This window comes from Aegilops tauschii, chromosome 6, assembly GCF_002575655.3.
Source record: "Aegilops tauschii subsp. strangulata cultivar AL8/78 chromosome 6, Aet v6.0, whole genome shotgun sequence".
Classification (NCBI taxonomy): Eukaryota; Viridiplantae; Streptophyta; class Magnoliopsida; order Poales; family Poaceae; genus Aegilops; species Aegilops tauschii.
Window position 1 is genome coordinate 304,594,016 of NC_053040.3, and position 72,089 is coordinate 304,666,104.

Consider the following 72,089-nt stretch of genomic DNA (forward strand, 5'->3'; position numbering starts at 1 on the left):
GGCTGGGAGAGTCCTTATCCACCGAGGCAAACCGTGGGATGGTCGACACGAGGAGATCGGGGGCGTGGACGGGTGCGCCAGCTCCACGCCATGGCTCTGTCTCCCTTTGTACAGGGAGTTGAAGAAAAGCCCTGGTGGTGGGCTGGGCTTGGTACAGTGGAGTTGATGGGCCAAATGCACAGGGGTGTTCTACTTCTGCTTTTATGTTTTACTGTTTTGCTTTCTTTCACTGTTAGCATTTTCTAGAAATAGTAAATGACTTTTCTTCTACAAAATATTTGGCACATAAATACCAGGCCATATATTAAGGGTGCACACAAGGTTTGGGGTCAACTGGAAAAGCTTAAAACATTATTTATTTTGTAAAGGCCATTTTACTTGTTGTTGGACCCTTTATGAATTTCCCTGGGATTTATCTGTGAGTCAAATGAAGTTGGTTTCCACATGAAAATTATCTGGGGAACTTATAGAACCATTCGAACATTTTAGTTTTATAGATGGAGGAAAAATAATTTGACTTGTCTTTTAAATTTAAAATTAAGGTCGGTTTGGAACAAAGTGAAGATTAGCAAAATTTAATTATGATGACATGGCACCATTAACAGGAGTTTACTGCAGCGTGACACCCGAGGTGTTACAGTCACCTAGCGGTGCATCAAGGACATAATTTTTCTGTGCAGCAATGAGGATAATTCTCAGATCACGGATCCAATCCGCATCATTGCTACAAACATCTTTCAACTTAGTTTTCTCTAGGAACATATCAAAATAAACAGGGGAGCTAAACGCGAGCTATTGATCTACAACATAGATATGCTAATACTACTAGGACTAAGTTCATGATAAATTAAAGTTCAATTAATTATATTACTTAAGAACTCCCAGTTAGATAGACATCCCTCTAATCATCTAAGTGATCACGTGATCCAAATCAACTAAACCATGTCCGATCATCACGTGAGATGGAGTAGTTTTCAATGGTGAACATCACTATGTTGATCATATCTTCTATATGATTCACGCTCGACCTTTCGGTCTCAGTGTTCCGAGGCCATATCTGCATATGCTAGGCTCGTCAAGTTTAACCCGGGTATTCTGCGTGTGCAAAAACTGGCTTGCACCCGTTGTAGATGAACGTAGAGGTTATCACACCCGATCATCACGTGGTGTCTCGGCACGACGAACTTTGGCAACCATGCATACTCAGGAAGAACACTTTTATCTTGAAATTTAGTGAGAGATCATCTTATAATGCTACCGTCGATCTAATCAAAATAAGATGCATAAAATATAAACATCACATGCAATCAATATAAGTGATATGATATGGCCATCATCATCTTGTGCTTGTGATCTCCATCTCCGAAGCACCGTCATGATCACCATTGTCACCAGCGCGACACCTTGATCTCCATCGTAGCATCATTGTCGTCTCGCCAACTTTTGCTTCTACGACTATCGCTACCGCTTAGTGATAAAGTAAAGCATTACAGGGCGATTGCATTGCATACAATAAAGCGACAACCATATGGCTCCTGCCAGTTGCCGATAACTCGGTTACAAAACATGATCATCTCATACAATAAAATATAGCATCATATCTTGACCATATCACATCACAACATGCCCTGCAAAAACAAGTTAGACGTCCTCTACTTTGTTGTTGCAAGTTTTACGTGGCTGCTACGGGCTGAGCAAGAACCGTTCTTACCTACGCATCAAAACCAAAACGATAGTTCGTCAAGTTAATGTTGTTTTAACCTTCTCAAGGACCGCGCGTAGCCACACTCGGTTCAACTAAAGTTGGAGAAACTGACACCCGCAAGCCACCTATATGCAAAGCACGTCGGTAGAACCAGTCTCGCGTAAGCGTATGCGTAATGTCGGTCTGGGCCGCTTCATCCAACAATACTGCCCAACCAAAGTATGACATGCTGGTAAGCTGTGTGACTTGTATAGCCCACAACTCACTTGTGTTCTACTCGTGCATATAACATCTACGCATAAAACCTGGCTCGGATGCCACTGTTGGGGAACGTAGTAATTTCAAAAATTTCCTACGCACACGCAAGATCATGGTGATGCATAGCAACGAGAGGGGAGAGTGTTGTCCACGTACCCTCGTAGACCGAAAGAAGAAGCGTTAGCACAACGCGGTTGATGTAGTCGTACGTCTTCATGATCCGACCGATCCAAGTACCGAACGCACGGCACCTCCGAGTTCAGCACACGTTCAGCTCGATGATGTCCTGCGAACTCCGTTCCAGCAGAGCTTCACGGGAGAGTTCCGTCAGCACGACGTCGTGATGACGGTGATGATGTTGCTACCGACGCAGGGCTTCAGTTAAGCACCGCTACGATATGACCGAGGTGGAATATGGTGGAGGGGGGCACCGCAGACGGCTGGGAGAGATCAACAGATCAACTTGTGTGTCCTAGGGTGCCCCCTGCCCCCCGTATATAAAGGAGCAAGGGGGAGGCCGGCCGGCCCCTGTAGGGCGCGCCAGGAGGAGGAGTCCTCCTCCTAGTAGGAGTAGGACTCCCCTTTCCTACTCCTACTAGGAGGAGGAAAGGAAGGAGGAGAAGGAAGGAGAGGGAGGAAAAGGAGGAAAGGGGGGCTGGCCCCGTAGTCCAATTCGGTTTGGGCTAGGGGGGGCCTCGCGCCCTGCCTCCTCTCTTCCACCACTTGGCCCATGAGGCCCATTACTTCTTCCTCGTATTCCCGTAACTCCCTGGTACCCCCGAAAATACCCGAATCACTCGGAACCTTTCCGATGTCCGAATATAGTCGTCCAATATATCGATCTTTACGTCTCGACCATTTCGAGACTCCTCGATATGTCACCGATCTCATCCGGGACTCCGAACTACCTTCGGTACATCAAATCACATAAACTCATAATACCGATCATCACAGAACTTTAGGCGTGCGGACCCTACGGGTTCGAGAACTAAGTAGACATGACCGAGACACATCTTCGGTCAATAACCAATAGCGGAACCTGGATGCTCATATTGGCTCCTACATATTCTACAAAGATCTTTATCGGTCAAACCGCATAACAACATACGTTGTTCCCTTTGTCATCCGTATGTTACTTGCCCGAGATTCGATCGTCGGTATCTCAATACCTAGTTCAATCTCGTTATCGGCAAGTCTCTTTACTCGTTCCGTAATACATCATCCCGCAACACTAGTGCAGAACCGGGCTTTAGCGTCGGTTCGTAAGGGCCTTTAGTGCTGGTTCTGCAACCGGCACTAAAGAATGGAAACTAAAGCCCCCCCCCTTTACTACCGGTTCGGCACGAACCGGCGCTAAAGTGCCACCACGTGGCACGAGCCAGGCCCGGGTGCTGGTAGACCATTAGTACCGGTTGGTAGCACCAACCGGTACTAAATGTTTGGGGGGGGGGGGGTTTGGTTTTAATTTTTATTTTTCCATTAATTTTGTGTTTTCCATTTAATTCTTTTTTGTTTGCTGGTATTTTACGATACTACATATTGTACAGGTTATGCATATATATAAATAGATTTTCTCATAGAACCGATCATATATATATATATATATAATCAAATGTCTCACAACCATCATTAATTATTCACACATACACATGTATATATATACAATTTCTCCTACATGTTGCCTTGGTGCCTTTGGAGCACGATGACAAGTGGTCCATGGGGGCGGTAGCGGGTAATAGTATTCTCCTTTGGGATCTATGACCTGGTCGAGCAAAAATCCCGCTATTTCCTCTTGAAGTGCTCGTATGCGCTCTGTTGGTAGGAGCTGGTCCCGCACCTCTTTGAACTGTTAAGAAGGAGATCAATATGCATGTGTATTAGTTGTGTGACTAGATATCGACAATCATGTAAGATTTGTGAATAGTGTTCTGGCAAACGTACCCAGTCATGTCTATCAGATCTGCTCTTTTCGGACGCCATCATGCGAATGTTCTCGCAAACGTAGTATGCACACACTTCAGTCACCGGCGCCTGCTTCAGGGCCTTTACGAGAATAGAATTTAATCAGATAATTATTAATCAAGCATGTTAATTAATTAATGGTATTGAAACAAGAATTAAAGAGATGGTAGCTAGCTAGCTAGTACTACTTAATTACTTACCTTGGGTCGATACCAACATAGCTTTTGTCGCCATTTTCCTGGAGTCACCTTGATGTACTTTGCCCAAGCCCTGCCCGCCGGCAAAGAAAATTAATAAAGGGGTTATTAAAAATAGTTCATATCAGGAAATGAAGAACTAAATAGGCCAAGATATAGTTAATAATGATTGAAATAACCTGTCGACTATCCCCTTCACGATGCTGTAGTCACTATCTTTTTTAAGTAGTGAGTCCAGTACTTCAACTTTTCCTTCGTCAACTTTAATGTCTAACAAGATACAGTGGAAGCTGCATGCGCATACGTTTGCATGTATAAATTAAGCGGGCATCTGCATAACACTAATCAACTATAACCCTAAACCCTAAACCCTATACACTTATTAACATCTAGCTAGTAAGCAAAAACAGAATTTGTAGTACAAGACAATGTGACTCACTCGAAGTTCTAAGGAAGTAGTATATCTTCATTGCTATTGAGGCCCTTCAAGAACTCTACCATGTTTTTCTCTACATCTTGTCTACACCATTCCAATTTCCATGTGTATTCATTAACGGTATTTGGGTCAATGAACCCAATGCCATAGCGTCCAGCTTTTTTCACTTCGTACATCTTCATCCTGCATAATACCACAGAAAAGAATATATAGTGAGGATATATAATTACAGGTAATTAATGATCAATCAATGAGCACTAGAGCTAGCTTGAGACTTAAATTACAGAAAGAAATCACTTACCGACAATAGCAACTGACAATAGATTTGTCGAGTGCATCTTGATTGAATAACTGAAATAGTTCTGAATACTCAACGGACAGAGCTTTCTTATTGAAGTAATGATCTTCCTCGACTTGCACCATGAGGGACTCTTGATTGGAAATCTTGGTAATTTTCATGTACCAATCATGCAATTCATACATTCTCGTTGGGAGGTTCTTGACCTCCTCGGGCTCGACCAAAGGTTGGCCCCGGACATATTTCCGTTTTATTTCCTCCTCTCTAAGCGGAGACATGGACTCGATATCGAGGAGTTGTCCAACAGTGATGTTGAGCATTTCAGCCTGCATTATATGCTCCTCGGTTATTACCACATCGCCCAGCTCGGGAACGTAAACAGTTTGCCCACAATAATATTGGGCACGCGTACTCTCATGTGTTGTTGGCACAACAGGCGGGGGGGGGGGGTCGATTGCGCCGCCTGTTCTCCCAGCTGGGGAACGGTTTTCCCGTATTTTTTGACAGCTGCTTGTTGGCTCGGGCTCGCTTCTTTCTGTAGTCGTGATCGATGTGCCTTCCTGATTTGGCGCTCATAGTCTGAGTCAACAGGCTTGGGAGCTGGTGGTCTAGCCATACGAATGAAGTGGTGAATCTTTTCCTCAGGCACTTTCTCCCTCGGCGGCGTTGCCGGTTTCGGTCGAAAATGAGCGTCCACTTCGGCCTGCACTATTGCATCGTTTTGCTCCTCGATCATGTCGTAAGGCCTCTGAGGAAGAGGAGCGAGGCTGCTTGGACCATATTTATATCGCTTGTCTCCGCCTGTACTTTCTGTACTACCTCGACTCGTACCGCTACGCACCATAGCTGCGGCGTGTCTCTTCTGCGATTGCTTAGGCGGCGGAGACGGCTGATGTGGCTTAGTTGGAGCAGGAGGAGTGGCCTGACGTTGTGCCGGACTTGAAGCAGGAGGTGTGGCCTGACACGGTGTCGGACTTGAAGCAGGAGGTGTGGCCTGACACGGTGTCAGACTTCAAACAGGAGGAGTAGCCTGATGCTGTGCCGGACTTGAAGCAGGAGTCTGCTCACGCGTTCATGGACTTGGAGGAGCGGGAGTCTGCTGACACGGTGGCAGACTTCAAGGAGGAGTCGGCAGACGCGTTGTCGCTGGACTTCGAAAGATGATGCAATCCTTTCTCCATAGGATGATATGATGTATGGCCTCTCCCAGTGTGTGCTCGTCGTCACCTCCAGGAATGTCAAGATCTAGCCCCGAATATGGGTCCACCACCTCATCAACCAAGACACGAGCATAGCCCTCTGGAATCGGGGCGCAATGGAAGGTTGCTTCGGGGGTAATTGTAAAAGCAACGGCGTCCGCCACCTTCATGGATATGTTCTTCATTTTGAAGTGTAGCTCAGAGTTAGTGTTCTCTATGATGTCATCCACAGGGTATGTATCCAGCAGTGCGTCGCCCGGGGCGGAACCAACGCTGCTTCTCGGCATGGATGGGACGGTGCTATCCAATGCTGGATGATCATCCGCTTGCTGCTGCCGCTGCTGAGACCCCCTTTCCTGGCTAAGTGAGTCGATCTGCTGCTGCTGCTGGAATTTGAGTGCCAAGTCCGCGTGCCTTGCTTCTAGGCCTTGAAGGCGTTCCGCGTCCTACTTCTTCTGCTCCTCCTCTAGCTTCCTCTTCTTCTCCTCCTCCATCTTATTTCTTGCACGGGTCCTGTAGTCATCGTTCCATTCCGAAAAGCCCTCATACCAGGGAATAACGCCCTTGCCTCGTGTTCTTCCCGGGTGTTCAGGATTTCCCAGGGGGCGTGTAAGCTCGTCGTTCTCTCTGTTGGGCGTGAACACCCCCTTTCGAGCATCTTCTATTGCGTCAAGTAACTTTTGTTCTGCTCCTTTTAGACTTGCATTCTTCGAAACCAGGCCTGTCTTCGGGTCCAACGCCCCCCATGCGCATAGAACCAAGTTCTGCACCTGGGGGCCAGCTCCTAGTAACCGGAGTGACCCCTGCATCCTCCATCTCTTGCTCAGACTTATCCCACTTAGGCATTGCCACCGCGTAGCCACCTGGACCCAGCCTATGGAACTGCGTCTTTTTTGCGGCATTGGCCTTGTTTTTTCTCGACCGTTCCTTAGATAATTCTGATTCCTTGAATTTCACGAAAGCGGGCCAGTGTTCTCTTTGCTTCTCCAGTGTTCCCTTGAATTCTGGAGTCTTCCTTTCTGCAGTGAGGTAGTTGGCCCATACAGTTTTCTTGTGGGTGTTGAATACAATTGCCATCTTCTTAAGAGCAGCGTCCTTGACTTTCTGCACATCTGCATCAGCGAAATAATCTGGTAGGGTGAAATGTTCCATCAGAGATTCCCAAAGCTTTTGTTTTGCTCTGTCGTCGACCCAGGTAACATCTGGGCGTTTAGTTTTTGGCTCTTTCCATTCTTGGATGGAGATAGGGAGTTGGTCCTTCACAAGAACTCCGCACTGACGAACGAACTTGTTCGCAATGTTCTTAGGCGTGAGGGTTTGCCACTAGCTTTGATGGAATCGATGTTGTACTTTACACCCTCCTTTAACTTTTTTCCCGGGTCGTGCTTTGTCCTGCTGTTTGTAGAAGCAGATTTGCTCGATCCGGAGGGCTGAAAGAAGAAAGATCGATTCGTTAATATATCTTCAAATAAAAAACATGTGATGATCACTACATGCCTGCTTATATAAATATACCTCGCCGGTAGTCTTTGTTATTTCAAGATCAACATTGTATTCATCATCATAATCATTGTCTGCGTCATCATAATCATAATCATAGTTCATGACTTCATCATCTCGGTCGTCGAGATCGAATATCTTATCATCACCCTCCCCGGTATTGTTCAGATATTGGGAGCCGTCATTTGCTTCATTCAGATCATCTGGCCTGCTAGGGCTGCGTATGATCTCGAACAGGGCCTCTTCTCCCTCTCTGCCGGTATTGTCCGCCATAGCTTTTATTTAACTAATACAGAAGAAATATAAAACAATTTAGTATTCAAATTACAATGCATGGATGCAATCAATAAGGAAAAACTGAATCATATAGTACATAATATGCATCGTCTCGAATAATATATAATCTCGAATACATCGTCTCGAATAATATATAATCTCGAATACATCACTCGCTAGGTAGCTAATAAAGATCGAATACTATAGAAGAATCTAGGCCACTCCCGGTTCCTGGGGCGCGGGCGGTGGACACCCAAAGACAAGGAACCATCACAGGATCATATCTCCAGTCATCTGCCCAAAGAACCTGCCAGGTATTGGAGAACCTGACGTCCATAGCAGCCATGTAGCGATGGACGTGCTCGTCCTCCTCACTGACATGACGATGCACCACCTCCGGCGGGGCCGGCTCCCTCTGCACCGAATGTGGCCCACGCGAACGCCACCAAAGGAGATCAGGGTCGACGACGGGACCCGAGGCCGGGTTCCTCACCAAGCGGCGCGCCCCTCCAGGTAGCACCTCCCAGTGCCAGCCCGGCGGAGCCCAATCCCGGACATGGGTCAGCCGGACGTCATCGCGAACGGGTCGACGACGAGGATGCGGGCCGGGCATCGTCGAGAACAAATACTATATGCCCGCAAAAGTAACATTTTGTAAATGATTGGGTTGTGATAACTAAAATTCTATATGCAAATTTTAACAATTTGACATTAATCTAATTCATCTAACTAAAACTAATTCTAAAATTTCTAACATTTCTATATATATAACTAACATTTCTAATATTTCTATAACTAAAAAACAGAAAAATTGCTAACATTTCTATAAATATTTCTATAACTTAAAAACAGAAAAATTTATAACATTTCTAATATTTCTATAACTAAAAAACAGAAAAATTTGTAACATTTCTATAATATTTCTATAACTAAAAAACAGAAAAATTTCTAACATTTCTATAAATATTCTATAACTAATTTGTGTGTGGACATGGCGGCCGGGGCAGGCGCTCACCGGCGAGGCGAGGCGATGGGGGGCGGCGACGGGGACGGCGACAGGCGGCGATGACGCGGATGGCGACGATGGGGACGGGGACGGGGCGGCGACGACGGGGATGGGGACGGCCGGGGCGGCGACGACGGGGACGGCCGGGGCGGCGACGACGGGGACGGCCGGGGCGGCGACGGGGGCGCCGACGAGGGGTGGCGACGGGGGCAGTGACGGGGGTGGCGACGGGGCTGAGGAGAAGAAGCAGATGAAAACTGACAAAATTTGTAAGTCCTGCTTATATAGGATGGGCCTTTAGTACCGGTTGGAGCCACCAACCGGTACTAAAGGTCACATTTGACCAGGCCAAGCGGCGGGAAGCGCACACCTTTAGTACCGGGTGGTGGCACCAACTGGTACTAAAGACCCCCCTTTAGTACCGATTGGAGCCACGACCCGATACTAAAGGGGTGGGGTGGCGCAGGTGCGGTGCGGGCAGGTTTAGTCCCACCTCGCTAGCCGAAGGGCACCCGCACCTGCTTATAAGCCCCGTCGCGGCAGCTGTCTCGAGCTCCTCTCTATTGCAGGCCTTCTGGGCCTACCTGTTCTATGCTGCCCTGTGGGCCTATTGGGCCTTTGCGGGCCTGCATCCTGGCCCAACAACAGGTTGGGTTTCTAGTCATATGCAGGCCGCTTTGTCCCAGTAGGCGGGCTTTTATTTTCTTATTTTTTTGCTTTCTTTATTTTTGTTTTATTTATTTTTGAGTTGTTTTTTGCTGTATTTAGAGTTTCTTTGTGAATATTTTTGCTTTAGGTACAAAAAATTACAAACTTTCTTTTAGTGCCGGTAGTTTACAAATTTGAATAGTTTACATTTTGAATTATTTGAAATTTGTGTGAATCACTAGTTTGTGAATAACTTAACTTTGAAAATAGATTTTTCAGTGATTCTTTTTTCTTATGTTTAATATTAGTGTGTTTTATCATTATATTCAATTTGGTAATGCATAGGTTATTTAAAAAATGAAATGCCTTTGTAACGGATGAGTTTTCGTCCGAAACCCTGATACTTCGAAAGAGATTGTCCATTTTGTACACGAAGTGCATCCAGTTTTTGCGGTAACCCTCTCTACTTTTTTGCACATGCTATGTGGGTGAAATTATGATACCATGCCAACTTTCAACCTTTTCTGAGTTCATTTGAAATGCTTTTCAATTTCAGGGTCATTTAGCTGAAAAAATCAGTAAATGCATGAAAGAATTTGTTTGCACATAAAATTTCTTCGCGTTTCAAATGCCAAAACACATAACTACCCTAACTATTACAGAGATTCCCTCCTGGGTGTGAAACATGGAAGAAAGTGATGATAGTGAAGCCGATCACTTCCCAGATCTTTGGGTGTGAAACTTTTTCTTCGCGTGTGTCCCTTTGCGACGTAGCCATGGAAAATCTTCATCATTTAACTGGATGCTCGGGTTAATATTCATTGTGAATGGAGCAATTTCATCAAACTTTTCATAATCTTCTGACATGTCTGTCTTGTCATCCACTCCCACGATGTTTCTCTTCCCAGAAAGAACTATGTGGCGCTTTGGCTCATCATATGATGCATTCTCTTCCTTATCTTTTCTTTTTCTCGGCTTGGTAGACATATCCTTCACATAGAAAACCTGTGCCACATCATTAGCTAGGACGAATGGTTCGTCTGCATACGCAAGATTGTTGAGATCCACTGTTGTCATTCCATACTGCGGGTCTTCCGTTACCCCATATCGTGTCATATTGACCCATTTGCACCGAAACAAAGGGACCTTCAAACCACGTCCATAGTCAAGTTCCCATATCTCCTCTATGTAACCATAATATGTTTCCTTTCCCGTCTTGGTTGTTGCATCAAAGCGGAGACCACTGTTTTGGTTGGTGCTCTTCTTATCTTGGGCGATCGTGTAAAATGTATTACCATTTATCTCGTACCCTTTGAAAGTCATTATATTCAAAGATGGTAACTGGGACAGCGAGTACAGGTCATCTTCAATAGAGGCGTCATGCATGGTATGTGTCTGCAACCAGCCGGCGAAACTCCTGGTTTGTTCACGTGTAATCCAGTCATCAGACCGCTCCGGGTGTTTGGAGCGTAGAAAATTCTTGTGTTCGTCCATATACGGAGCCACCAAGGCGGAATTCTGTATAACTGTGTAGTGTGCTTCAGTGAGAGAATGTCCGTCCATACATATTTTTTGATTCCCTCCTAGCGTGCCTTTTCCATCCAGTCTGCCCTTATGCCGCGATTCAGGAACACCAATCGGCTTAAGGTCAGGAATAAAGTCAATACAAAACTCAATGACCTCCTCATTTTCATGGCCCTTGGAGATGCTTCCTTCTGGCCTAGCACGGTTATGAACATATTTCTTTAAGACTCCCATGAACCTCTCAAAGGGGAACATATTGTGTAGAAATACAGGACCCAAAACGTTAATCTCTTCGCATAGGTGAACTATGACGTGCGTCATGATGTTGAAGAAGGATGGTGGGAACACCAACTCGAAACTGACAAGACATTGCACCAAATCATTCTCTAACCTTGGTATGATTTCTGGATCGATTAACTTCCGAGAGATTGCATTGAGGAATGCACATAGCTTCACAATGGCTAATCGAACGTTATCCGGTAGAAGCCCCCTCAATGCAACCGGAAGCAGTTGTGTCATAATCACGTGGCAGTCATGAGACTTTAGGTTCTAGAACTTTTTCTCTGCCATGTTTATTATTCCCTTTATATTCGACGAGAAGCCAGACGGTACCTTAATACTGAGCAGGCATTCAAAGAAGATTTCCTTCTCTTCTTTGGTAAGATCGTAGCTGGCATGACCCTGATGTATGCCGTCTTTTCCATGCATACGTTGCTGGTCCTCCTGTGCCTCAGGTGTATCTTTTGTCTTCCCATACACGCCCAAGAAGCCAAGCAGGGTCACACAAAGATTCTTCGTCACGTGCATCACGTCGATTGCAGAGCGGACCTCTAGATCTTTCCAATAGGGCAGGTCCCAAAATATAGATTTCTTCTTCCACATGGGTGCGCGTCCGTCAGCGTCATTCGGAACAGGTTGTCCGCCAGGACCCTTTCCAAAGACTACCTTCAAATCCTTGACCATATCATGTACATCAGCACCAGTACGGTGGCGAGGCTTCGTCCGGTGATCCGCCTCACCTTTGAAATGCTTGCCTTTCTTTCTTACGGGATGCCTGCTCGGAAGAAATCGACGATGCCCCAGGTACACATTCTTCCTACAATTGTCCAAATATATACTGTCGGTATCATCCAAACAGTGCGTGCATGCGCGGTATCCCTTGTTTGTCTGTCCTGAAAGGTTACTGAGAGCAGGCCAATCATTGATGGTCACGAACAGCAAGGCCTTTAGGTCAAATTCTTCCCCCCATGTGCTCATCCCACGCACGTACACCTGTTCCATTCCACAGCTGTAAGAGTTCTTCAACTAATGGCCTTAGGTACACATCAATGTTGTTGCCGGGTTGCTTAGGGCCTTGGATGAGCACTGGCATCATAATGAACTTCCGCTTCATGCACAACCAAGGAGGAAAGTTATACAAACATAGAGTCACAGGCCAGGTGCTATGGTTGCTGCTCTGCTCCCCAAAAGGATTAATGCCATCTGCGCTTAGACCAAACCATACGCTCCTTGCGTCATCTGCAAACTCCTTCCCGTACTTTCTCTCAATTTTTCTCCACTGCGACCCGTCAGCAGGTACTCTCAACTTTCCGTCTTTCTTACGGTCTTCTCTGTGCCATCGCATCGCCTTGTCATGCTCTTTGTTTTGGAACAAACGTTTCAACCGTGGTATTATAGGAGCATACCACATCACCTTGGCAGGAATCTTCTTCCTGGGGCGCTCGCCCTCGACATCACCAGGGTCATCGCGCCTGATCTTATAGCGCAATGCACCGCATACCGGGCAAGCGTTCAAATCCTCGTACTCACCGCGGTAGAGGATGCAGTCATTAGGGCATGCATGTATCTTCTGCACCTCTAACCCTAGAGGGCAGACAGCCTTCTTTGCTTCGTACGTACTCTCGGGCAATTCGTTGTCCTTTGGAAGCATATTCTTTATCATTACCAACAACTTTCCAAATCCCTTGTCAGATACACCATTCTCTGCCTTCCATTGCAGCAATTCCAGTGTGGTGCCCAACTTTTTCTTGTCAGCTTCGCAATTCGGGTACAACAATTTCTTGTGATCCTCTAACATGCGCTGCATCTTCTTCTTCTCCAAATCACTTGCGCAGTTTCTCTTTGCATCGGCAATGGCCCGACCTAGATCATCAGCGGGCTCATCTGATGCCTCTTCTTCAGCTTCTTCCCGCATTGCCAGCTCAGCTTCTTCCCCCATTGTTGTATCATCGTATTCAGGGAACCCATGGCCAGGATAGTTGTCGTCTTCCTCTTCTTCTTCATTGTCTTCCATCATAACCCCTCTTTCTCCGTGCTTGGTCCAAACATTATAGTGGGGCATGAAACCGGACATAAACAGGTGGACGTGAATGGTTCTTGACGTAGAGTAATTGTGATCATTCTTACGGACTAAACATGGACAAGGCATAAAACCATTCGCCCGCTTGTTTGCCTCAGCCGCAAGCAGAAAAGTTTGCACGCCATTAATGAACTCGGGAGAGCATCAGTCATCGTACATCCATTGTCGGCTCATCTTCATTACACAACACCGAATAGACCAAATTAATACAAGTTCATACATAAAGTTCATACAAGACTTAAATGCAACAAACAAATAACTCTCTAACTAAAGAATTTAAATGCAACAACAAGTGTGATCAAGATCGCAACTAAGGTAACAATTGATCCAACAGCATAATGATACCAAGCCTCACTATCAATGGCATATTTTCTAATCTTTCTAATCTTCAAGCGCATTTTCTCCATCTTGATCTTGTGATCATCGACGACATCAGCAATATGCAACTCCAATTCCATCTTCTCCCCCTCAATTCTTTTCAATTTTTCTTTCAATACTCGTTTTCTCTTTCAACTAAATTTAACCTCTCGACAATACGGTCGGTTGGAATTTCCGGTTCACAAACCTCCTAGACAAAAATATCTATGTCAACTTGATGGGCATAATTTGTCATAAACACGAAATGCAACAACTAGTTTTAAAAGAGAATATACCACATCCAAATCATAACAAGGACGAGGGCCGACGGGGACGGATATCAAAACCATGGCACTATGTATAACAAACAACGTACGGGTAAGATAATTATACGAGTAACTATATATCCAAATCACACAAACATCAATTTGGTAATGTAAAACATTCATGAACAAGAGGCTCACCACAAGGTGGTGCCGGCGACGGAACGGTGCAGGCGATCGACTGTGGTTACGATGGAGATTTAGAAGGCACTAAGTAAACCACACCTACATATGCAAACTAAGTGTTAGTTTTGACCACAAATTGCATATAAATCAAATACTAGAACATATATTTTCTACCAAATTACTAAACTCATAAATTAATCACTATACAAAGCATTGCAAGAGCTAATCTAGCAATGAGAGATGAGAGGACAAAGTTGCTAACCTTTGTGATCATTTGAATGGATGGGGGCCTTCAAATCTTGACAAATTTTGGGCAAAATGTGTGATGAGCTCGAGAGGAAGAGGGGAAGAACAGAGAGGAGAGGGGAAAGGGGAAGAACAGAGCGAGCTCGGGTGGACGAAGGGTTTATGTAGGACGACCTTTAGCACCGGTTCGTGCCATGAACCGGTACTAAAGGTGCTGGAGGGGCCCCGGACTGACAACATCCTGCCACCACTCACTTTAGTACCAGTCCGTGGCACGAACCGGTGCTAAAGTTCGGCCACGAACCGGTACTAATGAAAGCGGCTGGCTAGCCGTTGGAACCGGCACTAATGCACACATTAGTGCCGGCTCAAAAGCAAACCGGCACTAATGTGCTTGACATTTGACCATTTTTCTACTAATGCAACTAACTCATTAGTTACATGCTTGCAAGACTTATAATGATGTGTATTACCGAGTGGGCCCAGAGATACCTCTCCGACAATCGGAGTGACAAATCCTTATCTCGAAATACGCCTCAACAAGTACCTTCGGAGACACATGTAGAGCACCTTTATAATCACCCAGTTACGTTGTGACGTTTGGTAGCACACAAAGTGTTCCTCCGGTAAACGGGAGTTGCATAATCTCATAGTCATAGGAACATGTATAAGTCATGAAGAAAGCAATAGCAACATACTAAACGATCAAGTGCTAAGCTAACGTAATGGGTCAAGTCAATCACATCATTCTCCTAATGATGTGATCCCATTAGTCAAATGACAACTCATGTCCATGGCTAGGAAACTCAACCATCTTCGATTAACGAGCTAGTCAAGTAGAGGCATACTAGTGACACTATGTTTGTCTATGTATTCACACATGTATTATGTTTCCGGTTAATACAATTCTAGCATGAATAATAAACATTTATCATGAAATAAGGAAATAAATAATAACTTTATTATTGCCTCTAGGGCATATTTCCTTCACATACATCTGACGAATGGCTCTCTGCTCCACCCCCACTACCCACTCACCATACTGATGTCTGCAATGGCTCTAGTGACCTTTATATTGGTGCTTCCTGGTGTGATGGAAGGTCTCTTGCACTGAAACTTCTCCCCTAACCATACGACTGAGTCTCACGTGCGTCGTTGCTTCGAATCTCATGTAAAGTTCATCTCTCCCCCCTTCGCGCACAGAGTTAAGAGTCACCTTTTTGTCCTAGTACCTCCCATTTTAGTTTCATGATACTTCCAAGTACTATGGTTTTTGAGAGGAGTACTAGACAATCGGTACTTCCGAGTACTGAGTATTTTTTAGAGATGTTTGTTTCTCTTCCAGTCGTTTCAAATATTTTATTATGTTCTATAGTTCCAAGATTTTTTCTCCAATACTTGCAGGCAAGTTACTTTTTTCGAGTAACTATCAGTTTACCGCTTTTCTCGATAAGTAGATTCCACACCCATTGGTTTTGGCTAGATCTTTGACAAGTTATCCCACGCCATTCCAAGTCAAATGTAGCCAACTTTGTGCGAGTCTATGAGAGAGCCTTTGAAGAGCAAAACTTTGAAGAAGAAAGCAATAAATTTTGGGTGATTCCAAACTTTTTCTTGAATCATGAAGGCCTCACTCCTCCTTATGTTAAACCCCTATTCACAGTGTTCATTTATCTTTGCTTCAACCATATCCTTCGTGTGTTTTTGCATATGTGCGTATGCGCTTGTGCGCGCGCGTGCGCGCGTGTGTGTGGGAGAGAGAGAGAGATCCTATGGGTTGGGTTATTGAGAGTGCTTTGATTTAAGATTTTCTGAGATGGTCTACTAAGTGATTTTGTTTTATCTGTTACTTCTGGAGGGTGTACACCTCCTAGAGGGCTAGGAGTTACTTGATAGCCTTCAACAATCATATTGCGAAGGAATCAAGAGTTTGTACAAGGTCATGAGATCAGTTTCTCCGTACGAAGATCTACGCGGGGTGAGTCTTCTAAGTATAAACCATGGTTGTATAGGTGAGCATGCGCTAAGTGGCGCAGTGCCGAGACCTTTGCGGTCTTACAAACTTCCACCAATGAGGAGTTGGGTAGTGCCACTTAATTACCTAAACCTCGGCATACATCATCGAGTTTCCTTCCTTTGCATCCTCCAAAACTCAAGCACTTTACTTTCGGCAACTTTTGTTCTTGTTAGCTTGCATGTGTAGAAGTTTCCTAAGGATCAAACTAGTCTAATTGTAAAACTCGTCAACCCTAAAATTTGGAGTAGAATTTTCAATCGGACTATCCACCCCTTCTAGTCCATTTTACGACGACCCAATCCACATTCACATAAGAAATTCCATATATATGGATAGCATGTAACTTAATGTGCTATACCTATTCTTCGGCAGATACATTAGTATGCTCGTTAACTCGGTAGATTATGTCCTATTAGGTTCTTTCGGTGCAAGCACCATATTTCACCTATCACGCAAATTCAGAAGCTCTATTTGGGCTCGCTGCTAGGTCCTTTTACAACACCCCTTCTAGGGTAGAATCCCAACTCAATTCGATTAGGTGTCTTTATGTTCTCACTATTTTGTCCAAAAAAACCTTGGAAAAAAATATTTTTCTGCTCTCGGGCACCATGGAGCCCGAAATTTTCGAACACTCAAAAATGAACTTCGGAAGTTAAAAAAAATTCTTAAAATTACACAAGTATTTATTGACGTATACTCGATGTGTGTGAAATTTCATCATGAAGTACGTTTTTATGTGACATGTACCAAAAGCAAAATCATGTAATTTTGTAGTGAATAGTATATGTGCTAGAAATACGTGATTTTGTCATTTTTATGTATCTCACATCAAACAGTATTTCATCATGAAACTTCGCAGGCAAGTAGTATACATCCATATGTACATATATTTTTTGAGAGATTTTTGAAACTTAAAATTTTGAACCTTTAATTGTTCATATAAAGGGCTCCATCGAACTCCATTACGCATTTCTGCCTTGGGAACCCTTCTACTACGTACCTATCTTCAACCTCACGTCACCTCTCAAAATCCAGCAAGCCATCAGACGACGAGTCCATACACCACCTGAAGCAACATCATACACGTATGACAATGAAAATTACACTTGTATGTTAACCTCCAGATTTTTGAATGCGAAAAAATGGGCAATCAAAATTACTCACTTTCTTTGACAATTTCGTAAGTACAATCGAATGATTCAATCTGATAATATGTCATATAATTGAAAGGGAGCTTGCCAAATGTACACCTCAACATCATTATTTTAACAACTCATGATTCAGTCATGCAACTGGCTGTCCGCCCCTAAATTTCCCATTACAATTCTTATTCGTTTTGCAAAAACGCTGGCAAGATCACGAAGCGCGGATCGGGATTCATCATGTACAAGGACTCAATGCCAAGGATGAGGTCCGTGGGTTTGTACCCTGTCAGCTCCGTGAATTCTCTGTTCCACTGTCGAACCTGGCTCGCCATTGGGTTCAAGATCAGCCTGGCGAGAAAGACCGCCGACGCCGCCACGGCGGACGGCATGAGCTGCAGGCATCTGTAGTCGACCAGCGATGTTTCGGCGAGCTGATGCGCCAACTTCTGAACCTCCAGGTCGCGCTCTCCTTCGCTGTACCTGGTGAAGTGGTCCACGAAGGTGTAGGCCGTTGGTCCGCTGAGCTCGTACCGGAGCACCGCCAACATCTTGCACTCCACGTCGATCACCTCCTTGCTCGTGGCGAACCCACAGTCGTCGGCAATTTTCGCGGCGTCCACCTTGAATATGGTGTCCCGCTCCTCATATTTGGCGGCGGTGAAGACGGCCGTGGCGCCCAGGAGATGGAGCTCATACTCCATGTTAGTCATAGGTAAGGTTCGCGCTGACAGCACGCGGTCGACGTAGGAGACGGCGCGGTGAAGCGTGCCGGGGCCGAGGCCGTAGTACCGAGTAAACCCGTCCATCCAGATAACAAGGTTGGCGCGCATCGACGGGCTCATCCGATCTCCCTGTACCTTCTTCAGGTAGTCTGGCCTCGGCGGCTCCTCGACGTTCATCTCCAGCTTGCGGAGGTTCAAGTCGATGTCGGCGTCGTAGTCGGAGAGCCGCGGACGCCTGGCCGAGTTGTTGGATTCAGGGGTATCGATGACCGGGACGGCGCTCTCCAGGAGCAGGGATGGTACGGGTTCCTCCACTGCGGCGTGGTGGTTGACGGGTCGAAGCGCAGGAAGTGCACCGATGGCTCGGAGGTAGTCGTCAATGTCCCTCGTCTCGGCACCGCTGCCTGATAAGGCGACGGGGATAGGAGGGCCCGAAAGGAGCTCGGCGGTGAAGGGATCCATGATACCCATGGCCGTCACGGAGGAAGGAGACACTCGACGGTGGGTGCAAGATTGCAGGGCAGGGTGGCGTGGCGGCGTCGACCTGGCTATTTGTTGAGGAATGCACATTGCGCCCGATTGGCTGCATGAGAACTGGAAACCGCGTGGGTCACTCACTGGGTCCAGTAATCCGACTTTACCTATGCGTTTCTTTCCTTCTTTTTCTCTTTTCTTTATTTACTTTTTATTTATTTCGTCGTCGTTTCTTTCCTTCTTAACGATCGTCTTGCCGCCATGGTTTTTAATCTCGACCGAGATTTTCGGAAACCGGTCCAAAACCGGGCCGCCTATTACCCGCCAAAAATTTTAAATACCATCCGAATTTTTTGACTTTTTTTAAATATAAAGGTATGACTGCCGTAAGGCTTTGCAAACTTAAGTCATCCCTCAGCTTGGTGGTAAGAGCATCTCCAGCCGGCCCCCATGAACCACCCCCTCCCCCAAGCACGTTTTTGCACGCCGACGGATAAAAATCTTCCCACTCGTGTTCCCAAAGTCTCCTTTTTCACCGGATGAAGAAAAATCGGCGCCGGCAACCCCGACCCAAACCGAGGGAGCTGGGGGGAGGGGGGGGGCTAATTTCGCCGTTTTGCAGGCGCTGCCCCACCTGCAGTGACATATCTCCTCTCTCCCCCACCTTTTCGTCTCTCTCTTCCCACCATTTCGTCTCACTCCCTCCCTACCTTTTCCCCCTCCCGTCGCCGCGCGTGCCTCCTCTCCAGCTCGCCCTCCTCCGCAGTCGGCCGCCGCAGCGCGTCTTGTCCTCGTCGACGCCGCCGTCCCCGATGCCCACGGACGGCATCCCCTCGCCACTGGCGTCGAGGGAGGAAGTGGTCGCACAGGCGAGGTTCTGCTTTGCCACGGCACTGCGCAAGCCGCTCAACAATTCGCTCCCGGCGCGGAAGGTCAAGAAGCAGCAGTGGTAGTCCCGGTTCCGCGCCCAAATCCCCGTCATCGACGACTTGCCGGGCTCCCTCGCGTGCCGTCGCCACGCCTCCTGGCCACCCGCACGGCTGGACGAACGGGCCGCGAACTGGGCGGGGGGCTGCCGGAGGCTGACGACGAGGAGACGCTCGCCAGGACCACCCGCGCGGCCCCTCGCCCTGGCCGGCGTGGTGGTGGTGGTGGTGCTGTCGACGAAGCCGCCTCTGCCTGCCCGAGCGCGCGTATCGGGGACGACGCCCCGTGGCCGAACACGCACGTCACGTTCCCGTCGTCGGCACCGGGACGGAGCAGGACGAGAACCTCCGCCGCCCTCCTCCAATGGCGGTGCCCACGACTTCCCGGCCGTCTGCAGGCGTGGCCGTCGGCGCCGAGGCGGACGTGCAGCGGGACGAGCTGCAAGGCGCGCGCGTGCGCGGCGAGCAGGCGGGCGGGCGCGGCACGGCCGTGGGCGGGACGGCGAGGGCTCGCGAAGCTGTCCGTCTCGGGGCGCAGGGCCACGCGGGGGCACGCCAAGTATCACGACGGCCATGGCTTCTGGACCTGGCGCAGGGCGCGTACATCGCGCTGGAGGACGTCGTCGTCCTCACGCAGTGCCTCGGCGACGCCGTCGTCGGGAAGGAGCAGGAGACGGTGGAGGACGCCGTGGTGATGTTTCCATTGGCGCGGGAGGTCAAGTAGGGCGCGGCCGTGGCCTGGACGGCGCGGCGCGGGCGCGGTGCGGGCGGGACGGGGGGCGCAACGGCTGGAGAATATTTCGACCCTACTGCAAAATTATCACCGGCGCAACCCGAGGAGGCTGAAAAAATGTCTCCTGGGAGGGCGCAACGGTTGGAGATGCTCTAAGGCACTTGTTGATACTTCAGCGGGTCGTATGATCGATTCCCCATTTTTGCCAACTGAATTTTTAAAATGTTTTCATATTTTTTGAGAAAGTTCAAGCACCAAACCAGAGGGTTTTTTAAACCCAAGACCTTTCGAAGGAAGGAAAGACGGCCTGATCACTCGGATAGGTGTAACATTGTGTAAAACAAAGCCTAAAAATATAATATTTTGAAAAAAAAACTTGGAATTCAAAATTCATGCAAAAAAATTCCAAAAATTCCGAGATTTTACAAAAACTGGTTTTTACGTTCCCTACTAAAAAAAAATCAAAATCGAGTTCTTGGCGTGTGGTGGTTTACCTTGCCGTACAGCTACATCGCTACTATATCTTTTCTGTTTTCAACGAGTGCTATTAGACTACCCGGAAAGTTAAAATCTTCATGTGGTATCTTCGAAAGGGAATTGGCAAGGAAGCAAGAAGTGTAACTTTTTTACTGATGACGAGACAATCAAACATCTTGTTTTTCAATGCAAATTTGCACGTTCTACGTAACCAGTCATCCAAATAGCGTCGAATTTGTATCCGTCCACAAGTGTTGCCGATATTTTTGGTCATTGGTTGGATGGGCTTCCAAATAGGTTCAAAGCGCTAATACGGGTGGGAGCATATGCCTTATTATGAGCGATTTAGCTATGTAGAAATGATTTAGTTTTCGAGGGCAAAAACACCTCTCCCTTGCTGGTTATTTTTTGTTGTACGTACTCGCTTCGTACGTGGTCTACGCTACATTGAACAGAATACTAACCATTGTTCAAGGTGGTGTGTATGAGGTTGGAGCGGGTGGTCAGGGAGGTCTTTACCCAACATGGGTAGCAACATAATCTCCGGATTAGTCCATCACCTCCTTCGACATTGGCATAGTATCCCTCCTATATGATTCTACGGTTGCTGATATGTCGGAATTTTTATCTTCTTTCACTTTGCTAATGTTTGGCTGTGTACATCTTAGTCATGTAGAGGCCATGTGTTGCTCATTGTGCTTTATATCTACTTGATGCTATATTTTGAGTCAATAAAAATGTCATTTATCCAAAAATACTACTTGAAAAGAGGACTCCGAGGCAATGACGTCAGCTATATCTACAACATCTCAACTTGATATTATATTAAATTGCACCTACAAAGCACCTTTGGGAATTTAATTGAAGAAAGAAACTTTAAAAGAGTTCAATGTATCCATACGAATAACTTTGAGTAGTATTGAACATTCACTGACTCAAATTTATATCCAGTTCCGGGGAAGCGGCAACTGAAGTGCAATTGATTTGGTATATGAAATGTCTAGACAAATTCACACTAAACGGTCATTAAGGATATATGGAAACCTAAGGAGATATTTCATACAAATCCTGCTCCATAAGAATGACAAAGGCGATTGAAACACTAGTCCTCTCCTCTTCTCCTTATCTCCCAACCCCAAACTACTAAGGAGAAAAAGATTGATACGGTATTTATAAAATTTAATAAAATTATAAAATTATGAATAACATTTTCTTATGTTTGTGTCATGTAAAAAAGAGGACAATAATGTCCAAAAAAGTAAAATATTAAGTAAATTGTTAGATGAGCTAACTAGAGATTTTGTCCTAAAAACTCTATTTGCGGTTGCCTCACCGCAAAATAGACTATACTCAAAAAATTTAAAATATGTTCCATATGTATGTACTAGAGCAGGTTTCCCCTGGGCCTCTTTGATTCAGAGAAATGCAAACAGTATGAATAGGATAAACACATAATCGAAATTTCATGCCCATTGGCATCCTACATGAATTGAATTTGTTTGATTGTATCATTCAGGAAACAACAATGGGTGATCTATTTTTTCTGTGTTGAACAAGGGGCGATCTCGGCACCATGATGACGTGGCCGAAATTCAAGAGGACATATCTTGTTCGGTTCTCGGCGTGTGGTGGTTATTTTGCCGTGTATAACAACATCGCTATGATCTTTTTTTATTAGTGCAATTAGGACCCCTATTTTGGGGATATCTAAAGTCTGGCAATGACAACTGCTCTCAAAAGAGGATCCCAAGGCAATGACATCAGCTATATCTACAACATCTCAACTTGATATTGTATTAAATTACACCTACAAAGCACCTTGAGACATTCAGTAGAAGAAAACAACTTTTAGTGAGTTTTGTGTATCAATATGAATAACTTTGATTAGTACTGGTCATTCGTTGATTCACATTTATAGCCAATGTAGGGAAGCGGCAAACTCAGTTGGTTCAGTATATAGAATTTTTCGGCAATTTCGCACTAATAGGTCATTAATGATATAATGAACCCTAAGGAAATGTTTCATAGACCTTCCATCTTACTCCAAAAGAATGACAAAGGTGATCCAAAAAAATAGTCCTCTCCTCTTCTCCCTATCTCCCACCCCCAAAATATCAAGGACAAAAAGATCGAGATGATATTTGCAGCATTTAATAAAATTATACAACTATGCCATAGCATTTTCTTATGTTTGTGTCGTGTCAAAAGGGTATTTAATGTTCAAAATAGTAAAATATTGAGTAAATTGTTTAAATGGGCTAAATAATAATATTCTCCTAAAAACACTAATGGCAGTCACTTGACGGCAAATACGCAGTGAAAAAGAGACTATTCTTAGACATTTTTAAAAACTATTTCGTATGTATGTAATAAATATCTTTTACATATAAGGGACACTTAGATTCACATAATTGCAAACACGTATGAATAGGGAAAACACATGATTGGAATTTCATGCCCATTCTAATCCGCCATGAATTGCATTCGTTTGATTGCATCATAGGTAAAACACATGATTTCTCCAAGAGGTTAGAGTGGATACTGGAATTCCTATGAAATATAGTACAAATGATTCATTTTTTGCGGTTAAAATAGTAGGGAAAACCTATTGCTTCAGAAGATACATTCGTATGCTTGTTGACTCAGTAGATTATGTCCCATTAGGTTCTTTCCATGCAAGACCACATTTCACCTATCATGCAAATTCAGAAGCTCTGTTTGGGCTTGCTGCTAGGTCATTTTACGACACCCTTTTATGGGTAGAATCCCACCTCACTTTGACTAGGTGTCTTTATGTTTTCACTATTTTGTCCAAAGGAACCTTGGGAGATAATTGATTTTTTGCTCTCGGGCTCCATGAAGCCTAAATTTGTATATACTGAATGTATGTGAATTTTTTAAGTTTCAAAAAAAAATCTAAAAAATACACAAGTATTTATAGATGCATACTGGATGTGTGTGAATTTCATCATGAAATACGTTTTTATGTGGCCTGTACAAAAAAACCAAAATCATGTAATTTTATATGGAATAGTACATGTGCTAGAAATACGTGGCTTGTTATTTTTTATGTAGCTTGCATAAAACAGTATTTCCTCATGATACTTCGCAGACAAGTTGTATACATCCATATGTATGTGTATTTTTTTTGAGAGATTTTTGAAACTTAATATTTTGAATTAAAGTTTTCAAAATAAAGGGCTCCATGGAGCTCGAACTCCGTTAGGCATTTCCGCCTTGGGAAGCCTTTTACTTTTCTGAATACGGGAAGCCTTTTACTAGCTAGGTACCTATCTTCACTCTCATGGCAGCTCTCAAAATGCAACAAGCCATCAGACGACGACTCCATACATAACCTGAAGCATCATCATACTATGCACAATCAAAACTAAACTTATAGGTTAACTTCTAGATTTTTGTATGCGAAAAAAATGGACAACCTAAATTACTCTTTGACAATTTCGTACAATTGAAATATTGAATCTGGTAGCCGTCGGCATAGGGTATATAATTCCACAATTCAAAGGGAGCTTGCCAATTGTACACCTGAGCATCATTATTTAACAACTCAGGATTCAATCATGCAACTGGTTCTCCGCCACTAAATCTCCCATTACAATTCTTGTTCTTCTTGCAAAAAAGCTGACAAGATCGCAAAGCGAGGATCGGGATTCATCATGTACAGCGACTCAATGCCAAGGATGAGGTCCCTGGGCTTGTACCCTGTCAGCTCCGTGAATTCCCTGTTCCACTTTCGAACCTGGCTCGCCATTGGGTTCAAGATCAGCCTGGCGAGAAAGACCGCCGACGCCGCCACGGCCGATGGCATGAGCCGCAGGCATGTGTAGTCGACCAGCGATTGTTCGGCGAGCAGATGCGCCAACTTCTGAACCTCCAGGTCGCTCTCTCCATTACTGTACCTGGTGAAGTGGTCCACAAAAGTGTAAGCCGTTGGCCCGCTGAGCTCGTACCTGAGCGCCGCCAACATCTTGCACTCCATGTCGATCACCTCCCTGCTGTTGGCGAACCCACAGTCGTCGGCAATTTTCGCGGCGTTCACCTTGAATATGGTGTCCCGCTCCTCATATTTGGCGGCGGTGAAGGCGGCCGTGGCGCCCAGTAGACGGAGCTCATACTCCATGTGAGCCGTAGGCAAGGTTTTTTCCGACAGGACGCGGTCGACGTAGGAGACGGCACGGTGAAGCGTGCCGGGGGCCAGGCCGTAGTACTGAGTAAACTCCTCCATCCAGATAACAAGGTTGGCGCGCATCGACGGGCTCATCCGATCCCCCTGCACCGTCTTCAGGTAGTGCGGCAACGGCGGCTCCTCGACGTTCATCTCCTGCTTGCGGAGGTTGAAGTCGAAGTCGGCGTCGTAGTCGGAGAGCAGCGGACGCGTGGCCGAGTTGTTGGATTCAGTGGTATCAGAGACCGGGACGGCGCTCTCCAGGAGCAGGGATGGTACGGGCTCCTCCAAGGCCGCCTCGGAGTAGTGGTCGGCGGCTCGAAGCGCCGGAAGAGCATTGATGGCGCGGAGGTAGTCGTCGATGTCCGTCGTGTCGGCGCTGCTGGCTGATAAGGCGACGGGGATAGGAGGGCCAGAAAGAAGCTCGGAGGTGAAGGGATCCATGAGATCCATTGCCGGGAAGGAGAATGGAGACACACGATGGTGGATGCAAGAATGCAGGGTGCGTGGCGTCGACCTGGCTATTTACCGAGGAACGCGACGTTGCGCCCGATTGGCTGCATGACAACTGGAAACCGCGTGCGTCGCTCACTGGGTCCAGTAATCCGACTTTACCTATGCGTTTCTTTCCTTTTTCTTTTTTCTTTCTTTATTATTTATTTCGTCGTTGTTTCTTTCCTTCTTAACAAGATCGTGTAGCCGCACAACAACGGGCGATCTCGGCGCCTCGCCATGATGACCTGGTTGAAATTAAGAGGACATATCTTGTTCGTTCTTGGCGTCTGGTGGTTATTTTGCCGTGCACAGCGCATCGCTACGTAGTATATTACGAAACGTTTTTCCATCATTGCAATGAGACTACTCTCAAAAGAGGACCCGTAATGCAATGACATCGGCTATATCTCTACAACATCTCAACATGATATTATATTAAATTGGAGTACAAAGCATGCACCGTGCGACATTCAACAGAAGAAAACACTTCAAAAAAGTCAGAGCATATCTAGCAGATTCCTTCAAATTAAACACCTCAAACTGCACCTTACACTTTCACTTCTTATATTTGCTCAGCAAAAAAATTAGTTCCTGTACCTAAAAAAAATGGTTCCTAGCCGAACCCCTAAAACTTAACTCCCTAAAAAAATACTCTTCGTCAAGTTTGCTAAGCTTGTGTGTATGGACTACATTTCAACTAGATATTTACACACATAATAAATTTGAATTTAAGATCAAAGTTCACACAATTCATGAATATTACAAATTTAAAGTTCACAATTAAAATTATTCAAATTCAAACACATGAAAGAGTCCAAATGATGTAAAGAGCATGACTGAAGCATATCAATCAACTGGTGCTATGGAGTAGTCACTGATGCTCCACAAGATCATCTTGGACCTAGGTCTAAACTTGCGGTTCTTGATGATTCGCTGTGCTGGGAGAAATTTGTGTATCATGAATCAAACTGTTCAATTGTATGCTTGCAAGAAACTAAGAAAACTGAGTTTGATCATTCTTTCATTGGAGAATGCTGTCCACGAAGATTTGATAAATTTGAGTTAACCCCGTCTGACGGCGCTTCGGGTGGCCTAATCATAATTTGGTGTAGTAGTCAATTTATAGGCCATGTCATACATCAGTTTTCTTTTGCTATTACAATCAAAATGACCTCGGTTCAAACGAATGAAAGTTGGCTTCTCTCAAATATATATGGACCGTGTGATGGGCCTGAGAGGTTAGTTTTCACTGAATGGATGGATAATTTAAATATTGAAGCTGATGATCTTTGGCTTTTCATGGGTGATTTCAATTTCATGCGATCTTTGGATAATAGGAACTTACCTGGTGGAAATGTGGAGGACATTACTAAATTTAATGAGATTATAAGTCATCTAGCATTGCTGGAAATCCCAATCGAAGGTAGGAGATATACTTGGAGTAACATGCAGGAAATCCCTTTGTTGGAGCAATTAGATTGGTTTTTTTCTTCACCAGAATGGATTTTGAAATTCCCAAATACTGTGGTGAAACCACTTGCGCAACCAATCTCGGATCATGTTCCTTGTATTTTATCAGTGGAAACATCTATCCCAAGATCTAAGCTTTTCAGGTTTGAAATTTTTTGGCCTTCACATCCTTGGTTTTTGGAGGTGGTGAAATCTTCTTGGCTTGCTCCTATAAAGGCCTCTTCTAGTGCCACCAGAATCTCTTCCAAATTAAAGAGATTGAGATATGCTTTAAAAAAATGGAGTAAGTCCATCTCTAAGATCAAGCTGCTAATTGAAAATTGTAATAGAATTTTACTGCAGCTTGATAACCTTGAGGAAATGAGACAACTTTCCATCCCTGAAGCTAATTTCAGAAACATTCTAAAAGCACATTTGCTAAGGTTGCTTAGATATCAAAGTGAGTATTGGAAGAAACGATGCACTTTTAGATGGGCAGTTCAAGGGGAGGAAAAATACTAAATATTTCCAAGCTCGTGCAACGGAAAGACTACGCAGGAATTCCATCACAAATCTTCTAATGCTCGATGGTCGCTTGGTTGAAAATCATGAGGAAAAGGCGGCTGCATTTTATGATTGTTTTAAAAGGAGAATGGGGGTTTCTAATCAGCCAGAGTTTGATTTTGAGCTCTCTGATCTTATTCAAAAATGCCAGGGTCTGGAAGAATTATCGATCCCCTTCATGAAAGAAGAAATAGACAATGTGATCAAGATAATTCCCGCTGATCGAGCACCGGGACCGGATGGTTTCAACAGTCTTTTCCTCAAAGTGTGTTGGGATATAATCAAGGAGGACTTTTATTCTTTGTGTGATGACTTTTGGAAAGGGACAATCAGTTTACAATGTCTGAACACATCTTTAATCACATTGAACCCAAAGAAGCTGACGCCTGAATCTGTCAATGATTATAGACCGATTTCCTTGTTAAATTGTGTGCTCAAAGTTATCACAAAAATTCTATCAGAGAGGCTTCAACGTTGGATTCTCAAGGTGGTGCATCGAAACCAATATGGATTTATTAAGACAAGGACAATCCAAGACTGTCTTGGCTGGGCATTTGAATATCTACTTCAGTGCAAGCACTTGGGTAGGGAAATTGTTATCTTGAAGTTAGACTTCGAAAAGGCCTTCGACACGATGGAACATTCATTCATCTTGAAAATGCTCGAATACAAAGATTTTGATGACAGGTGGTGCATGTGGATTAAAATGCTGCTTCAATCAGGATCATCATCTATTCTTCTAAACGGAATACCAGGAACAGAATTCAATGGCAAACGGGGAGTAAGACAAGGTGACCCAATATCTCCCTTGTTGTTTGTGCTAGCGGTAGATTTGCTACAGTCTTTAATTAAAAAAGCCTAGTCGGATGGATTAATTGCTCTCCCTATCAATCAACCCGCATCGGAAGATTACCCCGTGGTCCAGTACGCGGATGACACATTAATCATCCTTCCAACAAATTAGCAAGAACTCCAAACAATTAAGGCAATACTAGATTCCTACGCCCGGGCAACTGGTCTGAAAATTAATTATGCAAAATCACAAATAATGCCAATCAATGTGAATGCTCGAAAAACTCACGAACTGGCCAATGAAATGGGCTGCCAAGTTGGGGAGATGCCATTTACTTATTTGGGACTGCCCCTCGGAACCACGAGGCCCACTGTAAAAGACCTAAAACCATTGGTCGACAGAATTGAGAGAAGATTGACGGGGACTAGTATTTGGTTATCCTATGGAGAAAGAGTGCAATTGATCAACTCTGCGCTCTCGTCCCTTCTGTCATTCACCATGTGTGTTCTTAAAATTCCACTCAAACTCATTGAGATATTTGATCGAGCGAGGAGACACTGTTTATGGAGGAAAGAAGTGGACAGAGATGCTAAAACACACTCTTTAGCTGCTTGGGAAATGGTTTGCTACCCAAAGAAAAAAGGGGGCCTTGGGGTATTAAACTTACAAATTCAAAACAAGGCATTACTGCTCAAATACTTGCATAAGTTCATGCACAAACAGGACGTGCCATGGGTGATGTTAATCTGGGATGCTCATTATGACAATACCCCTCCCCATGCAAAACCAAGCTGTGGTTCATTCTGGTGGCGCGATATTTTCTCTCTGATGGACATTTACCGCGGGATCACCTCATGTACTCTTGCAGCGGGTGATACGATACTTCTATGGAAAGATGTTTGGATTGATGAGAGACCGTTGATGGACACACATGTACATTTGTTCTCATTTGCCAAGAATGAAGATGTCTCGTTGGCACAATATTTCAATAACAATGACCATGTGGACAACTTTCTCCTACCTCTGTCGACGGAAGCCAGAGCTGAGCTAGACAATTTGCAAGAGATCATGGAAGGGATCAACTTGGAGGCTATGGGGACGGATGAATGGATTTTGTGCTGGGGTGACACCATATTTAAACCAAAAAAGTTTTACAACTTCATGTTCAGGAATGTGTTGACGTCACAATGCCTCACCTCCATTTGGAAATCAAAATGCATCATGAGACATAAAGTGTTTGTGTGGTTAATGCTACTTGACAGAGTAAATACCAGGGATATGCTTCTCAAAAGACATTTTAACATTGGTGATGATCATACTTGCCCTATGTGCAACCTGGATGTACTGGAAACAAACAACCATCTCTTTTGTGAGTGCCCGTTTGCCGCTAGATGTTGGGAAATTGTGGGTGCTCATTGGGATAGTCAACTCGAGATGCAACAAAAATACGAGCGTGCTAGAGCAAGCTGCCAGGGTCCACTATTCAAAGAGGTGACCATATTGACATCCTGGAACATTTGGAAGCAACGTAACAAAGTGGTATTTGATGGAGAAGTGGCCACCCATCTTGAGTGGCTTAGGAAACTCAAGGAAGATTTTGTGATTTCGGATTACAGATTCAACCCCCAAAATTTGACCTTCTTAAAAGGTTTCAGCAACTCTCTAGCTGCTTAAACACCTACCTTTCCTAGGCTAGTTGAGTTGTTTTTTGTGCTTAACCCTTTGGGTTTGGCCCATAAAATGGGCTTACCTTCATGTAAAAATCATGTAAACACCCCTGTTCCCCCCTGTTAACCATAGGTTAACACAATAATAAAAACAACAGTAGGAGTCTCTCCTGCTGTTTTCATTGTTAAAAAAAAAGAAATTTGTGTATCGTGTTTGCATCGTGTTCCGGCTTAATGGGATCCCCATTGGTGATGTACTAAAAGTTCTCTGTCATGCCTCTCTCATCTTTAATGATCATGTTATGAAACAAGATGATGCAACATGCCATTGTTTACCATTGGATCTGTGGGTTTCAATGCTCGGGAGGGCCATGAACCATGGAAAAGTGCTTCTGCAGCACACCAATAGGTCTTTGAACATCTTTCCTTGTCGACTCTTGACGCGTTGCAAAGTGTGATCTCTTATTACCTTGAGGACGCGCGATTGTCTTCACAAATGTGGACATGGAAGGATAGAAGCCATGTGCAAGGTAGTAATCCATCGTGTACTGACGGCTCTTGATAACATAGTTACAAGGAGGGGCATCTCCAGCAAGAAGACTTTGCGAATAGTGGTGATCTCGACAACACATTCAAATCATATTGAGAGCCACATCCAAATAATGAATGTCAAATCTATAGATCCTCTGATGCAACTAACTCAAGAACGATTGTTGGATCTTTTGACTACCCTTTTGTGCTGACCTATCCAACTCGTGGAACAATTATTCCATGTCCAGTGCATGCAATCAATTGATCCAAGCATACCAAGCCATCTTCTTCCTCCTCGTCTGAGGAAGATTCATCTAAGACCATCTCCCTAAAAGCTCTTCATCTATAGTATGGAATATTCTAGATTGAACTTGATTACATAAATAGCTAAATAGAATGAAAACAACTAAAGAAAGAGCACCTACGAAATTCATCGAATACCTTGCGAGTGTGGATGGTGAGAGCATCGGCCGACCCATGTTCTCTTTTTTTGTAGGTCAGCACCATTCCAAAAGAACTATAGGTTAGCATAATTCTTCAAGTAGTGAAAATATTCAAATGCAACACTAATTCAGATTTTAATATTACAATCCGAGCATTCAGATTTTAATATTAAAATATTCAAATGCAACACTAATGTTGAGTCCATCAATTATACGCACTCTCACCCTTCCACCATTGCTAGCCTCTTCGGTACCGTGCATTGCCCTTTCTCACCTTGAGAGTTGGCGTAAACTTCGTCGGTGCATCCAAATCCCGTGATATGATACGCTCTTTAACACATAAGCCACCTATATCTTCCTCAAAACAGCCACCATACCTACCTATTATGGCATTTCCACAGCCATTTCGAGATATATTGCCATGCAACTTCCACCGTTTCATTTTATTATGACACATACCATCATTGCCATATTGCTTTGCATGATCGTAAAATAGCTAGCATGATGTTTACATGGCTTGTCCGTTTTTTGATGTCATTTGGTACGCTAGATCAGTGCACATCCTGGTACACCGCCGGAGGCATTCATATAGTCATATTTTGTTCTAAGTATCGAGTTGTAATTCTTGAGTTGTAAGTAAATAGAAGTGTGATGATCATCATTATTAGAGCATTGTCCCATGTGAGGAAAGGATGATGGAAGCTAGTATACCCTCACAAGTTGGGATGAGTCTCCGGACTTTACAAAAATAAAAGAGGCCGAAGAAACCCTCCAAAAGAAAAAAAATGAGAGAAAAGAGAGAAGGGAGAATGTTACTATCCTTTTTCCACACTTGTGCTTCAAAGTAGCACCATGATCTTCATGATAGAGAGTCTCCTATGTTGTCACTTTCATATACTAGTGGGGATTTTTCATTATAGAACTTGGCTTGTATATTCCAATGATGGGCTTCCTCAAATTGCCCTAGGTCTTCGTGAGCAAGCGAGTTGGATGCACACCCACTTAGTTTCGTTTTGAGCTTCCATAAACTTATAGCTCTAGTGCATCCGTTGCATGGCAATCCCTACTCACTCACATTGATATCTATTGATGGGCATCTCCATAGCCCGTTGATACGCCTAGTTGATGTGAGACTATCTCCTTCTTTTTGTCTTCTCCACAACCACCATATTCTATTCCACCTATAGTGCTATATCCATGGCTCACGCTCATGTATTGCGTGGAAGTAGAAAAACTTTGAGAACATCAAAAGTATGAAACAATTGCTTGGCTTTTCATCGGGGTTGTGCATGATTTAATACTTTGTGTGATGAAGATGGAGCATAGCCAGACTATATGATTTTGTAGGGATAACTTTTTTTGGCCATGTTATTTTGAGAAGGCATGATTGCTTTATTAGTATGCTTGAAGTATTATTGTTTTTATGTCCATATTAAACTTTTGTTTTGAATCTTATGCATCTGAACATTCATGCCACAATAAAGAAAATTACATGCATAAATACGTTAGGTAGTATTCCACATCAAAAATTCCGTTTTTATCATTTACCTACTCGAGGACGAGCAGGAATTAAGCTTGGGGATGCTTGATACGTCTCCAATTTATCTATAAGTTTTTATTGTTCAATGCTATTATATTATCTGTTTTGGATGTTTTATATGCATTATTATGCTATTTTATATTATTTTGGGGACTAACTTATTGACCTAGAGCCCAGTGCCAGTTTCTGTTTTTTCCTTGTTTTGGAGTTTCGCAGAAAAGGAATATCAAACGGAGTCCAAACAGAATAAAACTTTATGATGATTTTTCTTCAACCAGAAGACACCTGGAGGACTTGGAGTCCAAGCCAAATGAACCATGAGGCGGCGGCATGGGTGGAGGGCGCGCCCCTGCCTTGTGGCCCCTTCGGGAGTCCCCTGACCTACTTCTTCTTTCTATTTATTCACATATATTCACAAACCTCAGAGGCATAAAAAATACTTTTCCGCCACCGCAACCTTTTGTTCCCGTGAGATGCCATCTTGGGGCCTTTTCCGGCATCCTGCCAGAGGGGGATTCGATCACGGAGGGCATCTACATCAACCCTATTGCCCTTGTGATGAAGCGTGAGTAGTTTACCTCAGACCTACGGGTCCATAGCTAGTAGCTCGATGGCTTCTTCTCTCTCTTTGATTACCAATACCATGTTCTCCTCGATGTTCTTGGAGATCTATCCAATGTAATCTTCTTTTGCGGTGTGTTTGTCGAGATCCGATGAATTGTGGATTTATGATCAACTTATCTATGAATATTCTCTGAATTCTTATATGCATGATTTGATATCTTTGTATTTCTCTTTGAACTGTCGGATTGGTTTGGCCAACTAGATTGGTTTTTCTTGCAATGGGAGAGGTGCTTAGTTTTGGGTTAAATCTTGCGTGATTTCACCCAGTGACAAAGTAGGGGTAGCAAGACACGTATTGCATTGTTGCCATCGAGAATAAAAAGATGGGGTTTTCATCATATTGCTTGAGTTTATCCCTCTACATCTTGTCATCTTACTTAAGGCGTTCCTCCGTTCTTTATGAACTTAGTACTCTAGATGCATGTTGGATAGCGGTCGATGTGTGGAGTAATAGTAGTAGATGCAGGTGGGAGTCGGTCTACTTGACACGGACGTGATGCCTATATTCATAATCATTGCCTTGGATATTGTCATAACTTTGCGCTTTTCTATCAATTGCTCGACAGTAATTTGTTCATCCACCATATTATTTGCCTTCATGAGAGAAGCCTCTAGTGAAGCCTATGGCCCCCGGGTCTATTTTCCTTCATATATTTTTAGATCTATATACCAAAAATACCTTGCTGCAATTTATTTACTTTTACGTTTTAGTAACCTTTTATATCTATCTCTATCAGATCTCGCCTTTGCAAGTGACCGTGAAGGGATTGACAACCCCTTTATCGCGTTGGGTGCAAGTGTTTGATTGTTTGTGTAGGTGCATATATTGGGGACTTGTGCGTTTCTCCTACTGGATTGATACCTTGGTTCTCAACTGAGGGAAATACTTATCTCTACTTTGCTGCATCACCCTTTCCTCTTCAAGGGAAAAACCAAAGCAAGCTCAAGAAGTAGCACTGGATCTATCCCTCTAAATCATGCCATCTTGCTTAAGGCGTTGCTCCGTTCTTGTAAACTTAATACACTAGATAGTGGTCGCTGTGTGCAGTAATAATAGTAGATGCAGGCAGGACTCAGTCTACTTGTCACGGTCGTGATGCTTATATTCATGATCATTGCCTTAGATATCGTCATAATTATTCGCTTTTCTATCAATTGCTCAATAGTAATTTGTTTAGCCACTATATGCGTTCTTTCATGAGAGAAGCCTCTAATGAAAACTATGGCCCCCGGGTCTATTCTTATCATATTATTTTCAGATCTATAAAACCAAAAACCCAAAAATACCTTGCTGCAATTCATTTACCTTTACTTTATTTTTCAATTTTAGTTATCTTTTATACCTATCTCTATAAGATCTCATCCTTGCAAGTAACCGTGAAGGCATTGACAACCCCTTTATCGTGTTGGGTGAACTATTTGTTTGTTTGTGTAGGTGCTATCATTGGAGACTTGTGTGTTCCTCCTACTGGATTGATACCTTGGTTCTTAACTGAGGGAAATATTTATCTCTAGTTTGCTACATCACTGTTTCCAGTTCGAGCAAAAAACCAACACAAGCTCAAGAAGTAGCAGGAAGAATTTCTAGCGCTGTTGCCGGGGAGGTTCTGCATCAAGCCTACCAAGTACCTATCATAAACTTTCATATCTTGGATATACATTATTATCCATTTGCCTCTTGTTTTTCTCTCCCCACTTCTAAAAGTTTTTAAGAAAAACACAAAAATATTTTCCTTTTTATTCGCCTTCTTTCCGTTTGTCTTTTCGTCTGCTTTTTGTTTGGTTGTGTGTTAGATCGCTTTATTTTCTATCATTGCTAGTCCTTCTCTCGTAGCTTGTACCCCGGAAAGTGAAGTTCTTAACTTTAAACAAAGGGAGGAGAACATTTAAAGTATGCTTCGTATAGAATTTGTGATGCTCAAAATAGATCTACTGTAAGCAATCCACCATCGTTCTTCTTCGAAATTTTATGTGGGTGTTACTACATGGTATAGATTTATGCTGACACTATTACTGGGGGTAATTTCTTGGGTAGTCACCCTATGGATGCTTTTAGTGCTATGGGAAATTTGGTGGGAATACCGCCAACCATTATTAATGAAACAACTTTAACCTTGGAACATGTGATGTAAAGGCTTGATATTATTAAGAATAAAATTTCTAGTGTAGAGCATATTGAAAATTTTGATAAAAAGATTCATAATCATATTACTCTTATTAAATCAAAGGTGGGAATTACTTTGAAAATTTTAAAGGAAAGGGAGCCTATAATTAATGAGAGGGTAGAACAAAGTCTCGCTAGAATCGATAAGTTAGAGGATATTATTACCAATTTGAGTTGCGCTTTTGCTTCCGTCAAAACTGCTCCGAAATTTCCTCCTAATAAAACCGCTAAGCTTATTTATGTTCCTAATAATAGGGGTGAATCATCTATCAAGGGAAACGAAGATCTTAAGATGATAAGTATTTTCGCTAGCTTTATCAATATAATTAAGGAACTTACTCTTATGAACGAGTTTCTTGACGTTCTACCTAGGAGTGTTCTCGTTAACAAACCTAACAAAATCTCTAGGAAGTTTGGATTTGCAGTTGAGCAATTGAATACCAAATATGACAATACCTAGATCTATGCATTATGCCTAGCTAGGGTCGGGGCGTAAAACAATAGCGCTTAGTGGGAGGCAACCCAATTTTATTTTTATGTTTTTTCTTCAGTTTTTCAATAAATATGCTATTATACTCCTATTTGTGTTTTAGTGTTTTAATTATTGTTTGTGCCAAGTAAGACCTTTGGGATGATTTTGGTCATAGTTGATTTGATTTTGCTAAAAAATAGAAACTTTTGCACTTAGTTCTGGGATTTTGTAAATTCAGAGAAACGTGTTCTTGATCTAAATTTTTGACATAGTATTGATATACAAATTTCCCATGTTGTCCTAATTGTTCAGAATTTTTGGAGTTACAGAAGTTTGGCCAAAGTCCAGATTACTACAGACTGTTCTGTTTTTGGCAGATTATATTTTCATTGTGTTGTTTGCTTATTTTGATGAATCTATGGGTAGTATAGGGGGGGTATGAGCCATGGAGAAGTTATAATATAGTAGATATAACACAAATATAAAATTGGAATGAGTTTACAACAGTACCTAAAAGTGGTTATTCGCTTTGGTTCACTAACGGATCTCACGAGTTTTTCTGTTGCATTTTGTGTTGTGAAGTTTTCAAGTTTTGGGTGAAGTTTCGATGGACTATAAAATAAGGAGTGGCAAGATCCTAAGCTTGGGGATGCCCAAGGCACCCCAAGGTAATATTCAAGGACAACCAAGCATCTAAGCTTGGGGATGCCCCGGATGGCATCCCCTCTTTTGTCTATGATCCATCGGTAAATTACTTGAGGCTATATTTTTATTCACCACATGATATGTGTTCTGCTTGGAGCGTCTTGTATTATATGAGTATTTGCTTTTTAGTTTTCCACAATCATCATTGCTGTACACAACTTTTGAGAGGGACACACATTAATCGTGAATTTATTAGAATACTGTATGTGCTTCACTTGTATCTTTCGAGCTAAGTAGTTGATCTACTGCTTCACTTGTATCCTTTTAGAGCATGGCGGTGGTTTTATTTTCAAGAAATTGATGAAATATCATGCTTCACTTATATTATTTTGAGAGTCTTATAAATAGTGTGGCAATTTGCTTGGGTTATGAATTTAGTCCTAATATGATAAGGTATTCAAGAGGGATATAATAAAAACATTCATGAAGGTCATTGAATATATGAGAAGTTTGATTCCTTGCATTTTTTTGAGATATAAAGATGGTAATATTAGAGTCATGCTAGTGAATAATTCTGGATTAGTAAGAATATTTTTGTTAAGGTTTGTCATTCCCGAAGCATGCACGTATGGTCTCTCGTTATGCGATGAAGTTGGAGCACGATTTATATTTGATGGCCTTCCTTATGAGTGGCGGTCGGGGACGAGCGATGGTCTTTTCCTACCAATCAATCCCCCTAGGATCATGCATATTAGTACTTTGTTTCGAGGTCTAATAAACTTTTGCAATAAGTATGTGAGTTATTTATGACTAATGTTGAGTCCATGGATTATACGCACTCTCACCCTTCCACCATTGCTAGCCTCTTCGGTACCGTGCATTGCCCTTTCTCACCTTGAGAGTTGGTGCAAACTTTGCCGTTGCATCCAAATCCCATGATATGATACGCTTTTTCACACATAAGCCACCTTATATCTTCCTCAAAACAGCCACCATACCTACCTATTATGGCATTTCCATAGCCATTCTGAGATATATTGCCATGCAACTTCCACTGTTCCATTTTATTATGACACATACCATCATTATCATATTGCTTTGCATGATCATATAGTTGGCATAGTATTTGTGGCTTGGCCACCGTTCATATTTTTTATACATGTCACGCTAGATCATTGCACATCCCGGTACACCGCCGGAGGCATTCATACAGAGTCATATCTTTGTTCTAGTATTGATTGCTTGTATCCGTGTTGGTATTTCCCCGAAGAGGAGAGGATGATGCAGCACAACAACGGTAAGTATTTCCCTCATTTATGAAACAAAGGCTATCAATCCTGTACGAGAACCAAGCGACACTATGTAAACAGTACCTGCACACAAATAAAAAGTACTTGCAACCCAACGCGTGAGAGGGGTTGTCAATCCCTCCTAGGTATTAAGATAGATTAAATTGTATGATATTGGATAAATAGATCTAGCAAAAACACAAAAAAATTGCAGTAAGGTATTTTTGGTTATTGGAATAATTGATCTGAAAACAATATGATAGGAAATTGACCCGGGGGTCGTAGATTTCCCTAGTGGCTCCTCTCGAGAAAATAGCATACGGTGGGTAAACAAATTACTATTGGGCAATTGATAGAAGAGCGAATAATTATGACGATATCCAAGGCAATGATCATGTATATAGGCATCACGTCCAAGATTAGTAGACTGAAACGAGTCTGCATCTACTACTATTACTCCACACAACAACTGCTATCCAGCATGCATCTAGTGTATTAAGTTCATGGAGAAACGGAGTAATGCAATAAGAAGGATGACATGATGTAGACAAGATCTATTCATGCAGGAATAGACGCCATATTTTTATCCTTAATGACAACAATAAATGCGTGTCACTCCTCCTTCTGTCACTGAGATTGAGCACCGCAAGATCGAACCCATCAAAAACCACCTCTTCCCATTGCAAGAAAAATCAGTCTAGTTGGCCAAACCAAACCAAAGTTTCAGAGAAGAAATACGAGGCTATAATAATCATGCATATAAGAGATCAAAGAAGACTCAAATAATATTCATAGATAGAACTGATCATAAACTCACAATTCAACGGATCCCAACAAACACGCCGCAAAAGTCCCTACCTCAAATAGATTTCCAAGAACATCGAGGAGAACATTGTATTGAGAATCGAAAAGAGAGAATAAGCCATCTAGCTACTGCCTACGGACCCGTAGGTCCGTGGTAAACTACTCACGCATCATCGGAGGAGCACCAATGAGGATGATGAACCCCTCCGTGGTTGTGTTCCCCTTCGGGAAGGTGCCGGAATAGGGCTCTAGATTGGATCTCTTGGTTCTGGAACTTGCGGCTACTGGAATTGTGTTTCATCGGCTCCCCTAGGGTTTCTGGAATATTTGGGTATTTATAGAGCTGAGAGGCGGTGGAAAGGACTCCCGTGGGCCCCACTACCCTCCAGGGCACACCATGGGCCTCTGGCGCCCTGATGCCTTGTGGTCTCCATGGGCCTTCCCTCCTGCACTTCCTTGGCTCCCAAGTTGTCTTCTGGGCAGAAAAATATCTCCAAAAGTATCGCTGGGTTTGGGCTCCATTTGATATGGATATTCTGCGAAGTAAAAAACAAGCAAAAAATAGTAACTGGCACTGAGCACTATGTCAATAGGTTAGTCCCAAAAGATGATGTAAAATTGCTATATAATGAATAAAAATATCCACGAATGATAATATGACAGCATGGAACAATAAAAAATTATAGATACGTTGGAGACGTATCAGCATCCCCAAGCTTAATTCCTGCTCGTCCTCGAGTAGGTAAATGATAAAAACAGAATTTTTGATGTGGAATGCTGCCCAACATGTTCATCACCTATTATTTTCTTTTGTAGCATATCCATTTGGACTTTTAGATGATTCAAAGCAATAGTGTATAATTGACATGAAGATTTCAATACTCAAGCATATCAACAAGCAACTATGTCTTTCAAAATATCAACACCAAAGCAAGTTATCCCTAGCCCATCATGCTCAATCATTGATCCATTGATGAAACACACTTGAATATTAGCTACATCCAATGCACAAGTATGATCATAGTGCTCCCTAGTTGGTGCTTTTATAAGAGAATATGGAGACTCAAATAAAAAATAAAAATTGCATAAAGTAAAATAGATAGGCCATTCGCAGAGGGAAGCATAGATTTGTAGAGGTGCGAGAGCTCAAATCTTAAATAGAGAGATTAAATATTTTGAGAGGCATGCTTTTCCCGTCAATGAAAACGACCGAGTAATTCCCAATAATTTCCATGCTAGATACATCATAGGAGGTTCCCAAACATAAAATAAAGGTTATTCCTCTTTCCACCATTATTTCACAATCCATGGCTAGCCGTATCCACAGATGCCTTCCATACCAACACTTTCCAAGGAATTTATTATTTGACAACATAAAGTAAATTTATTTTTCATTTCGGGACTGGGCATCCCTATTACCGCCACACTCTCGTGCAATGACAAGTGAATAAACACTCATCTTGAGAATAACACATCTAGCATGGAAAAATATTGGCCACCCCCTGCCGCTTCATGAGCGGTACGGGCACACAAAAAGGAAGTTCATTTTGAAAATTAGAGTTGGCACTTACAAATTTACTTGGAACGGCATGGAAATACCGCATATAGGTAGATATGTTGGACTCATTTGGGACAACTTGGTTTAAGGATTTTGGATGCACAAGTAGTATTCCCACATAGTACAAGGAAAGGCTAGCAAATAGATTGAGAAGCAACCAACCAATGAACGAAAACGATTATAAACGAGCATTAAGCATAACTAACACTGAATAATGCACCACAAGTAGTATGTAACTTCATTGCATAGCTATTGACTTTCGTACTTGCATAGGGAACCACAAACCTTAACACCAATATTCTTACTAAAGCATAATTACACACCAACATGACTCACATATTACTATCATCATATCTCAAAACTATTGCAAGGAATCAAGTTTATAATATCCAATGATCTTCATGAAAGTTTTTATTATATCCCCCTTGGATATCTATCACTTTGGGACTAATTTCATATATTACTGTTGCTTATAACAAGCTCTCAAATAAGTTTAAGTGAAGAACATGAGCATAAATAATTTTTCATCATGTCTCACAATAATATAAGTGAAGCATGAGAGAATTTCTCCAAAAATTTACTAACTCTCAAATTGAAGCATGAGAGTATTTATTCAATAATTAAAGCACCATCGTGCTCAAAAAGATATAAGTGAAGCACTAGAGCTTTTCCATAGCTCAAAAAATTGAAGTGAAGCACATAGAGCAATTCTAACAGATCATACCATCATTATGGCTCTCTCAAATAGGTGTGTCCAGCAAAGGATGATTTGACTAACTAAAAATTAAAACAAGCAAAGACTCATATAATACAAGATGCTCCAAGCAAAACTCATGATATGTGACGAATAAAAATATAGCTCCAAGTAAAATTACTGATGGTTGTTAGAAGAAAGAGGGGAAGCCAAAGGGCAAGTGCGGAGCGCCGCGGGCCCAAGCGCCTGCGGCCTTGGTCAATGCGTGGCGATTGACAGGACGTGGGCGCCTTTGTTTCCACACGCTGCCTTGGCAACCGCCCTTGACTTGACGAGACCATGCTGCATGCAGAAGGAAAACCATCATTGCGTGTGATCGTGGAGGCCGGCGGTTGGTCTCCCGCTGACTATAAATGAGGAGAGGGGCGGAGCCCCCGTTTCTCATCTCCTTCTTCTCGCAGTGTGCTCCTTCCTCTTCCTCCTTGCTGCAACTTCCATGGCGCCGATCAGGAGATTCTCCGCCGCTGAGAAAGGAAAAAAACCCCGCGAGGAACAGGGGCCTCTCCCGCGGAAGAAGAGATTCGGCGGCTCCCGCGGCACCGGTGTGAGGCTGGAGGTGACGAGGCCTTGGTACGAGCGGCCTCCGCCCGGTTACCCGTTGCCCTTGTACACCCAAGTGCAAGGCTCCGGAGGAGGAGGCGGCGCCTCGCGCCGCTCGCGTCATAGCCATGGCGGCCGGGCTGTGGTTGCACGGGCCGCCGACCCACGAACCCACGCCGAGCGCTTCTCGCGGGAGTTCGTGGTATGGGTGGCGATGCCACCGCATACATGGATCAAGTTTCCGTGGTCCTTCACTGGAGAGATGCCGCCGAGAGGGCCGCTCGAGCTGTGGCTGCAGCATGCCGAGTGCAGCACCTTGGCGACAGGAGCGGAGGTCGAAGTCGTTTCCCCGGGCAAGATCTTCATGACACATGGATGGGGCAAGGTCGCCTGCGCCTGCCGCGTGGAGGGGCCCCTCGCCATCCATTTTGAGTACGACGGCGCCTCCATGCTGTTCTTCAAGGTCTTCAATGAGGAGGGCCGCCGCCTGGAGTGCTGCCCTGGAGGGGGCCGCCAGGACGGTGCAGCAGTAGGCGCTGAGCCCACCCTTGGTCCTGCCGACAGCTCCTCTAGCAGCAGCGGCGGCTCCTGGCAGTCCAGCGACTCTCCCGAGCTTGATGAGACTCCGGAGACGAGCGACGACAGCTACGTGCCCCCGAGCTCCCGCCGTGCTTGAAGCACGGCAGCAGCATCTGCTCGCCGTCACCAGTGATCTGGATGGGGTTGGCGTCTGCCCCCAGGGGCCCACTGTTGATGATGACGTCGACGGCGACGCCTGTAGATTCGACTCCTGGAAGCCTTCTTCTTTTGTTCCCTATGAGGAATTGAGATGAACCCCGTGGGGGTGTGTAAAGAATCTGTAGCGCTTTTGAGTCAATATTATTCTTGTTATGAAATTCGTGGTTGCGTGTCTTGCTTCGGCTTTGTCCTCCCTTTTCTTCCTTACGGTAGCTTAGCGCTCTACGCGGACAGGTCCCAGTCCCCAGGCAGGCTTCAGCCGTCGCTAGTATGCCAGGTCGCGATGCCGTGATCAAGGCCAGGAAGTGAGCGACCCGTGGTCCGGTAAGAGCTCCCGAGGCGCGATGCTTAAGAGGTTCCCTTTAGCGTGCAAGCAACTCCCTGAAGGCAGAAAAGGAAGGCGGAACCACCAGAGCAAGGCTACAAGAGCTAGAAATCCTGTGTCACAACGCTGGGCTGACTTGGATGCATGACTTATCTTAGTGATCCTGGGTCGATTCCTTGTGCCCCACCTGGTTTGCGCATCTGCGGCAATGGTACCACTAGGTCAGGCTCGCACCAGATTGCTCCCCCTTTCATGCTCCTCTAAGTGCTCTGTGTTCTCGGGTCCCGACCCTCGAGCAGGGCTCAGCCGCTGCTGGTATGACAGGTCGCGATGCCATGGTCAAGGCCAGGAGGTGAGGGCTGGAGAGTCAGTAAGAGCTCCTGAGACGCGATGTTGAGGAGCCCCCCACTGTTAACGCGCAAGCGAATTGCATGAGAAAAGGAAGGACCTGACGGTGCCACTCGTAGTTAGGCTCCGGAGATTCCTGCGGGTTAGTTGGAGAGGGAAATATAGCTCGTAATCGCGTTGGCTTTCCTGCCGCTGATCGTCTCGCAAGAAGATGAAGGCATTGAGGATCTGGTGAGGTGACATGTGCAGGGCGGGCCGCGAGCCAGAGCTCAATCTCTCAAGTTTATCAGCGTTATAGGGACGGACCCGAGCACAAGCACTGTGCCAGCATGTGGAGTCCTCGTTGCAGGATGAGCGAAAGGTCGGTAAGCAACACGGGATGCCGCGAAGTGTAATCAGGCAGGTATAAAATCATCTTAGGAGGGGCGAGCAATGCTAGTTCAGATAGATGCAAGAACGCTACATGCCACAGGGACAGACCCATGCGGCCTGGGGATGATGCAGCCCAGAGGGCGCCCCCAACAGAGTAAGCTAAAGATGTAAAAGGATACATGTCGCAGGGACAGGCCCATGCGACCTGGGAATGATGCAGCCCGAGGGGCGCCCCCAGCTGAATAAACCAAAAAATGTCACCTGGCACCGTTGTTGAAGAGGTGTTGGAGTAGCTGAAGATGCATGCCGAAGGAGTCGTTCCCTCACGAGCCGCCAAGATCCTGAGCCTCGAGAGGCTCTGGGAGGCCGGGAGGCTCATGAAGGTCCGTCGCCATCTCCGCCAGGACCGCCTGGTGCCTGGTTTCCTGGGCCGCCAGGATGCTCCATAGGCGGCGCTGGAAGGTGATAGCTGCGTTCGGCAAGCCAAAAGGCATGCGAACATATCTGTGAGGTGTACCTCCGCACCGGCCAACGCGCGATGGCCAGAAGCATTCCTAAGATACGGCCCTGTTGAGCCCTGGAATGTCGACGCTGACGCGCAGCTCGTCGTCCGCACCAGGACAAGGAGCTGCGCCAGGTGGTGGGCGGCGATCGCCGCGCATGGCTCTAGCCTCTTGAAGCTCCTTGGTAAGCACCAGGCACCTCGTGCCTTGTGCCCTGACAAAGGAAGCGTGCGGCGAAGCATGCCTCCATGTAGTGCCCGAGCGCCTCCCTCGTGACATTGACTAGGTCTGAGGCCCTGCAGAAGAGAGCCCCCGAGCCCAGCCTGAGGAGTGCGCCGGGTGCACCTTCCTATGCGAGGGAGGGACGGGCCCCGTCTGCGGGCATAGGTCCTAAGGAGGTGTCGCTAGAGACACCGTTCTCCTGAGGCCCTTGGTGGAGCAGCTGCTTCTTCTTCTTGGGGATGGCATCAGGAGGGTAGATGGTGCCTTCGTTGTGTGGGTCTTCGACCGCCACAGCCTGGTAGGCACGCTCGAGGGAGCACACCGCATCCTTCTCTTCACAGGCGACCGTGATGACGCCGCAGCTCCCTGGCGTCTTGAGGACATTGTAACCATGATGAGTCACCACCATGAACTTGGCCAGGGCCGGATACCCGAGTGTAGGGAAGGCGAATGTGGGAGACGTCGAAGTCGATGAGCTCGATGCGGTAGTGGTCGTGCTTGCCGAAGGTGATAGGGAGGCGGATCTTCCCTATCGGGGTGGTGGAGCCGTCGTTCACTCCTGAGAAGGGCTTGGTCGGCGGCAACTAATCGTATGGCACTTGGAGGTGGTCGAATGTGTTGATGGAGAGAATGTTGAGTCCTGCACCACCGTCGATGAGGGTCTTGGTGACAAGGACATTGCTGATGATGGGCGAGCAGAGCATCGGGAGGGCACCGACAGTTGCTGCACACTTGAGCTGGTCGAACGAGCTGAAGGTAATGGTGCACTTGGACCACCTGAGTGGGCGCATGGCCTCGAGCCTGGGCAGGGCCGCGTTCACCGCACGAGCGAACTGCTTGGAGATGCACTGGGAGGTTGGGGCCTGAGCGCCACCCAGGATGCAAGCGATGGCGTGCGGCTCCTGGAAGCCCCCAGCCCCCTCGTCCTGGTGATGATCAACGTTTCTTCGTGGCGGTGGTGGCAGCGGAGGGAGGCCAGCCTTGCCCTAAGGTCGGTCCTCACGAGGCTAGTCCCTATAGGTGCCCTCACGAGGCTGGTCCTGCCAGCGGTCCTCACGAGGCTGGTCGCGCCACTCCTGGCGCGGGCCTTAGTCGTCCCAGCGTCCTCCGCTTCGTCCTCCTCCTCGGCCGTAGCCTCGGTCGTTGCGCTTGGGACGTCGACCGAAGCGCCCATCACAGATGGCCCTGAGCTCCTGACAGTCATTGGTGTTGTGGCTGTGCATGTTGTGGTAGGCGCAATGGACGACTGCCCTTTGAGGACTCCGGGTGGTCGCAGCCGCGCTTCATCTCAGGCTCAGCCGCGAGCAGGGCCGCTCCCTTGTGCTTCACATCCTTGGTCTTGGCTTTCTTGTCTTCTAGGTTGGCAACAGGGAGCTCGAGGAGGGAGAGGGACCCCTCCTCAGCTCTTGCGCACTTGGTAGCCATATTGAACATCTCCTGTCGGAGTAAATGGCCACGGGTAGCCTAACCAACTACCCCTGGCTCTTCAAAAAATTATCAGGCCAGTTGAGTCCTCAGGCATTCGGAGCATTGGGCCGCCTTCCCCGGGGGCCGACTCTCCGAAGGCGACCCAGCCTCAGCAACCTCCCCCAAGATAACTACGAGATGGCCGACTCCAGGAAGCCGGCCATAGAGAACGCCGACTCCCCAGAGCCGGCCATGAAGAACGCCGACTCCAGGGAGCCGGCCAAGACCGCACCCACCAAAACTACGCCCACATAACGGTGACAAGACGGGGTGTGACTACAGTGAGAGCCCTCGAGGCGGCACACTGTAGCCACGCTTACCACGATGAAGCCCTCGTCATCAGAGGCGAGGCTACAGTAAACAGCCACCGACAAGACCCCCAGGCGGTGGGGCCGGTCTGTCGACCAAGAGGCTGGCAGCCGGCGGGACCCACCAGTCGGCGGGCCGCAACGGCCGGCGGAGATGCCGGCGAGCGCAGACACTGACGACTGGGACCCGCGCCCAGCCGGATTACAATTGTACCCCTGGGGGGTAGGCCTATATAAACCCCCCGGGGCACCCATGCAAAGGGTTGGCTTCTTAGAGTTACACACACACCATATAGAGAGGGAAGTGAGAACTAGCATTTCTCTTCTTCTCCCTTGAACCCGACAGCTCAAGGAGCATTTGTAGCTACTCGTTCTGATCTAGTGATCATGCGGAGACCCCGCAGAGCAGGACTAGGGGTGTTATCTCCACGGAGAGCCCCGAACCTGGGTAAGATTCGTCGGCGTGCATGTCTTCGCCTCATCCCGTTTCCAGGCACCGGTGACGTCTTACTGGCTCCCACAATGATAAGCCACCCGTTGGCATATGTCGCCCCTACCACCCGACATCTCTAGAGCTGTGCATAGGTCTTCGTGGATGGCGAGCTCCTCCTTCATCTTGACGTCGTGGACACCGTCGGAGAACGCGGAGATGATGGCCTCATCCGTCACCTTGGGGATCTTGAGGCGAACACTGTTGAAGCGCTAGATGTACTTCTGTAGGGCCTCTCCCAGCTGCTGCTTGATGCGCCGTAGGTCACCCGCGGCCGGCGGGTGGTCGCGAGTGCCCTGGAAGTTAGCGACAAAACTTTTGCACATCTCGCCCAGGTGGAGATCGATCCCGTGGGCAAGTTCAGGAGCCACGAGCACGCGCCATCTTTGAGGGCCATGGGGAACCAGTTCGCCATGACTTTCTCGTCGCCGTTGGCCATCTCGATGCTCAGCTCGTAGAGCTGCAGGAACTCAGCGGGGTCGGGGGTGCCGTCGTAGCGCGGAGGCAGGTCGGGCTTGAACTTCCCAGGCCAGACGACGCTACACAACTCAAGAGTGAAGGCGCGGCAGCCTGCTGTAGTCACTGGAGCCCATCGCGGGAGTGGAGCCCGATCTTGGTATCCGCACGCCGCAACAGCGGGTGGCGCACGGTCTTGACGCAGTGGTGCGGGGAGTGCAGGAGCATCTTCTTGCGACCAAGGGACCTCCGGGCAGCTTCCTTCTTCATGTGCGGGCGCCCTGCGCGGTGGGTCGCGCCATGGGGCCGCGTGCCTTGGCGCGATGGCAACGTCTTGACGTGGAGGTGGTGGAGGCGCTCCATGGGCCACGTCGCCCGCAGCAGGAGGTGGTCGAGGCAGCGAGAGGGATGGCGCAGGAGAGCCCCCAGTGGCGCTGACGAGCTCGGCGATGCGGTCCAGCCAGTCCTCGTAGAGTTCGTCGACGGGGCGGTAGCACAGGAGCTCACGCGCCATGAGCAGTGCAGCATGCGAGTCCGCGGCGACCGTGGGATGACGAACCGGCCGGAGTCAGCGATGGGGTGGCGGTGCGTCCGTCCCGCCGCACGGAGGGGTGCAGTGATGAGGCCTGCTGCTCGTTCCCCGCCAGGCCGGTGGCGGCGTTGGCAGCAGGCGATGGAGAGCGACGGGGAGGCTGATACGTCTCCAACGTATCTATAATTTATGAAGTATTCATGCTATTATATTATCCATCTTGGATGTTTAATGGGCTTTACTATGCACTTTTATATTATTTTTGGGACTAACCTATTAACCCAGAGCCCAGTGCCAGTTTATGTTTTTCCCTTGTTTCAGTGTTTCACAGAAAAGGAATATCAAACGGAGTCCAAACAGAATGAAACCTTCGGGAAAGTTATTTTTGGAACGGAAGCAATCCAGGGGACTTGGAGTCCACGTCAGGGAATCAACGAGGAGGGCACGAGGCAGGGGGCGCGCCCACCCCCCCGGGCGCGCCCTCCACCCTTGTGGGCCCCTCGTGGCTCCCCTGACGTATTTCTTCCGCCTATATATATATATCCATATACCCTAAAACCTTCGGGAACAGGATATATCGGGAGTTCCGCCGCCGCAAGCCTCTATAGCCACCAAAAACCAATCGAGACCCTGTTTCGGCACCCTGCCGGAGGGGGGATCCTTCACCGGTGGCCATCTTCATCATCCCGGTGCTCTCCATGACGAGGAGGGTGTAGTTCACCCTCGGGGCTGAGGGTATGTACCAGTAGCTATGTGTATGATCTCTCTCTCGTGTTCTTGAGGTGATACGATCTTGATGTATCGCGAGCTTTGCTATTGTAGTTGGATCTTATGATGTTTCTCCCCCTCTACTCTCTTGTAATGGATTGAGTTTCCCCTTTGAAGTTATCTTATCGCGAGCTTTGCTATTGTAGTTGGATCTTATGATGTGATACGATCTTGATGTATCGCGAGTCTTGTAATGATTTGAGAACACTTGATGTATGTCTTGCGTGGGATAGCCATGGTGACAATGGGGTATTCTATTGGTCCACTTGATGTATGTTTTGGTGATCAACTTGCGGGTTCCTCCCATGAACCTATGCATAGGGCTTGGCACACGTTTTCGTCTTGACTCTCCGCTAGAAACTTTGGGGCACCCTTTGAGGTTCTATGTGTTGGTTGAATAGATGAATTTGAGATTGTGTGATGCATATCGTATAATCATACCCACGAATACTTGAGGTGACACTGGAGTATCTAGGTGACATTAGGGTTTTGGTTGATGTGTGTCTTAAGGTGTTATTTTACTACGAACTCTAGGGCTGTTTGTGACACTTATAGGAATAGCCCAATGGATTGATCGGAAAGAATAACTTTGAGGTGGTTTCGTACCCTACCATAATCTCTTCATTTGTTCTCCGCTATTAGTGACTCTTTGCTGCATGTTGAGGGATAGTTATATGATCCAATTATGTTATTATTGTTGAGAGAACTTGCACTAGTGAAAGTATGAACCATAGGCCTTGTTTCCTAGCATTGCAATACCATTTACGCTCACTTTCATCATTAGTTACCTTGCTGTTTTTATAATTTCAGGTTACAAAAACCTATATCTACCATCCATATTGCAATTGTATCACCATCTCTTCGCCAAACTAGTGCACCTATAGAATTTACCATTGTATTGGGTGTGTTGGGGACACAAGAGACTCTTTGTTATTTGGTTGCAGGGTTGTTTTAGAGAGACCATCTTCATCCTACGCCTCCCACGGATTTATAAACCTTAGGTCATCCACTTGAGGGAAATTTGCTACTGTCCTACAAACCTCTGCACTTGGAGGCCCAACAACATCTACAAGAAGAAGGTTTTGTAGTAGACATCAAGTAGTTTCTGGCGCCGTTGCCGGGCATGTGAGTGCTTGAAGGTATATCTTTAGATCTTGCAATCGAATCTTTTTGTTTCTTGTTTTATCACTAGTTTAGTCTATAAAAGAAAACTACAAAAAAATGGAATTGAGTTTACCTCATACGCTTCATGTTTTTAATATCTTTCATGAGTATGATGGAAAGGAAAATTGTGCCAAAGTGTTAGAAGAAGAATGAATTAGAATGTTTGGCACTAAATATTTGAATAATGAGCATGATTGCAATGTTGTTAGTATGAACTCTTTGAATATCCATAGTACTAATGATGATTGCACTAGTTATGATGAAAATGTCTCCTATAAACATGTCAATTTTTGTGGAGTGCATTGGGTTTGCAAGTACACACCAAATAGGGAAGATAGATATTGCAAGAGGCATAAGCATTTATAAACTAAATTGTTGCAAGAAAGGCTAGATGTTTGTGCTAAAAATTTAAATTTTCTTGGCCATAGTTGTGAACTTTGCAATGAACGGGGTCATTTAACTATCCGTTGCAAATTGTTTCATGATCTAATCGTGTCCAAAAATTGTGATGACTTGATTTCCCTTGCACATTATAATGAACTTAGTTTGCTTATGGGTTACGAAGAAATGAAACGTATAACTAAGCATCTTCCAGAATTTGCCCGCTATAAACTTCTTGATTTTGATCTAGAGGAAATTTATGTGTATTGTGTGGTGAATTGCATTGAAAATCCTTATATTGCCAATTACATAAAGAGAAGAAAACAAATAGAAGATGAAGAGAATACTAATAAAGGGAATAGACTTCCCAATATCCTCCTATTATTTCTTATGATGAATCAGGTAACGAGGAGGAGCCTTCTATTCAACCAATCTCATTAATAAGGAGCTCCAAAAAGAGGATTGAACCCACGCATGATGTGGTGAAGAAGAAGAAAATAAAAGGTAAGAGAGGTAAAAAGATATCTCTCCCAAATAACGTTGCTCCTATTATTTTTGTGCCTCATGAAAATGAATCAAAAATAATTGTGGAAGATGATGCACTTGATGATGATCTAGTTATGCCTATTGCTTGTTGTGATGATTATGATTGGGAAGATAATGATACTCCTTATGATCTTGAAAATCTTTTTGGCACTTGCTTGGAAGAATATGATAATTGCTATACTATTGGTGCTATCCATACTATTAATGATGAGATTGATTATTCTTATGATATAAAAAGGCCCAAGCTTGGGGATGCTATGTTTGAAGAAGATGATGTTTTTTAGAATATATTTGCTGCAATTAATGTTTGTACCAAGCTTGGGGATGCTACGTTTAATGAAGATGATATTTTTAGCCTCCCAAGTTTTGATATGCAAAGTTGTTATGATGATAGCATGGCTTCTACCTATGATGATTATATTGATGAAAGTGGGTTTGGAAGAGTGTCAACTTTAGGAAGTAATGATCCCACTATTTTGGAGGATGTTGAGTCTTATAATATTTATGAAAGTGGATTTGGTGAGGTCATGACTTTATTTAGTGATGTGTCCACTATTTCAGAAGAGGTTTCAATTGATTATGATGAGAACAAAGTTGCTACTAAATGGGAACCAGCGGATGAGGACCCAATGCCTCTAAATGGGAATCCCCACCCGTTGCCTGGAGTTCAAGTGCCGCAACCATTTTGGGCAATGCCTCCATACCCTGCTTTGGGATGGAACGCTGTTCCTCAGGGCCCTCCTCAAGGGCAGAATGAGGGGGCGGGCTGGGCTGACAATGTGCCGCAAGGAGCAGGATGGGGCCCATGGGAGGAGCAGATTCAGCCTGACCATCAGCAGCAGCATCAAGAGGTCCAACCTGTCCAAGACCAGGATTCTATGATTCTGAACCCATCTGCGGATTCTTCTGACGATGCGGATATGGCTGAGGTCCAGCAGCCTCTACAAGCCCCACCAATTGTGCAGCTGGATCTGATTCATCTTGGCCTGGTCCGGGTTTTTATGGGCCAGTTCTGCCGCCGGCCATGATCTGGGAGAGATCTTTCAAGACTTTGTTACCTGAATTCTTCATCAAGGATGTACCCGCTTGCCTCCCTAGTTCTTCTGCGCTGTTGCTACAAATCAAATTTGGGTCTGCCGATCTGCAAGCGAAGTATCAGCTTTTTTCTGCTCCGCCTGATGTCTCCGTTCCTGGACCCAGCTCCTCGGTGGTCATTGAGGAGTTGGCACCTGAAGATCACTCGTGCTCCACTTACCAGGTCTCTCAAGAGGACTTTCAGTTTTCTTCGGTTACACCTTCTCCGCTGGGCAAGCGACCACGTCAGTCTGCACGCTCAAGGCGCTCTATCACGCTTGTGGAGCCAGTTTTCGACTTCTCCACTAGACGCATGACGCGCAGTGCTACCAAGAGGACAGGCATGAAGCCCGTCTCTGCCATTCCTCCGAGGTCTGCCCCCCAGCGTCGCCCGAAGGCCAAGAAGCTTCGACTTGAGGATGAGCCCAGCATGCTCCCCCTCCCACCTCCGACGCCTATTCCGACGCTGCAGGCCATTGGAGTGGCCTTGGGCATCGATCCAGCTGAGTTATCAGTGGAGAAGCTTATGGCTTCTCCCAATCCTGCTGAAGAAGGTGACGGTTCACATGATGCTTGACGGCCCACGAAGATTCCTGGCGAGTTGGGCGCTTTTGCTTTTGTGCCCATTTTTTGTTTTCAGTGACTGTCTGCAACACTTGGTTACTGTTATTGCCACTTATGTTCCGTTTATGTCCATGTTGTTAAGCAGCTAGATCTGCAACTATACCCCTGTGTTGTTTTTTTATGGATAATTGCTATTTTCGCAACTAGAATGTGCTATGTTGGAATGTGCGGGGGCTCAATTCTGAGGCTCGACAGCGTGATCTACGTGCCAAGATTGAGGAGAGCAGATGTTCTGTTATTTGTCTGCAAGAAACCAAATGTGAGAGCTTTGATATCCGTATGATTAGATCCTTCTGCCCTAGGCGGTTTGATCAATTTGCGTTCTCCCCTTCTGTTGGAGCCTCTGGCGGGATCCTCGTTGTTTGGAACTCCTCGATCTTTCATGGTCAGCTTGTGGATATTCAGAGGTTTGGTGTTATCGTCTCTTTCCAGTCGTTGCAAAATTCTGAAAAATGGACCCTAACCTCTGTCTATGGGCCATGTGAGGGCCAGCCTAGGGATGATTTTGTTAGTTGGCTTTATCACCTACAAATCCCCCCGGATGAAAATTGGCTCTTGTTGGGGGACTTCAATTTCATTAGATCTTTGGAGAACCGAAACCTTCCGGGTGGTGATACCAATGATATCTTTCTATTCAACGAAATAATTGGTCACCTGGGTCTTTTGGAGCTGCCCTTGAAGGGCCGGAGCTTTACCTGGTCTAATATGCAGCAGAACCCCCTGCTTGAGCAACTCGATTGGTTCTTCACTACTGCTGATTGGATTTCACACTACCCAAACACCGTGGTTACACCACTAGCCAGAACTTCCTCCGACCACGTGCCTTGTGTGGTGTCCATTGACACTACCATTCCTGCGGCCAAGATTTTTCGGTTTGAAAATTTCTGGTTGGATATGCCGGGGTTCATGGATTGTGTCTCCAAGTCCTGGAATGCACCTGTTTTCTATGATCTTTCTGCTTCCGCGGTTATCACAAGGAAATTTAAGCGACTGCGGTACGATTGGAAAATTTGGAGCAAAAAATTATCGTACATCAAAAAGCTTACTGTTGATTGTTCAAAGGTGATTCTGCACTTTGATCAGCTGGAGGAAGTGCGACCTTTAACACGGCCGGAATTCAACTTTCGGAAACTTGTGAAGTTTCACTATGAACATCTGTTAAAACTTCACTATATATATTGGAAGCAGCGGTGCACTATTAGGTACATCAAGGTTGGTGAGGAGAATTCAAAATTCTTTCATGCCATGGCCTCCGAGCGTATGAGGAGAAACTCCATCTCCAGTCTCAAAACCAGCTCTATGCTTGCTCCAGTGACTGATCATGCTCAGATGGCGGGAATCCTTTGGGCCTATTTCAAATCCAGGATGGGCCGGGCCCAAGGGATCTCTATGGGCTTTGATTTGAATCATTTAATCCAACCTATCCCGGGGTTGGAGGAGTTATCCTTGCCTTTTTCTGATGAAGAAATTCACAAAGTTTTGAAGGATTTGCCTGCGGATCGGGCACCTGGCCCAGATGGCTTTAATGGGATGTTCGTCAAGCGCTGTTGGCCTATAATTGAGGGGGATTTCTTGAGGATGATTCGGGCTTTTTATGAGGGGAAGCTTCCGTTGGAAAATATCAACTCCTCCCTCATTACGCTCATACCCAAAATCATGTCACCAGAAGGGCCGGATGACTTCCGGCCAATTTCCCTAACCAACACATGTCTTAAATTCCTCACAAAATTACTGGCCAACAGATTGCAGCGGGTGATCCTTAAGTGCATCCACAAAAATCAGTATGGGTTCCTCAAGGGTCGGTCGATTCAGGATTGTCTGGCCTGGAGCTTTGAGTATATTCATCAATGTAAGCAATCCAAGCGTCCAATTGTAATCCTTAAGTTGGACTTTTCTAAGGCCTTTGACACAGTTGAGCATGAGGTTATTCTTCAGATGTTGCAGCATAAAGGATTTGATGCCAAATGGGTTCTTTGGGTTAAACAGCTCTTGTCTACAGGTTCTTCGTCTGTGCTGTTAAATGGCATTCCTGGAAAGCAATTCTTGTGTAAGTGTGGTGTCAGGCAGGGTGATCCACTCTCTCCTCTGTTGTTCGTCATCGCAGCCGACCTGTTGCAATCTGTGGTCAATCAAATGCTAGCATCGGGCACACTCTCTTTGCCTCTTCAGACACATGACAGGGATTTTCCCATCATTCAATATGCAGATGACATGATCCTATTTCTTGCGGCTAAGGATGATGAGCTTGTTGCCCTCAAGAATATGCTGCTTACATTTCAACAATTCACTGGTTTAAAGGTTAACTTTGCTAAATCCTCAATGATCCCACTCAATATGGCTACCGAGGAGGCTGACAGACTGGCTGCCATTCTCTGTTCTAAAATTGGCCAGCTTCCATTTACTTATCTTGGATTGCCTTTGGGAACTACGAGGCCAAGGATCATTGACCTCATGCCCTTAGTTGACAGTCTTGAAAGGAGATTAACTGCAAGCTCTTCTATGCTGAATCAAGGTTCTCGATTACAACTTCTCACCTCTGTCCTGACCTCTCTGCCAATATACTTTCTGTGTAGCCTCAATATCCCAGCCGGGATCATTAAGCAACTGGACAGGATCTTCAGGCAATGCCTTTGGAGGGGTAATAGTGATGTTCCAAAACAGTCCCTGGCTGCTTGGGAGCTCGTTTGCAGGCCAAGAGATAGGGGTGGTTTGGGCATTATTAATCTGAACATCCAGAACAAAGGACTGCTTCTCAAGCATCTACACAAGTTCTATAACAAGGTTGATGTTCCTTGGGTGACCCTGAGTTACTATGATCATGGGGTCCCACAGGCAACAGCTGCTGCTGGATCTTTCTGGTGTAGAGATATTCTGAAGCTGCACGAGGCTTACACTGCTATTGCTTCAGTTCACATCAACATGGGTGATTCTGCTCTTTTCTGGACTAATTCCGGGCACATTGGGGGCTCTGCTAGACCCCTCTGTTGGAGATTGCCAAGGTTGTTTTCTTTTGTCAATAATGACAGGATCTCCGTGAGGGAATTTCTCCAATCCCAGGATCTCTTTTCCATGTTTTATCTGCCTCTTTCTCAGGAAGCTGCTGCTGAGTTGCACATATTGGAAAATTGGATCATGCAGTTAGACAGAGACCCCACCATACCTGATGTTTGGATATGGCCTGGTCAATCAGGAGGGTATACTGCAAAAAGTTTTTACAGGATCATGCACTCCCACTTGCCTACAATACAACCCTGTAAATGGCTTTGGCAGAGTAAATGCACCATGAAGATCAAGGTGTTTGGCTGGCTTTTGTTCTTTGACAGACTTAACACCAAGGATATGCTGGTTAGGAGACACTGGCGCTCAAATCAGGATGACAATCTTTGCCTCATCTGCAGTGAGTTGGCGTATGAGAATAGGATACATCTATTTTTTAACTGCACCTTCAGCTGTAGAATCTGGAACTATTTGGGTATTGATTGGTCTGGAGGTTCAGATATCCTGCAATGTCTCCTGCACGCCAGGTCTAACTTCACCCACCCTTTCTTCGTTGAAGTTATACTAACAACAGCATGGAATATTTGGATTAGGCGAAATGGCAGAATTTTCAGAGCTGAGAGAGCTACTTTCAGTGCTTGGAAGTGTAATTTCATCCATGATATTTCTTTGCTTGCTCACAGGGTGAAGGACTGTCACAAGCCAAAGCTTTTGGCTTGGATTGCTTCTTTGTTGTAAAGCAAGTACAGTTAGTTAGCAAATATGTAGACTCTTTCCCCTTTTGTTTTCCTTCTTTGTATAGTCTGTTTTACTTGTACAGTGGTTCTTTATTTAATAAAGGGCTGTGGGGCTTTGCCTCACAGTAAATATTCAAAAAAAAGCAAAGTTGCTACTTATGATGATTATTGTGATGAAACTTATGCTATAATAAGTAGTGATGATTATATTTATAAAACTTGTCATGATTATGATTACCCTTTTTCTGAACATTACTCTTTTAATGTGGAAACAATTTATAGTATTCAAGTCTCTTATGATACTCCCACTATTCCGAATGAGAAGAATTTTGCTTGTGTGGAGAGTAGTAAATTTTCTATGCTAGTAGATCATGAAAAGAATGCTTTAGGTGCTGGTTATATTGTTGAATTCATTCATGATGCTACTGAAAATTATTATGAGGGAGGAATATATGCTTGTAGGAATTGCAATAATACCAAGTTTCCTCTCTCTGTGCTTAAAGTTTTGAAATTATGCGTGTTTTGCCTTCCTATGCTAGTTGATTATTGTTCCCATAAGTTGTTTGCTGACAAAATCCCTATGCATAGGAAGTGGGTTAGACTTAAATGTGCTAGTCATATTCTTCATGATGCTCTCTTTATGTTCCAATTCTTATCTTTTAGGTGAGCATCATTGAAATCATCATGCCTAGTGTAACACCCCGAGAATCATGCTACAGTAACTCTCTGAGATTAAGCTAATCATGTTGCTAAACAGGGCTTGATCACAATTGCATCAAATTTCTTTTCAAACTCCTAGTTCAAACTTCAATTAAAATCAAAGTGGAAAATAAAAGTTTTCAAAAATTCAAACAAAAATGTTCGGGCCCTGCCAGAAATTGCACTGATAATTATAGTGGAGAAAACACATTTTTATAAAATGCCTAAATACTTTTAAATGAAATAAAACAGAAAAGAAAATAAACAAATAAAAAGAAAAAGCAAAAGAACACAGCACAGGCAAAGAAAAAGAAAAAAAAAGAGAGAAGGCCCTCCCCCCCCCACTGGACCGCTGGCCCAACTGGGCCGACCCCCGACCCAGCCGGCCTAGCCCATCTCCCACTCCCCCTCGCCCCCTTCCCTGTTCCCCCGACCGGGGTCGGAACAGGGGCCGTCCCCGCCGCACCCCCTCGCCGGCGACGGGGAGGATAAGGACGCCAGCTCCCCCCGCCTCCTCGGGCCTCTCTCCCACTCGCCCCGCTCTCCTCTCGGCCCCTGCGCCTCCCTCTTCCCCCCAGATCCGCGCCGCTCTCTTCTTCCCCACGCCCGACGCGCTCGCCGCCGTTCCCGTCGTTCACACGGCCACCGTGCCCCAATCGCCACCTCGCCGTGTCATACGCCGTCGCCGCCCTCGACTACACCAGCTCCGCCTCTCCGTTGAAGCTCGGAGCCACTTCAACGGCCTCCCCGAGCTCGTCTTCAACTTCGGACGCCGGCGACCCCCTCCTTCCCCGGCGCCGACCTGCTGCTCCTAAGCTCTCACCGGCCTCCGTGTGCCGCGCGGTGAGCCTCTTCCCCCCTCCTCCCCTGTCCTTTCTCTCTCGCGCGCCCCCTAGCTTCTTCCCCGCGCGCGCCCGAACGCCGCGTCGCGGAGCTCGCCGCCGGCGGGTCTCCGGTGACCTTATGGTCACGGGCTCAAGCCCGTTGCACTCCCCACCTCGCGTAGATGCCCCCCAGCCCCTCCGCTTGCTCGATAGCCCGCCGTAGCCTCGTTTCCGTCGGGCACCCGTGCGCGCCGCCGCCTCCGCCGCTCGCCGGCGCCGATTCCGGCCAAGTCCGGCGAAGCCCCGGCCACCCCTGGATGCGGCGCTGCGAGCCCTTTCGAATGGGCCTAGCCCCGCTCCTCCCCGAGCCCCGTAGCGCGATTCCGGCCAACTCCGGCGAGGGGCCGCCGCTGTTTTGGTCGCCGGAGTTGCTCCGGCGCCGGCCGCCGACGTGGCTGGCCTGGCCCCCCCCCCCAGTGCCACTGCCAGTGGGCCCGTGGGCCCCGTTGACTGGGTCCACCCAGTCAACGTGCTGACTGGGCAGACCCAGCCACTGACATGCGGGCCCCGCCGCAAAAAAAAAGAAAAAAAAAGAAAAGGAAAATGTTTTATAAATAAAAAAATTAATTAATCTAATCACTCACTGACAGGTGGGCCCAGTAGTTAATTAACTAAAAATTAATTAGTTTAATCTTCTGTTAACCCACTGTCTATGACAGGTGGGTCCCCCGTGTCAGTTTTGACCAGTCAACCGGACTGTTGACCGCTGACGTCACTCATACGTCATGCTGACGTCATATCCCTTTTCTGTTAATTAAATAATTCCAGAAATTCAAATAATCTTTGAAAATTCATATCTTTTAAACCGTAACTCGGATGAAAATGTTTTCTATATGAAAGTTGCTCAGAACGACGAGACGAATCCGAATACGCAGTCCGTTCGTCCACCACACCTCCCTAACCTATCGAACTAGCAACTTTCCCCCTCCAGTCCGTCTGTCCGAAAACGCGAAACATCGGGAATACCTCCCGGTGTCCCCCCCTTCGCCGGTACCACCAACTGTCGCGTTAGGACACACCTAGCACCGTTCATTGTCATGTCACGCATCGTCATGCTTATGTTTGCATTGTATTTACTGTTTCTTCCCCCTCTTCTTTCCGGTAGACTACGAGACCGACACTGCTGCTGCCCAGTTCGACTACGGAGTCGACGACCCCTCCTACTTGCCAGAGCAACCAGGCAAGCCCCCCCCCCCTTGATCACCAGATATCGCCTATTCTTCTCTATACTGCTTGCATTAGAGTAGTGTAGCATGTTACTGTTTTCCGATATCCTATCCTGATGCATAGCCTATCCTTGCTACCACTGTTGTTACCTTTAACTGCAATCCTACATGCTTAGTATAGGATGCTAGATTTCCATCAGTGGCCCTACATTCTTGTCCGTCTGCTGTGCTATACTATCGGGCCGTGATCACCTGGGCGGTGATCACGGGTATATACTTATATACTACATACATGACACATGTGATGACTAAAGTCGGGTCGGCCCGTAGGAGTACCCGCAAGTGGATCTTTGTGGCGGAGCGACAGGGCAGGTTGAGACCACCTAGGTGAGAGGTGGGCCTGGCCCTGGTCGGCGTTCGCGGATACTTAACACGCTTAACGAGATCTTGATATTTGATCTGAGTCTGGCCATTTGGTCTATACGCACTAACCATCTACGCGGGAGTAGTTATGGGTATCCCGGCGTCGTGGTATCAGCCGAAGCCTTCTTGACGTCAGCGACTGAGTGGCGCGCGCCGGATTGGACTGGAACGCCACTAGGCTAGGTCTGCTTCCGGCCGCGTACGCAACGTGCAGGTGTGCATAGGGCGATGGGCCCAGACCCCTGCGCGCATAGGGTTAGACCGGCGTGCTGACCGCTCTGTTGTGCTTAGGTGGGGCTGCGACGCGTTGATCTTACGAGGCCGGGCATGACCCAAGAAAGTGTGTCCGGCCAAATGGGATCGAGCGTGTTGGGTTATGTGGTGCACCCCTGCAGGGAAGTTTATCTATTCGAATAGCCGTGTCCCTCGGTAAAAGGATGACCCGGAGTTGTACCTTGACCTTATGACAACTAGAACCGGATACTGAATAAAATACACCCTTCCAAGTGCCAGATACAACCCGGTGATCGCTCTCTAACAGGGCGACGAGGAGGGGATCGCCGGGTAGGATTTATGCTATGCGATGCTACTTGGAGGACTTCAATCTACTCTCTTCTACATGCTGCAAGATGGAGATGGCCAGAAGCGTAGTCTTCGACAGGATTAGCTATCCCCCTCCTATTCTGGCATTCTGCAGTTCAGTCCACTGATATGCCCCTTTACACATATACCCATGCATATGTAGTGTAGCTCCTTGCTTGCGAGTACTTTGGATGAGTACTCACGGTTGCCTTTCTCCCTCTTTTTCCTCCTTTCCTTTCTACCTGGTTGCCGCAACCAGATGCTGGAGCCCAGAAGCCGGACGCCACCGTCGACGACGACTCCTACGACACTGGAGGTGCCTACTACTACGTGTAGGCCGCTGACGACGACCAGGAGTAGTTAGGAGGATCCCAGGCAGGAGGCCTGCGCCTCGTTCGATCTGTATCCAAGTTTGTGCTAGCCTTGTTAAGGCAAACTTGTTTAACTTGTGTCTGTACTCAGATATTGATGCTTCCGCTGACTCGTCTATGATCGAGCACTTGTATTCGAGCCCTCGAGGCCCCTGGCTTGTATTATGATGCTTGTATGACTTATTTATGTTTTAGAGTTGTGTTGTGATATCTTCCCGTGAGTCCCTGATCTTGATCATACACATTTGCGTGCATGATTAGTGTACGGTCAAATCGGGGGCGTCACAAGTTGGTATCAGAGCCGACTGCCTGTAGGAATCCCCCTATCCACACTCCTTGGCCGAAGTCGAGTCTAGACATTACAAAACTTTTACTAACATGGCTGTGTGTCTTACGGGCCCACGTCGCCATTGGGTGGTACTAGTATCTTTTACTCCTCGACCTTTACTCTGGGACTCTGAACTCTCTTCTACTCGGGTTAAACGAATTTACTAACTCTAACACTAGGATCCCGTGACCGCATTCACCCCAAAGTTGGATAAGCCATAGTTGTTTCCTAGAATAGTATATTGAACAATTCACACACTGTCATTTGACTCCTTTGAAACGTCTTTGCTTTCAGATGGAACCCACGAGGCAGGTCGTTCGTCACACGACGGCCATTGGTGCCTCGGGATCACCTGCGGTGCTAGCTGAGATGATGGCCTATCTGAGTTATCGCTGGCACCCTGAGTACACCGTCTACGAGGAGTACCAGGACTTTAACCAGGAGCAGTACCGTGCCATCGTCCACCTCTACTCTCGGGAGTATGACTCCACTACTGTGCTTCACACCGCACATGGAGTTGGTGTGACCATCGATATGGCTGTCCACGATGCTGCCTATGCTGCTCTGACACGTCTTCGTGGAGAGTATCGGGAGTTGGACACCTCCCCTTTCAGGCACATTGCTATCGCATCCGATGATGGTGCGGAGGGATACTATACTGCTGCCTACTCCACTGTCACCCGAGAGCCCTTCTACCATCAGCACCTTGTTCTGCATGCTGATGGGCTGGATCGAGCTAACCGAGCTCTTCGCCACGAGATGTACACCACCCGTCAGCACCTTTACCGAGCTCTGACGCTGCTGCACCCCTTTGTCCGATCTGGACAGGTACCGCGTACTGCGATCTACCCAGCCAGGACCGTGATGCCCCACGGTGTCGGTTGGCCAGAGGTGGGTGGCTACTCTCCCGCACTTGGCCCTCTTCTGCCACCTGAGCGTCGGGCTCTACACCTGAGTATCCGCGGCCCCCAGTCTGCTGACGTCGAGGGCTATCCGTTGCCTCACTACCAGCTGTCGGGCTACGATTACCTCCATAGTACCTCTTGGGACTGATGTAGGCTTGCTTGTAGTATTAGTTGCAGTCGCCGCGAGCCTGTGTGCCGCCTATGATGTTTTAGTCTATGTACTGAACTCTATGTACTGAACTCTATGCATGACCCCTTTTGTAAAGTTATGCCGACTACTATGTACTAGCTATCGTGCTCCTTTCATTATGCATGTTTCATCATGAATGATTCTTGTCATTGCAAATTTCACAATGCTGAACTACCCCTGTTATATATTAGCAGGATGGTTAGACCAGGTGGTCGTGGTCGTGGTGGCGATGCCCCACCACCATCTGAGTACATGGCTGGTATGATCCAACAGTTTGAACTGAACCGCCAATTCATGGAAAATATGATGGCCCAGTTTCCTCGCCCCAATATGAACCAGCACCAGCTCAAGTGACTCTTCAAGATTTCATACGCCTCAACCCAACCATCTACCGCAGCTCAACTCAGCCTCTGGATGCTGATGACTGGCTCCGTGACATCACCTATGAGATGGAGTCTGCTGATGTAGCCCCTGCCAGCTATGTCACCTTTGCTTCCTTCTTCTTGAAGGGACCCGCAGCTCAATGGTGGGACAGCCACAGGCGTACTCTGCCAGATGGAACAATCATCACTTGGCCAGACTTCCAAGCTGCTTTCCGTGCCCGCTTCATTCCTCAAGGAGTCATGGACCGGAAGAAGCGTGAGTTCCGCAACCTCACCCAAGGCAACAAAACTGTCGAAGCTTATCAGCGGGAGTTTCTGGACTTGTCCCGCTATGCTGAAGAAGACATTGCAACTGATGCACGCAGACAGGAGAAGTTCCGTGATGGCCTTCAAGCTGACATCAAGCTCGCACTTCTAGTGCATGACTTTGCTGATTTCGCCACCTTGGTGAACAAGGCCATCAATGTCGAAACTGGTCTGCAGGAATACCAGAGCTCTCACAGGCGCAACCGTGACACGGGCTCATCTTCGGGCCCGCCCTCACAGAAGCGTAAGGTATGGATCCCGAACAGCATGTACCGTCCAAATGCATCTGCCCCAAGGCAGACATATGCTGCACCTCGTCTGCCTCCACCACCATCTAGGCAGTCAAGACTTCCAGCTCCACCATCCCAAGCTCCTGTTCCCACTCCGAATAATGGCTTGTGCTTCAGGTGTGGTCAACCAGGACACCGTGCTAGAGAATGCAACCAGAACCAGAATCAACTGGCCCTTCCAGCAACTGGCCGTGGTAACAATCAGCCCCGCAACAACAATGCTAAGTCTTACGGTCGTGCTCATGCCAACCACGTTGATCTCAACGAAGCTCAAGACCAGCCTGCTACTGTGATGGGTACACTCCTCGTAAATTCAGTACCAGCATCCGTTTTATTTGATATAGGTGCATCACATTCACTCATGTCAGAAGATTTTGCATACAAGCACGATGTTAAATGTGAGGAGATGAACACTTCGGTACTGGTCAAAACCCCCGTGGGACAGTGTCAAACCTCCTTGGTTGGCATCGATGTCCCCGTGGAAATTGAAGGGCTGGAATTCTATGCCTCTCCCATTATCCTGAAGTCGTCTAACATCGACCTCATTTTGGGTATGGATTGGTTGAAAGCGCATACTGCTTCTATAGTTTGCGCCACTAAAACCGTCCATCTGCTACACCCTTCAGATGAAATAGTTGCTTACCAAGCTCATCTGGTGCAAAATGCCGAGGCAAGGCTCTATGCATTGAATGCATTGAACGCTACACCACTCGAGGGCATTGAGAACATTCCCGTCGTGCGTGAATTCCTCGACGTCTTCCCTGAAGAACTTCTAGGGATTCCCCCTGCTAGAGCTGTCGAATTCATCATCGACTTGAAACCAGGCACCACTCCTATAGCCAAGCGACCCTACAAAATGCCGCCGCATGAACTCCTTGAGCTTAAGGAGGAAATCGACAAATCTCTTCGCAAAGGGTTCATTCGCCCAAGTTGCTCTCCTTGGGGAGCACCTTCTCTCTTTGTCAAGAAGAAGGATGGGACAAACCAGTTAGTTCAAGACTACCGTCCTATAAACCAAGCTACCATCCAGAATAAATACCCCCTTCCTCGGATCAATGATCTGTATGATCAACTGGCGGGTTCGTCAGTGTTCTCTAAGCTCGACTTGAGGTTGGGCTACCACCAGATCCGTGTTCGCGAAGAGGATATCCCAAAGACCGCCTTCGTGACTCGCTATGGTTCATACGAGTACACCGTCATGTCTTTCGGTTTAACCAATGCTCCAGCCACCTTCTCTCGTCTGATGAACTATATATTCATGGATTACCTCGACAAGTTCGTCGTGGTTTATCTGGATGATATCCTGGTATTTTCCAAGAACGAAGAAGAACATGCTGAACATCTTCGACTTGTGCTGGAAAAGCTACGAGAGCATCAACTATATGCCAAGTTCTCCAAATGTGAATTCTGGCTACCCGAAGTAACCTATCTCGGGCATGTCATCTCTAAGGATGGTATTGCCGTCAACCCTGAACGAGTTCAGGCTATTCTTGATTGGACTCCTCCCAAGAATGTTAAGCAAGTCAGAAGTTTTCTCGGTCTCGCCAGCTATTGCCGTCGATTCGTCGAGAACTTCTCTAAGATCGCCAGGCCTCTGACTAACCTATTGCATAAGGGTGTCAAGTTCCAATGGACAGACAAATGTCAGGAAAGTTTCCAAGCACTCAAAGACAAGTTGACTTCTGCTCCAGTTCTAGCTCCACCTGATACTAAGAAGGACTTTGTCATTTACTGCGACGCTTCCCGTCAAGGATTAGGCTGTGTCCTAATGCAAGACCGCAAAGTGATTGCTTATGCCTCTCGGCAATTGCGCCCTCACGAAGAGAACTACCCAGTTCACGACCTCGAACTTGCTGCTGTCATTCATGCGCTGAAGCAGTGGCGACATTACCTTCTCGGTAATCGTTGCGAGATCTTCACTGACCACCAAAGTCTGAAGTATCTGTTTACTCAGCCAGATCTGAACCTCCGTCAACAGAGATGGATGGAGCTTGTTGCAGACTTTGACTTGGGTATTTCCTATACGCCAGGCAAGGCTAATGTAATGGCTGATGCCTTGAGCCGCAAGTCTTACTGCAACCACCTCCAGGTTCACAAAGTTCAGCCCTCGCTTGTTGAAGAATTCAGGAAGCTGAACCTCCATATTGTCCCTTCGGGTGCACTCACTCCCCCTCCTAAGGAGTTTGGCAAGGTGAACCTCCACGTTGTTACCCAGGGTTCCCTCAATACCCTAGTTGCTAAACCAGATCTCGTGGATAGCATCAAAAGGCTACAGAAGTATGACTCTGAAGCCCACAAGATTAAGCGCTACCTTGCAGAAGGAAAGCCCTCATTCTTCACCATTGCTGAAGATGGCACCCTATACTTCAAGGGCCGCCTAGTGGTGCCATGTGCAGAGAAAAACCTGGATATGACACAGGAAGTTATGAAAGAAGCTCATGATACACCTCTGTGTATCCATCCTGGTAGTACAAAGATGTATCAAGACATCCGTCAGAGATTCTGGTGGTCTAATATGAAGCAAGCCATTGCTCGTTATGTTGCTGAGTGTGACGTTTGCCGTCGTATCAAAGCAGAACATCAAAGGCCTGCTGGAACTCTGCAACCTATCTCTATTCCTGAATGGAAATGGGACCATGTTGAGATGGACTTCGTCACTGGATTTCCCAAATCACAGAAAGGTAATGATGCTATTCTTGTCGTCATTGACCGACTTTCCAAAGTTGCACATTTTCTGGCGGTCAAAGAAACGATCACTGCTAGCCAGTTGGAAACGCTCTATATGACCAGGATTGTTTCACTCCACGGTATTCCATTGGTTATCAGCTCAGACCGTGGCAGCTTATTCACTTCAAGATTCTGGGCAAGTTTCCAAGAAGCTATGGGAACTCATCTGTCATTCAGTACTGCGTTTCATCCTCAATCGCAAGGGCAAGTTGAACGCGTCAACCAAGTTCTCGAAGACATGCTTCGAGCTTGTGTTATTTCCTTCGGCAAGAAATGGGAGGAATCTCTCCCGTATGCTGAGTTCTCTTATAATAATAGCTATCAAGCTAGTCTGAAGATGGCCCCCTTCGAAGTGTTATATGGACGAAAGTGCCGAACCCCTCTGAACTGGTCAGAAACTGGGGAACGTCCACTCTTCGGTCCGGATATTATCCAAGATGCCGAAGAACAAGTCCGCATTATTCATGAGAATCTCAAGACTGCTCAGTCACGTCAGAAGAGTCAGTATGACCGTCATCATAAAGACATGGTCTATCAACCTGGCGAAAAGGCTTATCTTCGAGTCACACCTATGAAGGGTGCTCACCGCTTCGGGATCAAGGGCAAACTAGCTCCTCGCTATATTGGCCCATTCACTATTCTCGAAAGGCGTGGAAAAGTGGCATACCAACTGGAGCTACCGCCGAACCTTTCTCAGGTTCACGATGTGTTCCATGTGTCACAGCTCCGCCGTTGCTTCAAGGATCCATTCCGAGCTGTGGATCATGAAGTGCTCGAATTGCAGCAAGACCTCTCCTATAAGGAACATCCGGTCCGCATTCTCGACCAAGCTGAACGCCGCACACGTCAGAAGGCGATCAAGTTTCTCAAAGTCCAGTGGTCGCACCATTCTGAGATGAGGCCACTTGGGAACGAGAGGATCGTCTGCGCGCAGAATACCCCGCACTGTTTCCTTCTACCTCCTAAATCTCGGGACGAGATTTCTTGTAGTGGAGGAGATTTGTAACACCCCGAGAATCATGCTACAGTAACTCTCTGAGATTAAGCTAATCATGTTGCTAAAAAGGGCTTGATCACAATTGCATCAAATTTCTTTTCAAACTCCTAGTTCAAACTTCAATTAAAATCAAAGTGGAAAATAAAAGTTTTCAAAAATCCAAACAAAAATGTTCGGGCCCTGCCAGAAATTGCACTGATAATTATAGTGGAGAAAACACATTTTTATAAAATGCCTAAATACTTTTAAATGAAATAAAACAGAAAAGAAAATAAACAAACAAAAAGAAAAAGCAAAAGAACACAGCACAGGCAAAGAAAAAGAAAAAAAAGAGAGAAGGCCCCCCCCACTGGACCGCTGGCCCAACTGGGCCGACCCCCGGCCCAGCCGGCCTAGCCCATCTCCCACTCCCCCTCGCCCCCTTCCCTGTTCCCCCGACCGGGGTCGGAACAGGGGCCGTCCCCGCCGCACCCCCTCGCCGGCGACGGGGAGGATAAGGACGCCAGCTCCCCCCCGCCTCCTCGGGCCTCTCTCCCACTCGCCCCGCTCTCCTCTCGGCCCCTGCGCCTCCCTCTTCCCCCCAGATCCGCGCCGGTCTCTTCTTCCCCACGCCCGACGCGCTCGCCGCCGTTCCCGTCGTTCACACGGCCACCGTGCCCCAATCGCCACCTCGCCGTGTCATACGCCGTCGCCGCCCTCGACTACACCACCTCCACCTCTCCGTTGAAGCTCGGAGCCACTGCAACGGCCTCCCCGAGCTCGTCTTCAACTTCGGACGTCGGCAACCCCCTCCTTCCCCGGCGCCGACCTGCTGCTCCTAAGCTCTCACCGGCCTCCGGGTGCCGCGCGGTGAGCCTCTTCCCCCCTCCTCCCCTGTCCTTTCTCTCTCTCGCGCCCCCTAGCTTCTTCCCCGCGCGCGCCCGAACGCCGCGCCGCGGAGCTCGCCGCCGGCGGGTCTCCGGTGACCTTATGGTCACGGGCTCAAGCCCGTTGCACTCCCCACCTCGCGTAGATGCCCCCCAGCCCCTCCGCTTGCTCGATAGCCCGCCGTAGCCTCGTTTCCGTCAGGCACCCGTGCGCGCCGCCGCCTCCGCCGCTCGCCGGCGCCGATTCCGGCCAAGTCCGGCGAAGCCCCGGCCACCCCTGGATGCGGCGCTGCGAGCCCTTTCGAATGGGCCTAGCCCCGCTCCTCCCCGAGCCCCGTAGCGCGATTCCGGCCAACTCCGGCGAGGGGCCGCCGCTTTTTTGGTCGCCGGAGTTGCTCCGGCGCCGGCCGCCGACGTGGCTGGCCTGGCCCCCCCCAGTGCCACTGCCAGTGGGCCCGTGGGCCCCGTTGACTGGGTCCACCCAGTCAACGTGCTGACTGGGCAGACCCAGCCACTGACATGCGGGCCCCGCCGCAAAAAAAAAGAAAAGAAAAGGAAAATGTTTTATAAATAAAAAAATTAATTAATCTAATCACTCACTGACAGGTGGGCCCAGTAGTTAATTAACTAAAAATTAATTAGTTTAATCTTCTGTTAACCCACTGTCTATGACAGGTCGGTCCCCCGTGTCAGTTTTGACCAGTCAACCGGACTGTTGACCGCTGACGTCACTCATACGTCATGCTGACGTCATATCCCTTTTCTGTTAATTAAATAATTCCAGAAATTCAAATAATCTTTGAAAATTCATATCTTTTAAACCGTAACTCGGATGAAAATGTTTTCTATATGAAAGTTGCTCAGAACGACGAGACGAATCCGAATACGCAGTCCGTTCGTCCACCACACCTCCCTAACCTATCGAACTAGCAACTTTCCCCCTCCGGTCCGTCTGTCCGAAAACGCGAAACATCGGGAATACCTCCCGGATGTCCCCCCCCCCTTCGCCGGTACCACCTACTGTCGCGTTAGGACACACCTAGCACCGTTCATTGTCATGTCACGCATCGTCATGCTTATGTTTGCATTGTATTTACTGTTTCTTCCCCCTCTTCTCACCGGTAGACTACGAGACCGACACTGCTGCTGCCCAGTTCGACTACGGAGTCGACGACCCCTCCTACTTGCCAGAGCAACCAGGCAAGCCCCCCCCCTTGATCACCAGATATCGCCTATTCTTCTCTATACTGCTTGCATTAGAGTAGTGTAGCATGTTACTGTTTTCCGATATCCTATCCTGATGCATAGCCTATCCTTGCTACCACTGTTGTTACCTTTAACTGCAATCCTACATGCTTAGTATAGGATGCTAGATTTCCATCAGTGGCCCTACATTCTTGTCCGTCTGCTGTGCTATACTATCGGGCCGTGATCACCTGGGCGGTGATCACGGGTATATACTTATATACTACATACATGACACATGTGATGACTAAAGTCGGGTCGGCCCGTAGGAGTACCCGCAAGTGGATCTTTGTGGCGGAGCGACAGGGCAGGTTGAGACCACCTAGGTGAGAGGTGGGCCTGGCCCTGGTCGGCGTTCGCGGATACTTAACACGCTTAACGAGATCTTGGTATTTGATCTGAGTCTGGCCATTTGGTCTATACGCACTAACCATCTACGCGGGAGTAGTTATGGGTATCCCGGCGTCGTGGTATCAGCCGAAGCCTTCTTGACGTCAGCGACTGAGTGGCGCGCGCCGGATTGGACTGGAACGCCACTAGGCTAGGTCTGCTTCCGGCCACGTACGCAACGTGCAGGTGTGCATAGGGCGATGGGCCCAGACCCCTGCGCGCATAGGGTTAGACCGGCGTGCTGACCGCTCTGTTGTGCTTAGGTGGGGCTGCGACGCGCTGATCTTACGAGGCCGGGCATGACCCAAGAAAGTGTGTCCGGCCAAATGGGATCGAGCGTGTTGGGTTATGTGGTGCACCCCTGCAGGGAAGTTTATCTATTCGAATAGCCGTGTCCCTCGGTAAAAGGACGACCCGGAGTTGTACCTTGACCTTATGACAACTAGAACCGGATACTGAATAAAATACACCCTTCCAAGTGCCAGATACAACCCGGTGATCGCTCTCTAACAGGGCGACGAGGAGGGGATCGTCGGGTAGGATTTATGCTATGCGATGCTACTTGGAGGACTTCAATCTACTCTCTTCTACATGCTGCAAGATGGAGATGGCCAGAAGCGTAGTCTTCGACAGGATTAGCTATCCCCCTCCTATTCTGGCATTCTGCAGTTCAGTCCACTGATATGCCCCTTTACACATATACCCATGCATATGTAGTGTAGCTCCTTGCTTGCGAGTACTTTGGATGAGTACTCACGGTTGCCTTTCTCCCTCTTTTTCCCCCTTTCCTTTCTACCTGGTTGCCGCAACCAGATGCTGGAGCCCAGGAGCTAGACGCCACCGTCGACGACGACTACTACGACACTGGAGGTGCCTACTACTACGTGCAGGCCGCTGACGACGACCAGGAGTAGTTAGGAGGATCCCAGGCAGGAGGCCTGCGCCTCGTTCCATCTGTATCCAAGTTTGTGCTAGCCTTCTTAAGGCAAACTTGTTTAACTTGTGTCTGTACTCAGATATTGATGCTTCTGCTGACTCGTCTATGATCGAGCACTTGTATTCGAGCCCTCGAGGCCCCTGGCTTGTATTATGATGCTTGTATGACTTATTTATGTTTTAGAGTTGTGTTGTGATATCTTCCCGTGAGTCCCTGATCTTGATCATACACATTTGCGTTCATGATTAGTGTACGGTCAAATCGGGGGCGTCACACCTAGCTAGGGGCGTTAAACGTTAGCGCTTTTTGGGAGGCAACCCAATTTTTATTTTAGTTCTTTGCTTTTTGGTTCTGTTTAGTAATAAATAATCCATCTAGCTTCTGTTTAGATGTGGTTTTATGTTTTAATTAGTGTTTGTACCAAGTAAGACCTATAGGATCATCTTGGATGATAGTTATTTGATCTTGCTGAAATTCCAATTGCAGCAGATCAATAATCAAATTATCTAGGACGTCCTATTTTGGTAGAATTTGTTGAGTTCCAGAAGTTTGCGTTAGTTACAAATTACTACAGATTGTTCTGTTTTTGACAGATTCAGTTTTTTGTGTGTTGTTTGCTTATTTTGATGAATCTATGGCTAGTAAAATAGTTTATAAACCATAGAGAAGTTGGAATACAGTAGGTTTAACACCAATATAAATAAAGAATGAGTTAATTACAGTACCTTTAAGTGGTGTTTTGTTTTCTTTCGCTAACGGAGCTCACGAGATTTTCTGTTAAGTTTTGTGTTGTGAAATTTTCAAGTTTTGGGTAAAGATTCGATGGACTATGGAATAAGGAGTGGAAAGAGCCTAAGCTTGGGGATGCCCAAGGCACCCCAAGGTAAAGATTCGTTATGTTGACAATGAAAGCATACCTCTCAAAATTATTTTCATCTCTGTTTTTGCTTCGACCTCTGGCACCTCTGCAAATCCCTGCTTCCCTCTGCGAAGGGCCTATCTTTTACTTTTATGCAAGAGTCAGTAGTATTCCTTCTCATTCCAACCTACTCTTTAGTTGGCAAGCATCATGCGATGGAATGATCTAAGCATATATGGCCATTCAAATATATTTGAGCATGAATTATTACTGTTGACATTACCCTTGAGGTAAAAGGTTGGGAGGCGAAACATTAAGCCCCTATCTTTCTCTGTGTTCGATGAATACTATTTGTTCTAAAAATATGCTTTGAGTGGTAGCAATATGGAAGACTAAATGATAGTTGAGTACGTGAAGTTTGCTGAATCAAAGCTCTGACATAGACTCTTCCTGAAAATAAGATGAATTGCAATTGTTTGATGACTGAGAACACGGTTTGTTAGTTTTCAAGAAAGTTTATGATCTATACTTTAACATGTGAATAGTTTGTTACTTGATCATGCAAAGCTTTATGATATGAGCTACTGTTATGACATATAATGATGCTAGAAAAGGTGATTGAAATTATCATTGATCAAACTTGTGCACCTGCTAGCATTCACACTTCATAAATTATTTCTTTTATCATTTATCTACTTGAGGATGACCAGGAATTAAGCTTGGGGACGCTGATACGTCTCCAACATATCTATAATTTATGAAGTATTCATGCTATTATATTATCCATCTTGGATGTTTAATGGGCTTTACTATGCACTTCTATATTATTTGTGGGACTAACCTATTAACCCAGAGCCCAGTGCCAGTTTCTGTTTTTCCCTTGTTTCAGTGTTTCGCAGAAAAGGAATATCGAACGGAGTCCAAACGGAATGAAACCTTTGGGAAAGTTATTTTTGGAACGGAAGCAATCCAGGGGACTTGGAGTGCACGTCAGGGAATCAACGAGGAGGGCACGAGGCAGGGGGCGCGCCCACGGGGATAGGATAGATCGGGAGTTCCGCCTGGGCGCGCCCTCCACCTTCGTGGGCCCCTCGTGGCTCCCCTGACGTATTTCTTCTGCCTATATATATCCATATACCCTAAAACCTTCGGGGAACAGGATAGATCAGGAGTTCCGCCGCCGCAAGCCTCTGTAGCCACCAAAAACTAATCGGGACCCTGTTCCGGCACCCTGCCGGAGGGGGGATCCCTCACCGGTGGCCATCTTCATAATCTCGGCGCTCTCCATGACGAGGAGGGAGTAGTTCACCCTCGGGGCTGAGGGTATGTACCAGTAGCTATGTGTTTGATCTCTCTCTCTCTCTCTCTCGTGTTCTTGAGGTGATACGATCTTGATGTATCGCGAGCTTTGCTATTGTAGTTGGATCTTATGATGTTTCTCCCCCTTTACTCTCTTGTAATGGATTGAGTTTCCCCTTTGAAGTTATTTTATCGGATTGAGTCTTTTAATGATTTGAGAACACTTGATGTATGTCTTGCGTGGGATACTCGTGGTGACAATGGGGTATTCTATTGATCCACTTGATGTATGTTTTGGTGATCAAGTTGCGGGTTCCACCCATGAACCTATGCATAGGGGTTGGCACACGTTTTCGTCTTGACTCTCTGGTAGAAACTTTGGGGCACCCTTTGAGGTTCTATGTGTTGGTTGAATAGATGAATTTGAGATTGTGTGATGCATATCGTATAATCATACCCACGGATACTTGAGGTGACATTGGAGTATCTAGGTGACATTAGGGTTTTCGTTGATGTGTGTCTTAAGGTGTTATTTTACTATGAACTCTAGGGCTGTTTGTGACACTTATAGGAATAGCCCAATGGATTGATCGGAAAGAATAACTTTGAGGTGGTTTCATACCGTACCATAATCTCTTCGTTTGTTCACCGCTATTAGTGACTTTCGAGTGACTCTTTGTTGCATGTTGAGGGATAGTTATATGATCCAATTATGTTATTATTGTTGAGAGAACTTGCACTAGTGAAAGTATGAACCC

The 72,089-nt window shown here is 46.3% G+C and overlaps 2 protein-coding genes across 2 annotated transcripts; both read right to left on the reverse strand.

The window, feature by feature from the left end:
- Nucleotides 1–17,764: 17,764 nt before the first annotated feature.
- On the reverse strand, nt 17,765–18,775 carry LOC109752840 (putative cyclin-F2-1). The gene has a single exon (XM_020311759.2). It carries the CDS (start codon nt 18,773–18,775, stop codon nt 17,765–17,767), a length of 1,011 nt encoding a protein of 336 aa, XP_020167348.2.
- Nucleotides 18,776–24,527: 5,752 nt separating this feature from the next.
- LOC109752841 (putative cyclin-F2-1) lies at nt 24,528–25,553 on the reverse strand. Its single transcript, XM_020311760.1, has one exon. It carries the CDS (start codon nt 25,551–25,553, stop codon nt 24,528–24,530), a length of 1,026 nt encoding a protein of 341 aa, XP_020167349.1.
- Nucleotides 25,554–72,089: the final 46,536 nt, after the last annotated feature.

Bases quoted from the DNA above. Each gene is read 5' to 3' on its own strand.
- LOC109752841 (XM_020311760.1), bottom strand. From the start codon at position 25,553: ATGGATCTCATGGATCCCTTCACCTCCGAGCTTCTTTCTGGCCCTCCT.
- LOC109752840 (XM_020311759.2), bottom strand. From the start codon at position 18,775: ATGGGTATCATGGATCCCTTCACCGCCGAGCTCCTTTCGGGCCCTCCT.